The 72,089-nt window shown below is 43.7% G+C and overlaps 1 protein-coding gene across 2 annotated transcripts; it reads right to left on the reverse strand.

Moving 5' to 3' along the window:
- Positions 1–13,210: 13,210 nt before the first annotated feature.
- ANXA13 (annexin A13) lies at positions 13,211–56,176 on the reverse strand. 2 transcript variants are annotated; one of them, XM_033126734.1, is made up of 12 exons: positions 56,050–56,176; positions 54,793–54,918; positions 37,685–37,760; positions 30,999–31,093; positions 28,393–28,563; positions 26,028–26,061; positions 25,843–25,922; positions 24,905–24,973; positions 24,387–24,488; positions 19,857–19,932; positions 16,278–16,390; positions 13,211–13,752 (listed from the first exon to the last, which is right to left on the reverse strand). In XM_033126734.1, the coding sequence occupies exons 1-12, from the start codon at positions 56,062–56,064 to the stop codon at positions 13,633–13,635; spliced, it is 1,077 nt and encodes a 358-aa protein (XP_032982625.1). In that variant the 5' UTR covers positions 56,065–56,176; the 3' UTR covers positions 13,211–13,632. The 2 variants fall into 2 exon arrangements, with proteins under 2 accessions (XP_032982625.1, XP_032982626.1); XM_033126735.1 differs by lacking the exon at positions 54,793–54,918 and having other exon boundaries at positions 56,050–56,119.
- Positions 56,177–72,089: the final 15,913 nt, after the last annotated feature.

The following is a 72,089-nucleotide window of genomic DNA, read 5'->3' on the forward strand; positions in this document are numbered from 1 at the left end:
GTGGTGATCGTTTCGCAATATATACAAATATCAAATCATGTTGTACACCTGAAAGTAATATAAAGTTATATGTCAATTATGTCTCAATTTTTTAAAAAATCATTAAAACTTTTTTTCCTCAAAATTTTCTGAAAGCCACCCATGCTATTCAGTGCTGCAGAGTAGAAGTTTGAGAATTGACTGATTTTTACAGTTTTTTGTTTGTTAAAATTCTCTTTTAATTAAAATCATTACCAGGATACGTCCAGGTGTATGCTCTTTTTATAAATTTTGCCTCTAAAACATGGCTGTTGATTTGTATACTTTGGCCTTTACTCAGCCCAGAAAAATTTTGTTCAATTATATCTTTGATTATTACTTCAATTGCAGCTTTGTTGCTTCATGAATAACACCTATATATATATATATATATATATTTTTTTTAACTTGGCCTCCTTATTTAAATTTTTAACTATTTACTTGCTTGTCCTTTTTTGCATTCTAGAACACCATCTCAAATTTACTCTACATCATTGGTGTACTTTTCCGTAGTGTTAGGTTTCCTCTTTTCTGCTTCCAATGCATATTTGAAATACGTTATTGCGTTTTCAGTCCTCTGAAATAATCCCACAGCTCTCTTTCTGGATCAGTTGGATTTTTATGGATTTTGGCTTAGCTGTACAGAAGCAATGTCATTTTTCTTTCTATTAATGCTGAAGTTTTAAAAAAAAAATTTCTTCTGGACATACTCTCTTAAGTCTTCAGAATGGTGTTCTCTTTCCTTGTCCTGCAGTATTTTTCCATGATCTTCCTCTTTTCTTTATCTGTGTTTGAGTGAGAAAATTTATCTTGACCCAGTGCCGGCTAACCGACAGATATACAGCTTGCCTTTGGAACCACTAACTATCCCTTTGGATGTTACTTGAATATCCTTCTTACATCTAGTTGGAGGATGGCTGATTGTTTTTCCCCACTGCCTAGCTCCATTCCCAGGGGTGCAGTGACAATTATGAAGTTTGGCCCTGCAGGATTGAGGCGTGGTTTTCTTCTATCTATAGTGCTTGAAAAACTATAACCCCCAATTGTCCAACAAATGCCCCCAACAAACTCTTCTTGCCTTCCCCACAGCTTTCAAAACATTGTTTATACTGACTCCACCCTCAGGATCCAAAGTGACCCTGGCAGGGAAACTCTGCACTGTCTTCCATAGTTCATCCTGTTGCATGCTTGAGATTTGCAGTCTCCAAAAAAATATGAAAATATTTTGTGGGGTGCATATCTGTGTATAAAACTGTATTCTGGCTGCCTCAAAAGTTATCACTCATGTAGTAGAGATTAGCTGGCCAATTTTAAGATTGGTCTATTCCCTGGGTCTTTGAATCCAGGGGCAGGCGTGTGGAATAAATTCTCTCCTTACTGACTTTCAAAGAATTGGATCTCTTCTCATCCACGAGGGAAAGCTTGTCTAGGTTACTCATTATTTCTCTGAAACCAGTTGCATCTGCTTCTGATGTTGGGTTGGTTCTGATACTGGATTGTAATTAATCTTAATTTTCTGAGGTGTGGTGAGTGTTCACCATTCCTTGTAAATTATTTTTGGTGGGAAATAACTACTACTAGAGAGACACTATTTTGTATTAGCTTCACACATTGTACTTGAAGCTCAGTCCTCAGATCCTGCCAGGGATTCAAAAGCCTGTTGGATAAAGGCTTCCTTTGCCTTCTCTTTCTTTCTTCTGTACCTGAATAATCCAAAGGTAGAAAAAAGAGTGGGCCAAGACAAACATGGTTGATTTGGTAACCCCCATTCCTAGGAAAGCTTGCCCAAGTCTCCAGGGCTTTGGTTAAGGAAGTAGGAAGTCTCCTCTTGTGTTTTCCATTCCAGTGGGCAGGCCAGCACAGGCCATGGCATTTCAGACATGAGCAGGAGGTTGGAGAGTCTACTATTTAAACTCTTCGTAACACCGAGTGTATTGTCAGTTACCCAAAGGCATTGCACAATACTGGTAGTAATTATAGCAATCAGAAATCTGCTGTACCACCCAGGAGATGTGCACATTGTTTCTATTGTCATTTCCAGAATTTTCTTCAACACAAGTGTCTGGAACGGCACTTTGTCTGTTTGTGACTTCCACAGCAGAACATTATACAATGCAGGTGGGGAAGTAGTAAACGGATAACATGATCGAGATTCTCAGTTGTCAATGGATGTTCCTTCAGAAATGATTGGATAAGCATAGTAGTAAGGATGATCTTTTCTCAAATTATAGGAGAGCCACCAGGGTGTAACCAAGTGACTATTTCCTTCTAACACAAATTAATGAACAACTGCTACACATCTAATATATTGCTTCTCATGAAATGTATTTGGAGAGGCAAAGATCTCATTTGCACCAAACCATACATTAGCCCTCTCTTCTACCTGAAAAGCACCCACTTTTCTAATTAGAGCAGATAATGAATTAGACAACAACGGGGAGGAAAGTGCAGGGGAGAAGGGAAAAAAAAAATGCTCCAGAAGGTGTTATCTAAATGTGAATCATCCCTAGCAATACTGTTCCTGTCCTGTGATTAGTTTGTCACATAAGCTGTTTGGGGGTCTGAAAAGGGGCACTTTTGACAGATTAATGGAGCAATACCAAACCTGGGGTGCTGGTGGTGTGTTGAGGTGGTGCTGTTCTTAGAACAAGGTTGCTGGGGTATTGGGGGATTGCTGGGAAGGCTTGGTGTTGCTGTGGAGAGGGCAGAGGAAAGGCCGTGGAAGACAAACTAGCTTGCTGCACAGCTGTGCCTGAGGACGTCCGAGAACCTCTGAAAACCATTTCCAGGACCCCAGTGCATCACGCAAGGGGCTCAGATGCTCTGATTTCGGCGGAACAGATCTTTCCCACTGACATTTTCCCACAAACTTTCTTCATGTGGTCTCTCCTTAGGCTCTCTTCCCCTCCCACTCACCCCCACACCCCACTGTCTCCCCATCTCATTTTCTCCTCTTGCTCAACCAAGTTATTTCTGTTTATAAAACCACTACCCTGTTATCTCTTCCATCATCATTTCTCAATGAGGAAATTTTCTGGACTTGACTGGTTTGGCCACTAGATTCCAGCCTTGCCCCCCTTCTTTCCTTGGGAGTAACGAGAGAGCAGAGAGCCTCATGTACTGAGGGGGAACCATGTTTTCTCCGGGTGAATTTGCTGATTAAAACGAGTCAATAATCCATAATGGCCATTTTTCTCATCTCTCTGAAGGTCCAGAACTGTCCGTTCCCAACTGTTATTTAAGGAAGAAAAAGCAGTCTTTGAACAGACCTAGCGCGGCCACGTACCAGTCAGGTACCTCGGAACACTTTCCCTTCTGTGTGTTGCTTAATCCTCACGATAATCCTGAGAGACAGGTTTCATTAAGCTACAGTGTTCAGTATAAGTATGCCTACGTATCGCACAAGAAATACTTACGCTAAAATATTTTCTCGTTGTCAAAATTCAAGTGTAGGTGTGTGTCCTGTATTGGTATTTGCTAAATCTGGCCCCCTTCCAGGAAGCTCACACTACAGATGAGGACGCTGGATTCCTGTTAGCTTCTCGCTCCCATCCTTCCCCACTTACACCATTCACGCAGTCGAAAGGGAGAGAGAAAGAAGCCATACCTGAAGGTAAACGCATGTGCTCTGGTGTCCCACCCAAGTGCTATTTCATTGGACATTTTCACCTATTGTCAGGAGCTCCCTGGCGGGACTTCAGTTCAGTAGAGGGCACAGTGATGATCTGATACTTTGTTTGAATACTGACCAGAATTTTGACCTTTCTGAAAGGGACGTGACAAAGCAGACAGCCCGGACGCCTTGGCATCCATAGCCGTGAATACCTGCCTCGTCTTTGGCACCAACTCAATCAATGAACCCAGCCACTTCTGCTAATTTTTTTTTAAATAAGTTTTAGCTTTTTTAATTGACAACTTGAGAACAGGACTACTGACCTTCATTCTCCCCAGGGCCACGTGATTCAGTGTGGTATTAGTATATCATTTGATACCAGACAGGTTTAAATCCTAGTTCTGCCACTTATCAGCTGTGGGACCTGGGGCAAGTTATCTAATCTCTCTGTGCCTTGGTTTCCTCAGCTGTAAAATGGAGACCGTGCTAGTGCAAAATGGAATGAAGGCCATGTGGTTTTGACGCAAGGCTTAAGAATTCATTCTTTCATCCTAACAAACACTTAACTGACAACCTATCAACCCCTCCTTTAAAAGAGTTCTGGTCAGCGGCTGTGAATGAATGCCTTGTTCTGTTCTGGGAGTAACTGGGGTACCAAAGAAGGCAGGAACCCCAATCTATGCCCCGAAGGACCAATGAAGGATCCCATGGGAGGACACCCGTTGTCCTCAGGTGAAACAACAAGACAATAGAACTAAGGGCATGATGAGTCAATGCAAATTCAGGCATGACGCTAAGGAGGTCTGAATATTAACTATCACGTCATGGGCTTTGATACTCCTTGCAATTTACCGAGGGTGTTTGCAGACTTTTGAGATGAAGCAAAGAGTTGTTAGAATGAGGTGGGGCTGGACATGGGAAGCTTCTTGGAGGAGGGAGTCCTTGGAGAAGTAATAGATCTAGATTGGAAGATGACACCTCTGATGGGACAAGTCCAAAGTGCAAAACCAAGAGAGCTGGTGATACCAGCAGAACAACAGAGGAATTGAAGTGGAGCTACCAGGAGGCTGAGGCTGGGGACTTTGCACTTGCTGTTCCCTCTGCTGGAATGCTTTTCCCTCCGATATTCACACGGCTGCCTTCTCAATGCTTAGGACCCAGCTCAGGTATTATTTGATCAAATATACCTTCCCTGACCACCTAAAGTAGCTTGCATCCCCCCACCTGTCTCATCACACTATTTTTTTAATTACACTTTTTGTTTTATGAGATTATTCTATTTGTAATGTTTTATTGTTTATTCTCTATCTACCCTAACAGAATGAAAGTCTCATGAGAGCAAGAACATTGGGCCCATAGTAGGTGCTCAATGAATGTTTGTTGGAGGAATATATGAGCAGGTAGACAGGGTCTCAGATGCTAGCCTAAGGAACTAGGATTTTATACAAAATTGTGAGGGATTCAATAAAACCTACATCGAGGTGTAATGTATGACAAAAGAAGGACCCTTTTGCGACAAGAGTCAGTGAGTGGTCCTTATTTTCTGTGTGCTTAAAATGAGTAGAGAGTGATAGAAGGTTCTGGGAGTGTCCATGGGTAAAGATGGAGCCTGGGTTTCAGAGCCTCCTCAGCCTGTGGAGGGCAATGGTTGTTAGGGCAGTCGTTCTCACCCCGGCTTCACATTCAAGTCCATGGGGGAAGTTTTAAAATTCCCAATTCCAGGGCTGCACTCCAGTTGCAGTCCACTAAAATCCAAATCTTGCGGGGAGATTCTGGAAGCTGTATAGCTAAGGGTGAGAACCACTGTGCTAAACACCATTCATGTCTCTTAGGGACCTCAGGCTCGATTAACTGGCCTATCTTGCTCACTGTAAGAAATAAAACAGAAACCCAAAACGTTCCTCTTGGTCTGCCTCACAGACATCCTGCCCAAATGTGAAGCGCAGCCAGCTAAGTTCTTGGGTGCATTTCTATACTTGATAACCTCTTCGGAATTAGCCATCCATTTTCCTCCACTGGGGTGCACCAGTTCTGGCCAGGCCTCGCATGCCATCCAGACGAAACATTATTTTGGGGGCTGGGTGCTGGCAGCCCGGAGCTGGCTTCCGTGCTGCTGGCCCCATCAGCTGGCTCAGCCTCCTCTTTTGCTGCCCTTGTGGCTGCCACAGCACCCAGCTTCCATTTATCATGTCCTCAGCAACGCTGTGGGCCTAGAGTGATTACTGCGGTCGATATCATTTACATGTCACAGGGAAGATGCCAAGTTCAAGTTGCCAGCAAATCCCATGTCCCTCTCCAGCTGGCCCAGGTTGGGGGGGCTATGGAAGGCCAGTGACCTGAGGTTTCCCTCTTGGAAAGGGGCTGTTCAAAACTCCTTTACTCTTGAAACTTGCATTTGAACTCTCGGAATTTGCATTTGAAACCGGTTTTTGCTGAGTGTCATACCTTCCCCCCACATGATCTGTGTGCCAATATCTATGTGAATCTACTTGGGGTGCGTGTGCAATGGGACCTCCAGGAAACCGAACATCTGGGCAATTATCTATAGACCTGCTCCTAATTGGACTAATTGGAATAGAATTAGTAGTGCTGCAAAGAGACCTGCTGCTCCCGTCAGGGTTCTCAATGCCAAACAAAAGGAGCAACTGATCAGTCATTTAGGTGATGGGTGCCCTGGAGAAGTTCAAGACCTGTTTTGCTTTTTAGCCCACTCTCTCCTTGCCCTCTTCCCCTCCCACCCACCCCCCCAACATTTCCTTGAGAATGTGATTTTCGTGAATCATATCCATGTGTCGTGGTTTGGACACCACGAGTAAAAACTGCTGTAAACTGCTATAAACATAGCATTGAATCTCCCTGCTCTTTGGGTCCTCTGAGATTTGTAGTGCTCGTGGCAGCTCATTAGTCAATTCGTCCTTTATTTAACAGATATGTTGAATGAGTTATTTGTAAATAAATCTTTATTTAGCACCTACTATGTGTCAGCCACTGTTCTGGTCACTAGGGTAGAGGAAGATGGCAGACAGTAGATAAGCAGAACAAATCAATCAGTGGATAGGGATGAGACGATGAGGAGTGCTGCAAAGGCAGCTCTGTGATTGAGAAGGGGGCTGGAGAGGAAGACTCTGTCTTGCTCGTGGTCAGAGATGTAGAAAATTGCTGTGTGGTGGGGGCTGGAAGGCTGAGTAAGATGTGTTCCTTGGCTTCACAGAGCTCCTGATCGAGTTGGGGTGATGGAGAAAGAGAATGATGAAAAATAATATATTAGGGGCCATCATGGAACTGTGCAAAGTGGAGCGCATAGAGGGGTGATTGACTCCATGCAGGTGGGGGCAGGAAGGTAAGAGAGTGTGAGGCTTGAGCTATGGCTGAAAAGACAAGTGGAAGTCAAAACTGGCGGGAGAAGGGGAAGAAGGAAATTCATTGTGTGAAGTGTTCATCTGTCCAACTACATTTTATTGAGCAGCTACTAAGTTCCAGACATTGCTCTAGGTGCTGGAGTTACAGTGGGGAACAATAGGAAAAAAGCCCTGGCCTCCTAGAAGGTGCATTCCAATGATGGAGCAGAGTGGGGTAGATCATGCATAAGTCAACACATAAGATAATTTCAGATGGTGACAACCGCCGTGAAGGCCACACCAGATAATGTTAAAGGGTGAGTTTGGGTGTGTTCTGAGGGTAGTGATGGGATGAGATTTGATGTGGTGGCCAGTGAGAGCTTCTGGAGGAGGTGACATAGGCTCTGAGATGGGATCATGGGGCAGTCTGGGAGAAGGGGACTGTCAAGCAGAGGGAGCTACAAACTCAGAAGTCCTAGGACAAGAATAAGTGTGACAAGTTTGAGGAGCAGAAAAAAAGCTCAGTGTGGTCCTTGCCTGGTAAGTGCGTGGGGAATGGGGGTTCCAGAAGGAGTCAGAGATGAGGGAACTGGGTAAGGAGGAAATCAAGATATGACACCATTGTAGGGGTCCAGGCTAGAGAGCAGGGAGAGGCGTGACTTGGAATGATAGCTATGGAGACGGTGAAACATGGAAAATCGAAGCTATTTGGAGCAGTAGGGACTAATAGGGTTTCGGATACATTGTCCTTGAGGATTAAGAGATATGAGGAATCAAAGATGACTTTGGTTTGAGCACCTGGGTGGATGGGGGTGGTTACTGAGATTAGGGAGGACCGAAAAGGGAACTGGTTTTGTGGGGGAAATCAAGATTTTTCTTTGGAGGCATTTAGTATGAGATGCTAATTGGACCTCCCAGTGGAGAGGAAGCAGCCCTCATAAAGGCTTGAGGTGTAAGAGTGGCAAACCCTGCCAGGCACTGGGACAGTGTAGAAGAGAGCTGCAAGTGGGAAAGGCGTGATGGCTGTGGGACGGGAAATAGCCAGGAGGAGGGACGTGACTGGAGGGGGGCAATCAGTCACTCTGGTCTGCCGTGTTAATCCAGGTGGGAAAGGGTAGGAGACATAAATTCCTTCGATATCTACACCATAGGTTTGCTTCCTCCTGCAATAGACGGCTCCGTGATTCCATTTCAGGGTTGGCTATCCCAGCGCAGATGGGTGACTTGGTTAGATAACAACACAGCCAGTGGGTGTGTGAGGAGCTCTTGGCATGGGTCCACTGCTGTGCTAAGTGTTTCCAACACTTGATCTCATTTAATCAGTACCAAGATCCTCCGATCTAGGTATAAATCCTCCACTTACATGTAAACGTGGTTGTTGTTCCTGTTGTTTTTGGTAAGCTCAAAATGACACTGAATAAGTGACCTCTAAAAACAACTCTTGTAAGCAGGCAGTGTTGCCCTGTTTGTCGTGGAGGTGGTATTATTCTCGTCTATAAAGGCTCTTTTGCTTTGGGTCCTTAAGTAGGGGAGCTTCTGAACTATTATCACCCCCATTTTACGTGATGAGGAAGCTGAGTCTTAGGAGAACCAGGTGGCTTCCCCAGGTGACACAGCCTGTGAGTGGAGTCTCTCCTTGGTCTTTCTCTCTCCTCAGCCCCGGCTCTGCACGGAGGGTTAGGTATCAGGAGATACAGGAGGTGATGGACGTGCCTTGGAGGTCTTTGACCAGAAGGAAAGCCCATGTGATCGTCACAGACAAATTAGGGTTTCAGAAGGAAGAACAGATGTGTATATAGTGGAAACTCTTATCTGACACACTTAAGGGCAATCGGCCATTTATATTTAAGCAGAGAATCATTACAATAAGACATATATAACGTAAGTTTATTTTTCATATAAAGCATTCCAATGTATATTGTTTTTTTTCTTTGCAAATGAGCCACTGTTGGGCATTCAGCGTTGTCCTTTATCCTTTTTATTTTAAATACAATGCACTTTTATCTAGTCATTCCAGTGCAATTCAATTTAGCTTTCATAGAAACAAGAAGTCTTTCTTTTTGCACTTCTAGTTCATTGGCATGTTTAATATTTAATTAATTATGAAATTACAATCATGAGTACAATAGGTATAAACGAATTTGGGAATAAATACAATGTACTCTCGCAAAACGCATGAGCCACCAGAGAGAGAGGACTTCCTATGCAGTCCTCTACTAGCCACCAGGCTTCAGAGCATCCAGGATACCCAGCAGTAGACTCTGTAGAGAGGATAGGGTGTGTTGGTTAATTTGGCAAGTAGGTTAAGTGAGGTTCAGGAAAAGAAGACCTACCGGTAGAAATCCATATACAGTGCATATTTGTATGCGCCAGACACTTGAAGTGAATGAAATACTTGTGTGGAAATGATTTTATTTTTCTGGTCCTTTTTTCCTCCTGTCCCAACCCTTTCCAAAGACTGGTTCTAATTTGAACGGGTTCAGTAGGATTTTAAAAACAACAACTTTTGATTTTGTTTTCGGTGCAGTAAAGAAAAAAAAATTAGTACTTGGGTTGGGTTCAGAGTTCATCCCACTCGTGTGTGCATTTTGGATTGTGAGTCATATTATCCAGGTCCACATTACTCACAGTGAGAAATGATTCAAAACCAGTGCTTCCCCCCCTCTCTAGCTCAGAATCTAAACATGCCTCAGGCCTCTTGTGTCCTAAGACATCCTTGTTCTAAGTAATCCAAAAGTGACAATTACTGGGGACCAAAACTCATTAACAGCAAGACTGACATGAAAACTCATTATCTTGATTCTGACACGGAAGGCGGTCCTTCTTTCTCTTTCCTTTGTATGGCGTCAGTGTTTGTTGAACATATTTTGAGCCCATTGAAAGTTGGTCTTATGTACCTTAGGAACATAAGGTATCAGTATGGCTGGTTTAGTCACTAAGAAGGCATGGAGCACTAGTAGTAGAGATCTGAGGGCCACTCAGCCATAGCCTGCTCTTTCTCTCCAGACCCGGGCACAGACTCTGCCATCAAAATGGAGATATAATCAGTGGCACATGCAGGGTGCTGAGTGGTTTGCTTTGATTCTTCCCATGCCTCCTTTTTCTAGCAGCTTCCTTCCACTATCTTGTCCCCTTGTGCTGTGTTCAAGATGTCAAAATGCCCCTTCTAGCATGAACCATGTGGTACTTAATGAAAGTTGAAGACATCGTATGAACTCATGTCTAACTTGATATGGATTCAGATGGATCTATATCTATCTATGCCTATATCTTTATCTATACCTATATCTATCTGTACCTGTGTCTATGTCATCTATCTGTAATGTATAAATAGTGACAGATATGGGTATTTACATGGCTTAGTATACACACTTCTATTTCCTAGCTCTGTGAACTGAGCGGGCCTAGAAAAAATGACAACCCGGTAGCAGTAAGCACACCAGACCCCAGAACTTGGGTTCTAATACCAGTATCCAATAACAGGAACCAAACCTCCTTGGAGAAATGGCACAGTCTAGGACTTGGGAAGAGAATATGCAAGATGAACCTGGAGCATCCTGTGATGCCAGAAAGTAAAGTACTCAAAAGCAAAGTGAAGGGGTGCATGAAAGGGACGCAGGAGCCCACTGTGAGAGCTCCCAATAGACAGAGCTGGAACAATTCGAGCAACACAATCAATAACAGAGGATTGGATTATAACTCAAAGTACAAAATAAATTTTCACAAGTCTATACTGATATAAATTATTGAATAAATAAATAATGGGAGAACAGGGAAACCTCCTATATAGAACAATAATTTATGTAGAATTCCCCCACTCAAGGACGTGGCCCCATAACTCCCTACCCCTTAAGTATGGGCTTCCTCTTTAATGGATACAGTGGACATACCTGACAAACCTTACCTGAGCCAGAAGATGAATGTCAACATCATCAGTGATGGATCGTGTTGATAGCACGAACGCTTGATATGATGTGATGGGAACAGCACTTGACCTCTGTGGTCTTCCTCCCCAAAACCCATAACCCCGGTCTCACCATGAGAAAAACAGCAGACCCGAACTAAAGGACATGCTACAAAACACCTGCCCAGGACTCCTCAGAACCGTCAAGGTCACCCAAAACGAGGGAAGTCTGAGGAACTGTCGCAGTTTACAGGCGCCGAAAGAGACATAACAACTAACTGTAATGTGATATTCTCATGGAAACCTGGCACAGAAAAATGACATTGAGGTAAAAACTAAGGGACTGTGACTAAAGTGTGGGCTTTATTCAATTATAATCTATCAGCATGCATTCATAAGTTGTGACAAACGTACCATATCAATCGATACGGAAAACTGGGAGTGGGGTATGTGGGAACCCTCTGTAATACGATTATAATTTTTCTGTATCTAAAATTTACAAAAGTACAACAACGACGAAATAAATAAATAAAACGTTCCTTCTGAGAAATCCCTCCTGGCCACTTCTTTTCTTTCTCCTGACTCTATGTCTCCCAATATGCTGATCATGCCAGAAATTGCAATGACAAGAGGCAGCCTTGACGTCTCTCTGAATTCAACATGGCAGCTCTGGCTTGTTGGTGGCATGGGGAGCTAAATACTATTTCCGGTTTTCTGGGCCCCTTATTTCTTGGCTTATCTAGTTCCTGGGGGCTTATCTGAGGCATTTTTATTGGCTGTCATGTGGTCTGAGACACAGTTTGTTTGCAGCCTGGAGGAGTCCCGTGTGTTGGTCTCTTGCTGTGGGAGGTGCCAGACTCCACATTGCTGGGGCAGGGACACATCACTCAGTGTGTTGAGAAGACAAATGTTAACATAACCTCTATCATTTGCCAATCACCATTTTATAGCTAGTAGAAAGACACACCATGACATGTATTCTTATACTGAGTGTTTACACCACCAAAGTGATTTCCCAAGGCCCAAATGTCCCTGGCTCACTTAAACATCTCCAGCGACCGCTATTGCCCAAAGGACCAGGCCCACGCTTGGCAGGCAAACCCATTGCTAATGTGATTCAAGCGTATTCTTCAGCAGCCTCAACAGCTGTCTCCTCAACCCTCTCCTTCCTTTCACCATATCTATCCCCCAGGAGACTGGATTTCACTGTTTCCCAAACACGCTGGGTTCCTTTACGCTTCTGAGTCTCTGCCCATGCCCTTCTTTCTTTGTTTCTCTGGAGACCTTCTACGCATTTTTTAAAACCCAACACAACTGTATCTCTGTGAAGCACCTCGCAGTTCCCCCAGGCAAAGCTACGTGTTCCTTCTTCTTGCTCACGGGTAGAGAGTTTTATATGCCCATATTCACGTAGTTAAACAGCATTCGGTTGCATATTGGAAGCATCTGTCTGCATTAATGGCCTGGGAATGACTTGCCCAAGGCATAGCGAGTGTTCTACTCATCTTTGTATCCCCAGAGCCCAGCACAGTATTTGGCAGATAGTAGGGAATTAAGCAGGTGAATGACTACAGACCCATTACCATGTACTTTGTGTTATTTTTACAAGAAAGGCGGTGAGTCGTGTGATTTCTGGATTCGACCAGCCCTGAATTCAAATCCCAACTCTGTCACTTGCAGATGAATTTAGCCAGGCTACTTAATGTCTCAGTTTCCTCAATTGATACACGGGAGTAACATTAACCTCAAAGGACTGTTGGGAAGATTGAATATGAAACTACGTTCCGTCACAGTGCCAAACACAAATAATCATCCAATGCGTAATAACTATAATTATTGGACCAAAGTGTCCCTATCCTCTTGACTGACCCTTCTTTGTGTAGCAACACGTGACTGTGAGACAAACATCTTGGAATAGATTCTGTTGGTGCGGAACCAATCCATTTACGAGTCAGACGATTGACCTCGATCCTGTTGGCACTGTGCCCAGCCTAATTGTATTTGAAGACCAGATGGGAGACTCAAGTGAGTCCAACGTCTACAGAAGCAAGAAAAACCATTTAAACCAAGTAGTTAGTAGGTTAGTGAATTTTACCTCTAGTTACATTCCTCGTAGGTACATCAATCGTTTCCTTGCTGCTGGCCTTGATGAGTGTCCTTGGTAATTATTAATAAACTTAACTGTTTGCATTTCCCAAATATGTTTGAATTTCATAAGTCATAGGTTTCCAGGACAAGAGCCAAAACTAATCAACCCAGTCTTTGGAAAAGCGGCTGATGGAGGCATAATCCACAACTTTAATTAACTTTGAGGCTTTGAAATGGAACACACAGAAGGAAAATTAACGAACTGTTTAATTTTGTCTTCTCCATACCTTAACCATTCAGTCTTCACCCAAGACACACACACCCTTGTGCAATACAGTCTTCTAAATGTTTTATTACACATAGATCGTTTTTTTATCAACTGCTGATTTCATTTGTGCTTAGAAAGCATTCAGTTACCACACCAAAGGAAAGTTAAGAGGCAGCCAAGGTACTTGCTAAGCCAGCATTCAAGGGTGATTTGCCCAAGCACCTTGAGGCCGCTGTTTTTAACCGAATCATCCTGGCCTGGCTATACTACTCAAGCTGCCAAGAAAATAAAGCAGGCCTCTTGAAGGGTTTTCATGCTGGAGTCCCATGTGCCAATCTGGTTGGAATGGGCTTTTGACAAAGGTGATTGATTCCTCTCTCTGCTCCCACTTCTCTGGCTTGCTTCAGTGCAAGAGGGCCACCAGTAGTTTCTGGAAGTCCCCAGAGGTGTCCGAGCGAACCATGTCACAGAGAGACTTCTGATACTTCTCTTGGAACTTTGCTTTTATCCCCTGAAGGTCCACCTGGAGGAGAGATGACAACAGTAATGGGGACATGACTGAGTGTGTTCACCGTAGACGCAGGCAGGCACTGTTCTAAGCGGGTTAATCTCGTCAGCTCATTTATGCCTACAAACGACCCTTCATGGTAGCGGCGAGTATTCTTCCTGTGTTGTGAGTGAGAAAAGGAAAGCTGAGTTGAGCTCCCCAAAGGTTGCAGAGGTGTCTCTGTGTGTGCATGTACGTTCCAGTAAAACTTTACTTATGGACACTAAAACTGGATCACATGATTTTTATGTATTGCAAAGTATTGTTTTCCTTTTGAGCTTTTTACAGTTATTTAAAAATGAATCATTCTTCGGTAGCAGGACTGGACAAAACACAGAGATTTGAAAAGAAGCCTTTTTTTCTCGTGTACCCGATCAGGGAGGGTGTTAATATCCTAGTCAACAAAATTCAAATCAATATCGATTTCTAGGATTTATTTTGAATCTAATTTATTAAAAGCTTGAAAAACCTAGGTGGTGGAAGAAGGGAGAGGATTCAGCAGAAAAACAATTAAAGGATAATTCTGCTCTAAAAGCTCTTAGAATCTAGTAAAGGAGAGAATGCTCGCACCAGAAAAGATGTATTTCCAGAGAGAACATAGTCTCATGAGAGAAGAACAGCACTCTCCTTAACCTGGAGTTTTGCAGTTTTCAGTTTTTCCTTTGTTTTTTGATTTAAACTCTGTCTTGCTTTCTAGACAGGCCCACAAACCATTGCTCAAGTTTCCTGTTCTTTTTCCTCCTGCCCCGATTCAAGAGCTGAACAGAAGAGAGAAAGATGAGAACAGAAGAAGGCGGGAGAGTGAAGCATTGTTCAAAATGGGTGCTGAGCAGGAGAGAGATTATGTCAGGCAGATGGGGTCTGTCCCTCGGCTCTCCTGGCTTGTGTGCTTCTTGGCCGGAGGAGGGGCAGGAAGGGGAGGGAGGTCAGCGTAGGGGTGGGGTGCATTGAGGTTCTGTTCTAGTACTACACGGCTTTGGGGGATTAAGGGTTCTGGCCAACTATATCTGGCCAAGCCTGAAGCATTCTGAACAAATGGTCCTCATGTGGAGATGACCCTGGACCCGTGGTCAGTACTGAGATGGGCAGAGCATCTTGGAATAAACACTCCCCCACCCCCATTGGAGTGAACCTAGAACTCTGAGGAGCCCTCCAGACCCAGCCAGTCCCCTGGGGTCTTTCAGAATCCTTGCTGTGCTCTGTTGCCAACCTGTCCCTTGGAATGCCTCAAGACTTTGGTTGAGGATTGAGTTGCTAAGAGACAGAGAAGGCAGAGACCTGGAGAAAGGAGGGAAAGAGAGAGACTCAGAGCCACGCAGGAGAGAATGAGGACAGCAGGAGAGTGGCAGAGAGACTGGGAAAGGGAAAGAAGAAGGAGAGCGAGACATGGACTTTAAGAGAGAAAGAAAAATCTGAACAGTGGAGGAGGAGGAGAAAGAGGGGGAGGAGAAATTCCAGGAATAGGAATAAACACAAAAGAACAGTCGTGCTGCTGTTATATTAAAAAACAGTGTTAGATGTGAAGTCTGATTTGACAAAAGCCTGTGGGCCAGCATTTGGGTTGGTATCTTTCCCCCATCATTTAACAATTTTTTGGAGAGAGGATGTCTGTGGTTTTCCAGCGCTCAGTTACACTTTATTCTCCAAGGCTTCTCCTACTGTGAATAAAATGCTATTTCCCCCTTGTTTTGTCATTTCTTCTGTGTGTAGCGCTATACTCCAAAGTATTTTCTATGAATCTTGACAGCGGTGCAAACCCCAGCTTTTGGCTACACATCTCCCTGTCCCTTCCTTACACTCATGCGCTGTCAGAGAGGGACGATATCGCTTCCAACAGGGCAAAAATTGGTTCTTACAGGGTGAAAAAAAGTCTTAGTCTTTTTAAGTAAAAGTACCTAAGGAGCATAAACAGATATACAGTCTGTCCATAGTGTTAACATGTCTGGAGGGTGGGATGGTGATTTCGGAAAAAACTGAGTCCAAAAATGCTTCTTAGTGGGGCGATCCATAATTAAAAAGTGGTTGAGAAACATTGTCTGGTACTGATGTGTTTCTAGTGCAAAATTGTGCCTCTGTGGTGTGTTTCATTACATAAAGATCTCACTCGGGAGTTAGGAAATCGTTTGCTTATTGTCTCTGCTGCTGGGTGACCTAGTCAGTCACTAAACTTTCCGTGTCTCTATTTTATCTTCCTTAACATGGAGCCGAACCTCGCTGCATTACCCAGGAGGGCTCCACAGGTTCCCCTCTGCACCCTGTCATGAGCTCTCCGGAGCCACCGATGACAAAAATAGAAGCAGCTATCCTTACTGTATTTTTACAAAAAGAAAACAGATTGAGGCAGAGCACCGCTGTCTTCCGCAAAGTCTGGGAAGATAGAGGCTGTCTCTGTTTTACTTTTTTCTGTAAATAGGCACTTACTAACAGCTATTTGTTGATAACATCTGTGGTGGTAAAAAGAGAAGTTGCAGTCCACCGCCTTGGAGTCAAGTGTGTCTTACCTCAGCCCTCGTCACAAAGATGTGAATTAGTGTCTCCTCATCGGTCCCTGCACCCTTCATGGACTTGTACAGACGGTCCGCAAAATAGCCCTCCTGGTCCCGGGCACACCTCACTGGGCAGGATGAGAGAAAAGTGATCACATTCTGTCGAGTAACATGGAGACTCTCTGAAGGGACAGAGATGTCCTGGAGTGTCACTTGGCTGCCCTCGGAGCTCACTGGATTGTGAGGCAGATGTTTGAAAGGAGTGGATTTCCCACTGTTGTGTAATGGGATCTGGGAGATTCTCCAGGTCAGAGCACCCGGATGCTTCAAACAGAATGGAGTCAAAACCCATTCTGACAAAGAAGAACCTCTCCCGTTCCCTGACGACCCTTCGAAGGTGGAGGAACGCTTGGCCATCCTTAGGCTCTCCCTGCAAAGTTCATGATTCTCACCAGCAGAAATAACTTTTCATACCTAAATAAAATCTCTGAGGTTAGAGTCAGATCCGCAGAAGAAAAAGATGGGCTGGCAGCCTTGCTGCCATAAAACTTCGCATCAGTCGGTAGGACTATCACCTGCTTTCCTGTGCTAGAAAAACCTCCCTTCCCTTGGTTTTTCCTCACTGGGCTGGTTTTGTGAGCCTCATCTCTGGATCTTTTCCAAGTCCCCCTACACTCTTAGTTTGTGATCTGGGATGCGGGTTTGATGAAATGTTTGATCCTACCTAGAGATCACCGTCCTATGAGGCTGCCAGTTTCTCTTTTCTGGCCCTCCCCCTTGCCTGCCAGCTTTGATCTAATCCACAAATTAATGAAGCACGGTTTCCTCTCACCAACGGGGAGATAGGGTGCATCTCTACTCCTGGGGATAAATCATTCTTCCTCTCCCACTGCCCCCCAGGCTCAGAGGGGTCCATACTGACTCACGCTTTGGGCCGACAGAGCCATTTACTCACTAGGTTGTTGACATTTCCCTAGAACACTTAACATTTTCTATGTTAGTGATTAATAATGAGCAATTAAGTCAGCATAAGCGTGGACGGCACAGCTTTAATATGTCCTGGTAATGGAAACTCTGGTTTTCTAGGTAATTGCCTATATGATTGATGTTTACGAGGAAGGGAGAAGAACAGGATTAGGGAAGAAGAGTCTAGGTTGGGCGTCTATCTCCATTGGTAGGCCAGGTGGCAGCCACCATAGTGTCAGTGGAAAAGTAAAACCCACACCCAGGTGTCCGACCTCTTTAGCCCAAGAGCAATCCAAAAGCTACTGCTAGATGGGTGGCAGTTGTGGGGGAAACCTATCAATTTGGGGAGCAGCACATTTGGGACTCACTGTGATCCCCAGACATTCTGAGCTAGTGACCTCACGGGTTTTCCTGAAGACCCTCTCCTGTGCAGTACCAGCTGATGCTGAAATGACTGTCTCCCTGGCGTCAGTGTGCGCCATCCCTACGTAGGAGTAGGTGTCTTCATTCCTTCTTCCTGATATTTTGGGGAGAAAAATGCTCAGCGTTTCTACAACATACAATCTATGCCTATAGAACAACCTCTGTTCTTAGCAGTGGCAGGCATCACTCCGCGGTTTGGATGGGACTAGCTGAGGAAGGCTTGGGAATTAAGGTGGCGCGTGGAAGACAGAGCAGCCAGCTACTATGCTGTCTCTTGGCCCTCATTGCAAAGCAGGGGTTCTCAAACTCCAGTGAGCATAAGGCCATCGCTTGGGGATCCTGGGAAAGTGTGGGCTTCCAGGCTCCACTCCCGGAGGTTCTAAGTGGGTAACCTGCCTTGGCGCTCAGGAAACTGTATTTTCACACACTTCCCCATAGGTGACTCTGATGCTGATGGTCCATGGACCCCATTTTGAGAAGTACTGCTTCAGAGACTGCAAGTGGTGGGAGTCATTTGGTCTCGTAAGCCCTCCTCCTTGATTTTAACCATAAATGGGCATCTTTCTGAGTTAGGTGAGAGTGTGGGAGGGGGCTGAAGAAAATACAGTCATGAAGTCGTGTTTCCAATGTGTGTTTATTCTCAAGCTCTTCTCTTATCCCTTGTCCGTGTGCTACCACTGGAGTACACCTAAGTCCTGCATTTCCTGGTCCCCAAGCGCAAGCACTGAGCCTTTCCTTCCTCTGTACCCTCCTTGCTCTGGCTGGTTTTGTTTTTAATCATTCCTGGAGACTACTCTGTTGACTTGTGCGTATCTGCCATGGACTTTAAAGTTCTTATTAAGAGCAGGATCTGGACCTGTTTACCTCTGAACCCCACACCGAGCACAATCCCGAGCCTAGACAGATGCTAAGTAAATGTTACAGACTCGAATGGTTCTATTACCATTAAAAAAATTCATAATGAATATTCATAAATATTAATGTTCCTCTCCTGACTGAACTCTGGTGTTTTCCTGATTCTCTGCACTGTAAGCACAGGAGGGGTTCAGAGGCTCGGGAGCTGGGCCATGAGTACATCTCTTCATTTACTTAAGACACTCGTCCTTTTAGCCCCACAGACCGTCCTCCGTGTGTATCCAGGGTGGGTCAGGGATGCTTAGGCCTCTGTATAGCACAATAGAAGCCCTGCTAATTTGAATGCAAAATGAGGATAAATTAAAAAAAAGAAAATCAATTGCTGACATTACTCCAAAAAAAAAAAAAATGAAAAAGTTGGGCAGCTAGAGTGCATTCTTTAACTTCCAGGGCTGCTCTTTCAGTTCTTCCTCCTCTTCTGGGGATGCCTATCTCTATTTGTTGTGCCATTTGGGATGGTGCCCTGGACGCCTTGGTACAGGAGTGTGGACAATGGACAATGCCTTCATTCCAGGGCTTGCAGAAAGGAAAAAGGAGCCTGCCAGACACAGCCTCATGCCCATCTCTCTGCTATTTCCTGCCTGTGGGCAACACCTGGAGAGCAGGTCCTGGTGTTTGCTTGGCACGGTCAAGAGTTGGTCTCCCTCCCATCTCTTTCTAAACAGACCTCATTCATTCCAAATGTTGAAGGGAACCGAATGGAAAAGGATACCCTCGAGCCATCAGGCATGTGTGGAAACTTGTTCATGGGTCCAGAGCCTGGGCACTTTTGAGTGTGTGTCATATGAACCACATACTGCTCTGTGAGACTAGACGATGGTCCCCGGTTGCTGACAGATGCTCTCGGGAACCCGCAATCTTTGTGGGACTACAGGGGATGCCATGGTGTGTACCTCAGAGGACCTCTTCAGGACGAAGATGCTCAGTCCAAGTGTTCCCTGCTGGCTGCTCCCATCTGAGTCCCTTCCCAGGAATCACCCTCCAAGGAGGGAACAGCCTTATCCAGGGTTGCAAACGCTCCCAGGGTACAGCCATCTGGCTGCTTGATGTGGGGTGCAAAGACCTGGCTCCTTGCCTCCACTTTGGACATCCCGGCATCTGGGCTCCTTGGGGGACCAGCAAAGGGCCTGTTGCAACTGCATCACACTCATTCTCTCCCTTGCCCAATGCTGCTTAGAGGTGTTGTTCCCCAAACTATTCTATGAAAGCTTTCTGCATGCAAACCTCCATCTCCGAGTCTGGTTCCAGGGAGCCCAGCCTAGTTCAGGGACTCTCCTAGCTGTACTTTACCGAGTGTTAAGTAGGCCTTCTGCAGATCTCCCGAGGTTTCTGCTTCGATGGCCTCTTCGATGTCTTTGCCGATGAGCTGCAGAGACAAAGTCCAGCCATTAGTCCATCGTTTTGCCTCTGGTGCACTTGGGATTCTTCCTGAACAAAAAGCACTAAACCCTTCCAGCCTTGGTTACGCGGCCTTAAGGAACTCCTATCTGGCCTTGTGCCTTGCAGGGCTGAAGGTGGTTGCCCCCCATTTGAGTGGGGGCTCTCATGGCTGAGGAGTTAATCCACATCTGACCCCTAGTGGATTTGACCCCAGGCAGGACCACACCCTGAGCCTCAGTTTCCTCCTCTGTAAAAGTAGGGCATGGAAGAAGAATTAACATATACGGTCTTAATAATTCTTTATATGATACTTGGGTTTCCTATGTGTTTTTAAAAATTCTTTCCATTTCTAATTTTCTAGGAGGCTGTGGTTATAATCATCTTACTCTCACCTTCCCTGTCAACTTTGTTGTGGGACTGGGCACTCAGTCTTCTATAGTTTGGGTGAAATAAGTAGAGGTTATAAAGTGCATGGCAAGGATTTGCCTAAGGTTTCTGGTAGAGTGGGGCAGCCTAGGACCACATCCAAATGCCACTTTCCTTCACTCTGGGGTGATTCCAAATGATCCTAGATCCACCACCAGCTCACATATCACTCTGCACAGAATTACACATTAGGTTTCTTTCCAAATATTTACAGAAGCTGAAGTTCAGAGTAAATTGTGACTATGCTTAATGCAAGTACCGCCTGGGCCACACTCAGGGCAGGCAAGTAAAGAGAAAGGAGAACTTTTTGTTGGGTTTGGGAAATGCAGTGAAGCATTAGAAATACTGAAACATCTTCCTGAGAAATTCTCTTCAGAGGCTATGACACAAGTATGATTCTATAAATAACGGGGGCTCTTGAGGACCTGCTAATAGAGTTCCTGTAGTGTATTCTGAAAACACGGGTACACAAAATAGTCTTTGTGACGCAGGCACAATAGTTGTGGGGGGAGGAGGGTCCAGATTGAAAGAAGCCCTGTTCTTTCATCTCGTCACGGTTTGCACATCTGGAGGGCTGGTGTGTGTGATGGGTTAGGAGGGAAAGGGGGGTGGGGGCTTTCCGTCCTGTCCCTTCCTTAGCTGTTCACAGCCTTTTTTGGGGGGCTTGGTATCACTTTCTCATGAACAGGGTTCTTGTTCTGTAGTCTGCGATTGCATTTCAGGAGGACATTGTATTCACCCAGGTCTGTGTTTACTAAAAAGAAAAAAAAAACCACCCTCATATTAAACCACTTTCAGTTTCTGTTGTTAATGCCGGGCCAGAACATCACTTTTCAATTTTCTGTAGAATCTCAGCCTACACAACAGACAAAAGCAGAAAAGCAGAGCTGTGCTGGGGAGGCAGGACATGAGGTCCTTACTCTAGCCCTAGGCAGGCTTCTGCCCTCTCAGGGTCTCTTCTCGGTACAACTCCAGGGGGCACTATTCACACGCTACAAAGAGATGGCATTGCCCCTCTTCTCTGTCTACCTCCTGCCCCTAACCCCCTCCTGGTAGCTACCAAGGTACCACCAGGGGCTTCATGGAAAACAATTGACTGACTCTCCTTTGCAAATGGCATGCTTTTCACTTACTGGAACACTGCATTCTTAGGGGCTTTTGGGACAGAACCAGGTTTTGTTCTCAGTACAAAAACACATTGCCAGGATGAATTCCAGACAAGCCTCAAAGCTTCTAGTTAACCAGGTAGGGAGATTATTAGAAGAATAGGGGAGACATTTCTTTCTTTTAAAACCAAGTCCCCCAAATTGACGTCATGCCCATAGCAGAACCCTACATATCAATTGGCTTTGGCTACAGCAATGAAAGGGCTAAAGGCTCTGGAATGGGTTTGGGACACGTAAAGGGGAGGGGAGAAGTGGTGAGGGCATGGTGGGGAAGCTGTGAGCCTGGGCTGTGGGTGTGTATACCTACGATTCATATTGAGCCCTATTTGGGAACTTACTTCGGCTCTGTAACTACGTAACCGTTTTTCATGGCCGAGTAATATTCCAGTGTGTGAAATAAGTCAGACTGAAAAAGACAAATACCATATGATTTCACTTACATGTGGAATCTAAAATACAGGACATAAAAAAAAAAAAACCCAAGCAAAACAGAAACAGACGCAAAGATACAGAGAACAAACTGATGGTTGCCAGATGGGAAGGGGGCTGGGGGGCTGGGTGAAAAAGGGGAAGGGTTTAAGAAGTACAGATTGGCAGTTACAAAACAGGCACGGGGATGTAAAGCACTACATAGGGGAGATAGTCAATAGTATTGTAATAACTGTATGGTGCCAGGTGGCTACTAGACTTATGGTGGGGGATCAACTTCGTAAATTATATAAAGATCTAACCACTATGTTAAATACATGAAACTAATATAATACTTAATATCAGCTGTAATTGAAAAAAATTAAAATAAAATGAAGAGTCAGGCTTAGAGGACAAATCAAGGGCAAAACCCTGTATTTTTGTGCCAAAAATTACAATTCGAGATCAGGACAACCTATGTCACATAATGTGTTCCAGTGATCTGACACTAGCATTTTAGTGCTTTTAGTCAGAGACCATGAGAAAATTTATGGGACCAGGGTCCTAAGATCAGGGAGAAATCTAAAATTCAACGATAAAGATCAAGGTGAATGATGTTCCAGCAAAGTTTGTTGGAATAGATGAATAGGTAGCTTTTTAGAGCTGGTTTCATGCAAAGAATCACCAACTCAGTAGATCATCTTATTGTCCATTTCAGCTTTCGCTCTGATTTTTGACTCCGTTGGCCTGTTAAAACATTTAATCCTTACTAACCCTACGAAGCACGTACCATTGTTATCCCTATTGTAATGATTGGGGAAACTGAGTCACAGGACCCTGACTAACTTGCTCTAGGTCACACAGCTAGTAACCTAGAGCAGACTTCTTACATTTTAACTTGCATCAGAATCTGGAAGATTTGTTCAAAATCTTGGGGATGGTAGGACCCCAACCCCAGGGAATCTGACTCAGTAGCTCCAGGGTGAGGACTGAGAATTCTCACTTTTAACACGTTTTCAGGTGATTCTGATGCTGCTGCTATGAAACTCATTTCAAGGAGGATGTGGGCCTAGAGAGCATCCTGTTAGGGGGTCAGTTGTGCACGTGCACACGCCCACATTTGTATGTGTGTTTCTACAGTCATCACCGATGACAGCCATACCCAGAACCTCCATCCTCAGCCCCAGTCATGTGGGAAGAAGGTCTAGGTCATGGAGACATCTTCCAGCTCAGTCTACACAGCTCCAGGCACACAGGCCAGGGGAGTGCAGGGTCAGCTGCCTTTGATCGTGACTCTGGGCACGATTTGAAAGCAGAGGGCCCTGAAGGCTTATATACAGTCATGATAAAATTCCAAAGCTTTATTGTCTTTTCATCTGCTGGCAACACACAGAAAACACTGTTTTGAGTGAGGAGCAGCCAGCTCCAGCCGAGGTAGGAGCTCAGGCTGGGGAATCTTGGAGTTCTCATCCACTTTCTGCTACTGACTTGCTGTGTGGTCCTGATAAGTTACAGATGGTCCCTCACTCATAACAGACTTTCCTTGTCCAACAGTTGTGGGTAACAATGGCTGTGCAGCCTGCATTATAGTTACAGTATTATTGTGAAATCGAAATGAGATACAGGGCACAGAAGTGCTGTGAATAGTTAAAAGCACTTTACAAATATAAAATCGGAGACCCCCCCTTCCCTCCACTAAAAAAAAAAAAAAAAAAAATCTGATACTCCACAAAAGGTTTCTTGCAATTAAAGACTGATTTTCAGGAAATGACTTATCCACTAAGTGCCTTGAGATAGCGAATTCTCCTTGTTGGCTTAAAATGATCGTTAGATTAAAAAATAACTGTATAAAAGTAATTTATACACATCTTTTCAGGAGTATCTCTCTGAGGTATATCACACCCATCTTGGGAGTGATAAGCACTGTTAGCCCCACTGTAAATGGGAAGACTAACAATAGCGCACATTTGTATGCTTACCACCGGCCAGGTACTGTCCTGAGCCTTTGACGTTTACCTTGTTTAGCTCTTACAATACCCCCGAGAGGCTGTGATGATGGCCATGGTGTCTGGCTTACGGATGAGGATAGAGAGGTCGGGTCGCTTGCCAGTGGTAGAACCAGGATTTGAACCGGGACCCTCTGACTCTAGGGCGTTGCTCCTAAACTTGACACTTCTCTGCTTTCCTAAACTCTGTTGTCAAGCGGGGGTTTCCCCCCCTTGGCACTCCATTTGGGGCCCGATGATTCTTGGTGGTGGGGCTGTCCTGCACATTGTAAGATGTTTAACACCTCCTGCCATTCCCAGACAAGGGGACACCCCCACATTTCCAGCCATCAAATATCCCTTGGGGTGGGCAAAATGACCACTGTTGTAAAAGACCCCCCCCGCCCCCACTCAGTTTCAGTGTGAACCCCTTGCCCTGGCACTTGACTACTCACGATTTGATAGGCTTGAAAGGTGGCTCGTAACTGCTTGAAGCTCCTCTTGGCCAGGACTTCATTGAAGGCGAGTTCGTCAGTGCCCCAGCGGCCTTCCCCTGCCTCGGGGGTCAAGTGCAAACATTTGGAAAAAGGCTTTTGCGAAAAGACTGACTATACAGTGCTCGGACCAGGCCTCACTCACAGGAAATTATAAAATATGCACCGAATAAGAAGCCCCATTGATTGACGAAACGCTTTCAACTTCTAACCTGCGCATATACTTCCCCTATTCGTTTATATTACTTACACCCTCCCTTATGACAAAATGGATCAGAGGTGGTTAACCCCAGAGCATAAGAGCAGGAATAATTCTTTTAGGTTCGTGAAAACTGTATAGATGAAAAATATTTTAAAGATCATGCTTCTTTCCTGAGTAACTCCCATTTGCCTACAATAGAGAAACAGTTGTTGGAAATAATGCTAATACATTTAAAAAGGGATTTTGCTGACTGATGCTGGCACGTCTGCATACTTACATCATACAGATCTTTGGCATCCTGGCCAGCTAGGTCTTTGTCCAGATTATCTCCTTCATCACGATTAGCCTAGAAAAATCAGTACATTGTTATTAGCTCGATTTCCTGCTGGACCACAGAAAACGAAAAAGGAAAAATCCTGGAAAACTGGTGGGTGATCTCATCAGGGTGGCCTGACAAAAGAGTCAGCCTGGCAGAGTGGCAACACTGCTCTTTGCTGCCATCTTTTGGAGACAACTGATAAACAGAATACCTTCCCTGACGACACTTTTTTTCTGTTTGTTGATTTGTGTGTGTGTGTGTGTGTGTGTGTGTGTGTGTGTGTTTTGGTAGAAAACAGTCATTCTCAAACCCCGCTGACCTTTAAGCAGGCTGAAAGCAACCTCATGATGTCTCCAAGAGTCAGTTAATTAGAAAGGTACTAGTCTCCTTTCCAAAATATCAAATTCCACCTCTCAGGATCCCCATCCTGAAGAACACTGAATGTTGGTGATGGAAGGTCTTGAAGTCTAAGTCCACGGAGGCAGGCAGAACTCTAAGATGACCCCAGTGGCCCACACCATTGTGTAATCCCCTTCCCTTGAGTGTGGGCAAGACTGACCATTATGAGATGTCACTCCTGTGGTTGTTTCGTGTTAATACGGCAAAGGGGATGTTTGCAGATGTGATTAGGATCCCTCATCTGTAGAGTTCATCAAAAGGGATGGGTCTGACCCAAACAAGTGAGCTCTTAAAAGGTTAGAGAGGGAAGAAGTGAGAGAGATGAGCTCCTGCTGGCCTGAAAGAACCCAAAAAGCCATGCTTTGAACGGTCTGTGAGGGTGCACGGCGGGGAACTACAGATCGCCTTTCAATGCTGATAATGGTCTCTGGTTGACAGCTAGCAAGAAAATAGCAACATCCGTCATCATAAAGCAGGTGAGACCTCTTCACACTTACCTGTAGCAGAGACACCAGAATTCTTTTTAGGTTTCCACTTGTATCATCTTTGACATCTGATTCAAGGCTCCTGTCAAATACTTTTGAAGAGGGAAAAAGGAGGGGAGAAAGCAAACGATTTAGTTTCCTAGATGTATTTTGAAAGGAACATTCTTTATCCAAAGTCAGAACAAAAGGTCACTTACACCTTTGGTAGGCCTCTTTAATGGCGATGATTTCCTAGAAAAGGTAATAAAGTGAATCAATACTCCAAGGTGGGTTAATCAATAAGATACGAGAGACACACAGAGGGAAGAGTCAGAGGCCTGTCTCTGGACAAAGGATGCCTTCATTACTTCTCCAAAGAGGGCCGTCTGGTGGATCAGGGCCAAGGCCTGGAGCAGGTCCCTGGACGTGTGAAGGGGCCCCTTCCGTGCAAACATTTCAAACCACAAGTAAGGTACGCATATGTTCTCCTTAGTTAAAGGTGAAAATACTACAGCTAAACTAACATCTTCTTCTACCTCCTCACCTCACTTCCCTCTCCCATCCCCACCATGTAGTCAGTGTTAGAAGTTCGGTGCTTATCTTCACAAGTATTTTTCTTTGCCTTTGTATACATATATATGCTATTGGAAATCTATAGAATTGTCTTGTGTATGTATTCAAAAAGTAGAACATTGTGCATACTGTGCTCTGCCTTATTTTGTCACTCAGTCATATGTCTTGGAGATTCAGCTATGCTTATACATAGTCAATCACCGAGTATTTTTTAAATGGATACAAAATGTTCCACCTTAACAACAAGCCACAGTTTAGCCAGCCTCGAATGATGGACATTTCGGTTGTTTCAATTCTTCTTTACTTCCAACAAGGTTTCATACAGTAAGCAATTTGCTGTGTGCAGGAGTGCGAGTTTCTCTCTAAGGTATGTCCTGGAAAGAATTGCTTTATAGTTCAATGACTGGCGCCAGGTGGCCCACTCAGGAGTTGCCTCAGTTTACACTTGAACCAGCAGTGTGTAAAAGCAGGTGTTTTCCCACAGCATCGTCTGCAAACTGTTTATAAGGAAAGTCAGTGTGCAGTGATAGGGACAAGGGGTGTGTGTGTGTGTGTGTGTGTCTCAGGGCAGTAGCCATGAGGAGCCTGGGTATGCGTTTTCATGGGTGTGGGGAGGTGGAAGGTGGGTGGGGGCTGACCACTTGTGTCTATGCAGCTCCTTGCCCTTTCTCCTCTTTCCAACTCACTACCAGGGTCTGCCTGAACCTGGGGCCTGCTTTCTCTCTGCTTTTCTTCTTTTTACTGTCAGATCTATTTGATGGAAAATAAAGGGCTTTGCTTGTTGTTTGAGAACAGGAGCAGAAAGAAACTAGGGTGGGTGGGGGGGACAGCAGGTGGTCAGATAAGATTAGAAAAATAATGATCAAATTAATCTCTTGTCAGGGCAGGCTGCTGGTTGCCCCCACATCAGATGTCTCTTCTCTGGGACAGGGGTGCTTCTGGAAAAGGTGGGAATGCTGAGTAGGGCATGTTATGTGTCACACTGAACTGATGCTACATCCTGTAAGCACAGACCTAAATGGAAACTCCTGGAAATGGAGGGTGTCTAGTATCTTGAGGGAAGAAAAGAAGTCCAAGGAAGCTCAGGAAAGGGGTTTACAGCTGTAGCTTGGAGCTTGAGGTGCTCCGGGAAATATGACTGAGCAGAGGGAGCCGGCTTGGGGTTGATGGCATTCCAGGCTTAAATAGCATGGAGCCTTCAGAGTGCTGTTACAGTTTTTCTTTGCTGTCTACTCCAACCACTGCTTCTGTTTCCTACTTGGAGACCTCAAGAATGTTGGGATTTTCTGGCCTTTTTCTTGCTGGGCCTTTCCATTCTACTGTGATGGGTGGTTGTGGAAGAGGGAGGAAGGGTCTCCGAATAATGATTTGTGGACCCTCTTTACTCTTGGTTAATTCCTCGGCCTTTGTAGCTGGAACCAAAGAAATAGGGGTTTCCACTGGGGCTGTAGCAAATGTTCTTTTCAGCTCCTGAAATGGTGCCATGTGCCCAAGGGACAGGGGATAGGTCTGTAAATAGAAGGACGCAGAAACCTCCAGAGATGTGCTGGCAGCCAGGGGATCCCCTCTGTACCACCTACCTCCCTGCCTTCTTAGAGTCTTCCTTTTGTGCTCTATGCTAGATGACAGCCACCAACCAGGCAGCTCCACAAACATGCTTCGACTGCGTATTGCATTGTTTATTCCAGAAGACCCGCAAAGTCAGGTTGGGAGGGGGAAAGTAGAATCTTGCCTCCTGCCTATAAAACTGTGCATCCATTTTGAAACACAAAAGTGGCATTGGCATAGCTCTTCTGGAAGCAGGGGACAGAAACACCAAGACGGATGGCTGGAAGACTGGAAGAGGCATCGCTCCTGCACGGGCCAAGCAGACACATTTCTGCCCCGACACTTGCTCACACCATGGGTGGAATGCGGGGTGTAGTTTCCCTTATGGCTGCTGCAACCATGTCTGAGGGACATACAGACGCTCCCTCACGGGCCGGGTCAGAGGACTCGCCTGGGACTAACCTGATTGGTCCTGGTGCAGAGGACCTCGATGAGAACTGCCTCATCCGTGCCCAGACCCTTCATTGCCTTGTGCAGCTGCCGGGCGTCATATTCACTGGGGCGGTCCAGAAGGGCCAAGGCTGTCTTCTCGAAGTTTCCACTCAGCTCACTCTTGAGCACTTCCTCCAGGTCCTGTAGGGAGACAGCAGGAGCCCTGACTGGGAATGGCCCAACAGGGGCGAGACAGGTGTCTGCTCTCCCCACTGCATGGCCTCAGGGTTGACGGGAAACTTGCTGGGGAAACATAGGGGGCGGGGGTTATCTCGACAGAAGCTCTCTAAACACAAGTGACCAGCCCTGGAGGACACTGGTCACCCTGATGACCCATCCATCCTCCCCCAGGACTGGCAGAGAGGCAAAGAGAAATTCCCCTGCTTGGGGCTGGAGACCCCAAAGGTGAATCACAATAACAACCAGCATTTGCAATAGGTTTGGGGGTTCAGAGAGTTTTCTCACTGGTCCTCAAAACGGCCCTGGCAGAACTATTGGTAGTATCCTTATTTACTGACCTCAAAAAAATGAAGGACTCGCCTCCAAACACTTAGCCAGAAACGACTAAAGTACAGATTTGTTATCTGTAGGGGGACCACATCATGTGTCACCCAAATGGGAATGGTTTTGAGAGTGAAGGGGGCACTATTAATAATTGCAGGGAATAACAGGAATCAACAGGGACAGTCTTGGGCAAACCAGATGTGTAGTCACTTTGGTTATCTTGCTAAATCCTGAGAGGGACACTTAGTAGCCGTCTGGATTGTCAGATCGGCTGTCGGGGTATCACAGGGCTTGTGTTCTAGTCATCCTTATTTTATTTAATAATGCCACATCCACACAACTTTTATTATAGCATATTATTATAATTGTTCTACTTTATTATTAGTTATTGTTGTTCATCTCTTCCTGGGCCTCATTTATAAATTAAACTTTATCATAGTTATGTATGTATAGGAAGAAGCATGGTATATATAGGGTTTGGTGCTACCCCTGGTTTCAGGCATCCACTGGGGGTCTTGGAATGTGTCCTCTGCGGCTAAAGAAGGATGACTGCATGTAAAACTGCTGCGTCCTCTTACAAGCTACAAGCATGAAAACAAATCCTGTGTGTTTACATTCTGTTTGGACACAGAAGCTGGCTCAGGATGGCTCCGCTCCAGTACTGGTTTTCCTGCTAACTTAGCTGGGTCACCTTGGGATGGGTATTCTCTTTGGAGCTCAGTTGACTGGGGACTTAGATTTGTTTGTTTCTAACATCTTCTAGCTTTGTGATGTTGTGATTCTAGGTCGCCTCTCTGACAGTCTTGGCCCCCTGGAAAACAGCTGAGAACTGGAAAGTGTGCCAGTGGTCAGCAGACGTTGGCATTGCAGTTTAGTGCTGGAGCATGCCCACTTTATCTTTAGCAGAGCCCCGAAGCCCTTACTTCCAACCCAGTTACTCTTATTTCACACTGAAGTTGGAGCAGCCTGTATCTGACTTTCCATATTGCTAGGGTAGAAGTAGACATGGCACTGGAGAGGCTGCTACAGGAAGGCATACTGATGTGGGTGAAAGTTCATCATTCAATTCAGTTCAGTTCAATTCAATTCAAGTCAATTCAAGTCAATGCAGCTGAACTGAAGATCCACTTATTTTCATCAATGTCATCAATGAATGACTGACAAACCTGACTGTGAAGAGAGAAACAGAACTATTAAAGCACGGCCATCCGGGCCACATGCCGTGTAAATCAATAGCTCTTCTCATGGCAACTGGTTCTCGAGGAGTGAACACTGGCCCTGCAGTCAGATGACGTGGATTTGAGTGCTGGTTCATTTTCTTACTACGTGTGCGATTTTGCATAAGTCATATAAATGGGATGACCTCTACATTTCCTCTTTGTAAAATGGAAACTTTTATACCTTGCACAGCTTCCCTTTACTGGTGTGTGCTGGCATTATCCTACTTGATCCTACCTGAGAATGGAGGTAAATTATCATTTTCATTCTATATGTGAGGAAACAGAGGCCTGAAGAGAGGGATGCCTGCTCGATGTCCAATAAATACGAAAATCCATCTCTATGTCTATTTACATATAGAGTGATTGAAACTGTAAAGGTTTTATAAATACGGATTAGAATACAGCACAATAACTAACACTCATTTTGCATACTGCTCATGTTAATGACATTAAGGACGGAGTAAATTGTGTTCACTATAAAGAATATATTATTCTTGAAGACAGTTGAAGAAATGAAGAATTCGTATATACGGACCCGCCTGTGAAAACTGATTTTCAAATCACAGGCCTATCTGTAAGTTAATATGCGGAATTAGTCCAAATGAGTGGAAAAAAGGGACTAATAGAAAAATGAAGTCAATTTGAAAAAAAAATGAGTATTGATTCTACAGGCTATTAAGTTCGCAGGCAATTTCAGGTTTTCTGAAGTTTTAAATAGCTGTCCCATTTTTTCCTCTTGGGCTAACTCAGTAAAGCTGTAACGATTGTCTCCACTGCCTGGGGAAACATAGAGGAAGCAGAGACCATCGAGACAAAGGCTGCATGCCTGCTTGCCAGGACCCTTGGAATCACCTTGCCGTATGTTGCCTTGTACTTTTGCTTTATTTGTTGCCTCTCATTCGATGTCCTGCTTGATAAGATTTCAATGATGGTCGCTTCATCGGTTCCTAAAGTGCAGGAGAAAGAAACAAAGTAAGATGAGTGACCAAGAAAAAAGAGGGAGGTTTTATTTTCGTCAAGTCTGAGGAAGCCAAGATGGCAGTCAGCGGCTAAATGGACCCTTTAATGTCTTGGGGTGAACTGTATGCTTTTCAGTCACTTGACAAATATCCACGGAGGCCTCACATTGCATGAAGCACAGTGTTGGGCATTGGGATGGCAAGACAAAGGAGGATGGCCGGTTCCTTAATTTCACACCTGGGCATATACTCAAGAGAAATGAGAACAAATGTCCACACAAAACTTGTACAGAAATGTTCATTGCAGCATCATTCATAACCGTGAAAAGGTGGAAACAACCTGAATGTCCATCAATGGATAAAGGATAAACAAAATGTGATATATCCATCCAATGGAACATTACTTGGCCGGAAAAAAAGGAATGCCACGACATGAATGAACCTTGAAAACATTATGTTAAGTGAAAGAAGCCAATCACAGACAACCACATATTAAATGCGTGCATTCATATCAAAGTCCAGGATAGGGCAATATACAGAGACAGACAGTAGGTCTGTGGCTGGGGACGGGGTGGGTAGGGGAATGACAGCCAAGGAGTAGGAAGTTTCTTTTTGAGGTGACACAAATGTTTTAAATTGACTATGGTGATAGACTCTTCACTTAGTCTCAAGGATGAGTTCCACCTTTACAATTTTGGGAATACCTAGTCGTTTGATTCCAGTTGGAGAAACAGAACATTCTAGGATGAGCTCACTTGTAAAAGTAGCAGGGGTTAATTGTCTGCCTCATTCTGGTTCAGTTCCAACACCATTATTTATGTCATTCCTCTTGATTTCCTCCTGCAGCTTCACCTACGTAACGTGTATCCAATTACTTCCTCTGTGATATTGTTATTATTTTTTTTTAATTTATGAGTGCCAGAAATCTCACCTCAAAAGGGATTTCTTTTTCTCATACAAATCTCTTGAATTCGCCCCTTCCTTGCCAAGTGAGTTGCTCCTTCCTGGGGTCTCAGGGAGCCTCCCCTACATCTCAGGCCTGGACACTTACCATTGTCATCCCGGCAAGGAGACTTCCTGCCTCCCAGGTGGCCCATTCTGTGTTGTGCCCAGCCAGGAATTTGGGGCTCCTTCCTGGCTCCCTCTTTTCCCTCACGCCACATCCAATTAGTCACCATGAAAACCCCACGAATTCACCTCCTTAGTATCTCTCAGATCACCCAGTTCTCTCCATCCTCACCTCTGTCACATCACTCAGCAGAACTACTGATCCCCACGCAGGGTTCCTGCCTTCTCTCACCTTTTCCAATCAGCATTCACTGTCCCCAGAATGACCCTGATGAACAGACCGGCCTGCTCACTCCTCTGCTTCAAACCTACAATATAGGCGCCTTCAAATCCAGAATAAAGTCTCCATTCTTTACGGGGGAACATATAAAGCCTTTTGGATTACTTCCTACCTGCCTCTCAAAGTCTTGTCCCTCCCCACTCACCCTCTCCCAGACCCTCTTCCCATCAACTCTATGAATGACTTGCAGCATCTAGAACAAGAAATACTTTCTTCCTTACCTATGGGTCTTGGCATGGGCTGTTCCCTCTACCTGGAATACCCTTATCTTTGATCCTCACTTTCACTCCCACTCTTCCTTTAGTACTTAACTCACTGGACTATTCTGGGATGGATGTGGCACTTCTGCCTCTGTGACCCTCACATGACCTGTTCTCCTTCTCCTTCCTGTCGTGCCACGTTGCAAGTTCCATGGGACAAGGGGTTTTGCTCACTACTTTATTCACATAGAAGTCTCTCAATATTTATCCAATGACTTGCTGAATGAATGAATGTTTAAATGCATGAATACATATATGAATGAATGATTGAATGAAGAAGTTTGCACTGCATTATGACCGAATCTTGTCTTTGCATTGATGCAAGCTGCATGTGCTACTCAGGTGGGCTGTATGTAGCAGAGACAAATAGGAAACCCTCTGCCATAGGACACCCTCTGATGCCGTAGTCAAGTCACATCTGGATAATTCAGGAAAACCAACTTAAAGTTAAAACAAAAAAAAAACAATGTTTTTTAGACTTTTCTTCCTGGAATGCTTTAAAAAGAGAGACGAAAGAGCAAAGCAGTCCCTGGGATAGCTCAGCAGCAGCCGGGAGGTGGGGGAGGGGGCAGCGTGGAACTAACTAGATTTCCCTCAAGCCCTTTGAGCTCAGGTCTCAGGTTTTTCCTGAGAGCCGTTCACAGCACCCAACCAAGCAGCGATTTACTGAACAGTGACCTCATGTTACATTTCACAATATGCGTGTCATATAAGCAGTCTGTGCTGCTGAACAATTTCCTGTAAACATTTATGATGGTTTGAGGCACCGGGGCCAGTCCCCAGTGGTTCTGGGAAAGGCTTTTTAAAACATGAGAACAGAAGGAAGCTCAGCCCTGACTGTGCATGGGACGCTGTCGAGTAATCACACAGCAGAGGTCAACATGGGGTGACCATGAGCCTTGGGAGGGCTGCAGGCCTCCTGGCTTTTGCTTTCCCAGCAATTTTCTGGGCAGATACCGAGCTGAGTTTCAGCAGGATGGAGGGTGCCCTCCACTTCACACCAGGGGCCACGTGCTGCAGGAGGGATCCACGCTGTGAACTAGGGGAAGGGGCTCAGCTTTCTTCAGAGGCTCCCAACGCCAGCCACAGCCTGCCTCACTGAGCCCGGGGGCTGCAGCCCCATTTCTGGTGTCCAAGGGCTCGTCTCTTCTGCTAGCACCATTGAACTTCCCAGTCCCCTAGTTTCTCCTTTGGAAATGGAGGTGCATAGATGAAGTAACGAATGAGGGAGACTTTTGCCTGCGTGGGAGGGTCATTATTTTCCACTTGCCCACTGTATTAGTTTCCTGAGGCGGCTGTAATTACCACGAACTGGGTGGCTTAAAACAACAGCCATTTATTCCCTCATAATTCCGGAGGCTAGAAGTCTGAAATCATGGTGTCAGCAGGGCCACACTCCCCCCAGAGGCTGGGGGTGGAATCTGTTCATTGCTTCTTCCGTCTTTTGGAGGCTACCTGCAATCCTTAGCATTCTTTGGTTTGTCTGCATCACTCCCGTCTCTGCCTGTCTTCTCATGGCCGCTTCCTGTGTGTCTTCTCTTCTAAGGAAACTTGTCAATGGATTTAGGGACCACCCAGGTAATCTAGGATGATCTCATCTCAAGATCCTTAATTACATCTGCAAGGACCCTTTTCCCAAATAAGGTGACATCACAGGTTCCAGGGGTACATATTTGGGGGGGCACCATTCAACCTGGTATCCCCTAAGCTATGGAGAACAAAGACTGTTCAGGGTGGGCCCACTCACTGCTCATACGGATCTAATGAGCCTTGTGGGGAGTTTGAATCCGAGCACATTGTTCAAGAGGAGGTTAGCATATAGTTCTTAAGGCCAGGGGAATGCTGGGCCCTGTGCTGCCTGCTTTATCCTCAGCACCTCCCTGTGAGGAGACATTATTAGCCCCATTTTGCAGATGAGAATACTGAGGTCATGGCAGCAGTAAGAGGCAGAGCAGCAGGTCAAACCCAGGCCGGAGGTTCATTTTCGTACATGGGGAGCGGAAAGAGCCCTGGGCTCAGGGTCATGAGGTCTGAGTTCCAGGCCTGGCTCTGTTCCTGTGTGGCTTGAGCAGCATGGCTTAGTCTCTGTGGATCTCAGAGGCATCAGACCTTGCTCCCCAAGGACCTGCAGCATCAGCATCCCCTGGGAACTTATCTCAGAAACCACTCAGAACCACACACACAGAGCCTGCCTACTGACCATACCTGCTGATGACTCAAATGCACAGTAATGTTTGAGATGCTGTGGACTAGATAACCTCCAAGGCAGCTTTTCTCTCTAAGAGTCTGTTTCTGTGTTTCTGTGAGGGAGGATGACAAACATCCTTTTACGTATCAGAGAGGATAATTGATGTTGGAGTCCTTGCATTCTCTTCAGAGGGGCCCTGAGAAGGAAGGCCTGACAAAGAGAGTCAGCTTTGGGGGGAGGGTAGAGGGCTGCTATGGGTTAACCAAGACCCAGACCAGGAAGGTACTTACACAGAACCCAGGAAAGCAGGGTCACCAAAGAAACAGCAAAGGAATCTGTAAGTTTCATGTTACTATTTGGAAAAATCACATACTGTTTTATGGGATAGCAGTCATATTATTTTGAATTCTGTAGGTAGGTGAGTGGGTGGAAAGTATACATAATCTTTTGGAGTATGGGACTTCTAGACCCACTCTGCCCAATGCAGTGGATACATGCAGCTGCGGAGGACTTGATGTGTGGCTCGTCCAAGTTGAAATGTTCTATAAGTGCAGAGTACATATATTTTGAAGACTTAATGTGTGGCGGGGAAGGGATGTCAAATACCTCGTTAATTGTTGTATGGATTGTCTGTTGAAATGATATTTTTGACACAGTATTAAATTAACTAAAGCATACTATTAAAATTAATTTCACCTGCTTTTTTTTTTTTTTTTAAGTTCGGTTTCTCAAAAATTTAGTGACCCAGATGGCTCACCTTTGTGGCTATTGGACAGCATGGCCCTAGACAACCTTTCCAGCCCTGGAAGAGATGGTGTATCACTGAGGTGGGTGCATAGTCTCGCTGACTACTTTTGCCAATGTTAAAGTTTTGCTTTGGCTTGCATTTATTAGGAGTGGTTGGAATTCTAGCCCTTCAACCAAATAAAGCTTTCGAAGATGGCGCTCGTTGCTGATCGCCCGCCTTCATTTCGTAACTCTTCGGCCTTGAGCAAATATTTAACCTCTGAGCCTCAGCATTCTCCTCTGTGAAGTCGTTATAATATCACTTCTCAGGGTTGTGGGGAGGATTCCACGAGATGATGTGCCTCCAGGACCCAGGGTAGCCCTTGGCACGCAGAAGGTGCTGTGCAAGAGTGTAACCAGCACGAGAATGGTCCCACCTTGGGGCCACATCCAAAAGCAGGGAGAGGACACTGCACGACTTTGCCATTCAGTAGGTGCTCCACCTGTGCTTACTGACCTGAACTTGCATGGTGGCTGAGAACGCGGGCGTTTATCCTTAACTGCACCTGAATCATTCCTACACCCACTGCAGCTCTAGCGCCAACCCACATCCAGGTGTCAGGACTTCACTCGAGAGGCAGTGAGGAAGCACACCTGTGAGGCTGGCTCCGCCACTCTGCAAAAGTCAGAACTATAAACATCCCACCACTTCCTGTTAAAAATGTCTCCAGACAGCTGTTGTCCACATACAAGATTAACCAGGCCAGGATATGAACAAGGAACAGCTTCTCTCTGCTGAGCTTTCCACTGATGCCCCCAAACCAAGCAATCTAGTTATCATTCTTCATTTTCAGTGTTCTCTCTCTCTCTCTCTCTCTCTCTCTCTCTCTCTCTCTCTCTCTCTCTCTGGTTTTTTCAAGAATACTTATTGTGTAGAAATCCCTTCTACCACTTCCCTTCCTGGTCTTCTCCAACCCGACTCCCTTGGGATTTCTCCAACATTTCTTGGGCAATGGCAGACTATTCTATACTAGACAGTTCCTTATATTGAAGCAAAATAGTCTTATTAGATTTCCACCATGAATCCCACTCCTTTCCTCTGGAGTCACACAAAGAATTTATGACTGTATTTATTCTACCACAACACCCATTCCTAGGAAAGTAAACCTCCACGAATTTACTTCCAAGTGAAAATCTAGAACTTGTTTTTACAAAACGTTATGCCAAGTGAAAGAAGCCAGACACAAAAGGTCATATATTGTATGATTCTCTTTATAGGAAATGTCCAGAATAGGCAGATCTATAGAGATAGACAGTAGATCAGTGATTGCCCTTGACTGGTGGGAGGTGGGATTTCTTTTGGGGGTGATGAACATGTTCTGGAATTAGTGATGATGGTTACATGAATATATTATAAGTCTCACACTCCGGGATGCAAACCTTCGTTCATCAGTGACCTCCTTGGGTCCCAGAGCCTCTCTCTTCATGGTCTTATTCCTAGATGCTGTCTCCCTTGTCCCATCTTGTTCCTGGAGTTACCTTACTCCTGATCTGTTGCTTAGTCTCTGATTCTTGCCATGCGCTTACTTAACCTTAGGCCTGGATATAAACAGCTTCTCCCGTTTTGACCTTTGATTCTTGACCTTGACCACAGTTTTATGTTCACTTGGTCACCTTCTAGATGCAGCTCCAAGATCCCTAATCCAGTTCTCATCAGACCTGATTCCCACCACCTCCCATGAAAGGGATCAGAAAGGTTTAGATGATATTAGGATTGCAGGAACTATACTTCTCGTGAAGTCTCTTTTAGCTCCAGGTCAAATTAAATGTCATAATATCCAATTTCTGACTCTTATAATGAATTCTGAAAAGCAATAGAATTCAATTATAACTGTGGGATCTTCTAGACAGAGAACCTTAGACATAATCAACTTGGATTAGTTTGGAAGACGCAAGCTAACTGGGAGGTCATCTTCCTAAGATCATGGGAAAATTAGATATGAGATCAAATTTAATCAATGTCAAAAGTAAGTTTACAAACCAAATATCTTTCATACCCATTCCTTTGCAGGCTTTGTTCAGACTTTTGACATCTCCATCCACGTCAAAACCCTGATGTCTTCTCTGTTTGGCCTAGAGAAAATAATTGAAAATGTGAATGGACGATAATAGGAATCCTTAGATTATCTCAGCCTGAAATTGGTGGCTGGTTGTGAAACCAAGCAGTCATCCGACTGAGGGCCCAGCTGCCACTTTACACGTGGCTTCATGTGCAGATCAGCTGGGGAAGCTCCGGCCCCAGAGAAATGGCTGGTACTCCTTGGAGCCAGCTGGCTTTGGGCGACCACGGAGAATGGATCCCTCTGTTTTCAAGGACAATCAGCCCGGCCAACTCTGAGATGAGCAATTTTCACATCAACCCTCGCTTTGCGGGAGTGTCTCTGAAACCTAGAGTAATACAGAGTAATACAGTGGGCCGATGTCCTGGAATGCTGGTTCTCCCCTTTTGCCGTGAGATGCAAGTATGTCTAGGAAATAGGTGTTGACCGCCAGATGCTGAGGGTTCTAGGATCTTATTACAGATCCATTTGGTGACCTGGGGCTGAAGCTTTGGGATTCACGCAATGAAAGGCATAATATTTAGTTTGCCAGACATACCATGTAGACCAGCAACAGCACAGTTACTGGTTTTTACTACTCCGTGGGGAGAGAAAGTTCTGTTTATATAATAAGCCAATGTTTCACGTACCTCAGTGATTGGCATAACACATGCGTTAATTTGTCCACAGCTACCTAAGTCAATATTACTATTATTATTTGCTTATTATTTTTCTTTCAACTAGCCTGCTTTTCTTTTACTTAAAGTTATTTTTAAAAAGAAATTTTCTATTAGCACGAAAACGGAAAACCAGCATCAGTTGCCTAAACAAAATAGAAACATGAACATAAATGCATCGCTATAAAAAAAAGTAAAGATGTGAGGTTAATTGCAGTTTTGTAACTAGTAGCTTCGATCACGCCCTGCATTTTCTCAGTTCTGTGTCTTTCCTCATAGAGATTCTCTCTGATGATGTGTGTCACTTATTTCCTTCATTGAAGGATGGTTTAAGTGCTACAGTCTACACCACCCAATTCCCTTCTTCCTCCTTTCATTTCCTTTAGCAACTGTTGGGAATGAATAGTAAACCACGTAAGGCAGAGTGGACATCTTGCATTTATCTGCCTAGCATCCCTATTACTTTGGGGGACGTCCCCTTCCCCCATTTCACGTGGTCTTATTGGGACTGTTAGTCAAGAGGCTTGAGCCCCTTTATCCTGCCTCTGGGTGGGCACATATCCCATCACTCTGGCAATAGTGGCTGGTTCAGGAATGGGGATGTAATCCAAGCAGAATCATTAGTCTTTTCCTTGGTTGACATACAGCTGTTGAGAGAAATACGTCTCTCCCCACTGGGCTTGCTAAGCTGAGAGAGTATGGATTTAGGGCTGTTGTTGGCCATGCTGTGTGTCTACTACACGAAGGGAGCATGAGTTCAGAATGAAGCAAAGCAGAGACAAAAAGAGTGGAGGGAGAGAGAGAGAGAGGGAGAGAGAGAGAGAGAGAGAGAGAGAGACAGCAGTGCCTGTATCCTTGCACTTGCCAATTTCATTAACAAACCGCCACTTTCTCTTAAGTTAATTGCAAGTTGGTTGTCTGCCCTTGCAATCAAACGTGTCCCGACTAATATCCAGGGACTGGAGGAGGGCTGGCATCTAGAGCTTGGTTAATGGAGAATCATGTAATCCTAGAGCCAAAGGGATCTGCAGGGCCACCTATCACTCCCACTGCCTTTTGTAATGTGGGTGCACGGCCCATCTTGAAGTATCAGTTGTAGAAATAAGTCAGGAGGGGACTTAACATCTGTTGAGCACCTGCCACGTGCCAGGCAGTTTCTTCATTGACAGACTTTTTATTATTAACAGGGGAGAGTAGGCATTAGTAGCCGACTTTGCAGATAAGGCAAGCTGGGTTCAGACAGGTTCGGGAATTTGTCTGAGGCCTTGTGGGATGCAGGGATGCTCCCAGCTCAGTGTACCTTTTAGGGCCAGTGCACCATCCTGCTTCCTACTCTAACACTGGCTGGGGTCTTTGTGTTCAACAGAGGATCGCCGGGTCCCATTTTGCTTTCCAAACATTTTGTGGGGTACAAGAAACCTATCTGATGCTTCCGAAGGCTTATTGGCAGGACGAGCAACATAATTTGTGGGGCTCAGAGCAAAATGAAAATGTAGGGCTTCTTGTTCAAAACTGAATAAGAATTTCACATGGTGACATCAGGGCATGAAACCAAGAGCAAGGCCTGTCTGAGCGTGGGGTACCATGCAACAGCACAGGCTGCAGGCTTACGAAGCCCGCCTCGTGTTTTTATCAGATTCTGGAAGGTGTGGTTCTCTGAGTGTGGGAGTGTGGAAAATAATCTCAAAGGGGTAACTGATGTCTTTGTTTTTCATTAGAAGTATTACGGAAGGTAGGGGAAGGGAGGTGGATGGACCCAGAGCAGAAATCTCCTATTAACAGGCTGATTCATAAACCGTTCTGTATGTCATTTCATCCTTATCGGTGCAGAGACTTTGGTGGGACACTTATTACCTGTCCCACTTCACAAGTGATACATTAAAGCAGGGACACAGGGTTCTGTGAATGGCTGAACTTATGGGCTATGCCCTGTCTGAGATCCCTGGCTGAGGGGCAAAGGGGCTGGAGTCCAGCTGGGGTTACTCTTGCCAAGCCCTGTGCTGGCAGCCCTGCTTCTCCCCCAGAGGGACACTTTTTTTTTTTTTTTGCATTTGCATTTGCACAAAGATACTGCCAGGGCTTGCAGACATGTTTAAGATCACCTGGAGAGGCAATGGCTGAATGGGAGCCAGGGCTAGAACCAGGACACCCTGACTTAGATATGAAATGACATTCCTGTCCCTCATCCCTCACTGTTTTCCTAAGTGGTTCTATGACAAAATGTCACAATGTTTACAGAAGTGGAGGGATGGGAAAGAACGCTCTGAGCATGCCAGTGTGTTTATCCTGGACTGAAGAAGGAGTGGCATTTGGTCCAAAGTAACAGTGGTATCTGGGGGGTTGGGGAGTGGCTGCTGCAGTGGAAGAGTAGTGAGCCTCCTGTTAAGAATGAAGGTGATATTGAGACTTAGGTTTTTTTTTTTTGCTTAACAAATGATGTGGCATAAATGTCCATATCAGATACACCACTATCAGCAGGATAAACTCACCATCCCCTGAATCCTTCCAGGAACCACTGTTAGCCATATTGGTTATCTTTCCTGAGCTGAAGAGAATTTGGTCTTGTTCCTCATAACCGCAAGGTATTTGCTATTGGAGTGAAGGAATCATGTGATGTGATTTTAAAAAAGCGAAAAAGAAAAGAGTCTGTTTGGAATTTTCCCCTCTGTGTAGCTGGGACTGCCCCCACAATGGACACATTCATCAGTGACTCCCAGTGTTGATGCACCAGTTGTCCTTGGATTGTTCAGATGAGCTGGGTAACGAACCTTTCTGGAATGTACACGGAGCGGACATTCCACATCCATTGTTCATTGTTATCAGTTGGGCAGCTGACTTTAGGGTCTTGAGCCTGTTTGCCAATCAGGAGATTTCGTTGTTTTTTTTTGAAACCTGAGACCTCGGAGTAGAACTTCCACCTAAAGCAAGTCTGAAGGAATGCGAGTCAGACACCAAATGTGCAGGGGTGCAGGGGACTCCAGGATGGGGACAGAAATGTTTGTGAGAGTTTTCGCGAATTACACGGATATTCCACTTGCTTTTAACTACAAGGCGTGATGAATTTGTTTGTCTGTTTGCTTTTTAACAGGATTCGCGCTGACACTCAGGAGACACATAAAAAAGACAAAATGTTAGAGGCTAATAAAAATGATTGCAGCAGTCTGGGCTTTCAGCCCACATGAATCCCAGTTTCAATGTGGTTCTGCCCTTTAGCAGCCGTGTGAACACGGACCATTAACCTCTAGCCACTGTTTTTTCATCTGTAAAATGGGGGCAATGTCTGCCTTGGAAGATTGGAGGCTTCCATGAGACAGTATTTCAAGTGTCAGAGATGTAGAGGAGCCACAGAAATGGTAGTCCTCCCTCTGCTTCTTGGGCCACCTCTTGGATTTTTGTCTTATAGTGATATTTAGATTTTCAATTCTGTATATTTTGGTTTACCATGTTGAGAGAGAGAAAGGGAGAGAGAGAGAGAGAATGAGAGAGAGAGAGAGAGAGAGAGAGAGAGAGAGAGAGAGAGAGAGAGAGAGAGATCTTCCAATATCTGGAATGGTGCTATATATCTCCAATATAGACAGCATCGTGTTTATAATGTTTATAATAGGTGGCCATTGAGGATATAATAGTCAAGTTTAAGAACAGGGCTTTCTAGTCAGACTGTATTTAAATACCAGCGTGACTGCTTATTCCTCGTGTGACCTTGGGCAAGTTTGGGAACCTCTCTGTGCTGTGGTTTCCTTATGGCAAAATGTGGCAGACAATAGTGCCTACCTCGTAGGTCTCTTATGAGAATTTAAATGAAGTCATTCATGCAAAGCATCTAACATGAAGCCTGGCAGAGAGCATGTGCATCGTAAATGTAAACCATATTTGTTGAAGGCAAAACAGCAATGAACTTTCCAGAATATTTTAAACATTTTTCTACTTGAGAGGTTTTCATCTTGTCAGTCTAAAGATTGGTCTAAAGACCAATCTTTCATTGATCACCTGTAATCCGAAGCTAGAGTTCCAGGCATGGATTGCACACAGGGCAGTTAAGTGATTAATAATTCAGGATGTGGAGTCTGGGTGACTCAGGATGACACCCCAACGCCACACTTTGTTAACTTGTCTATTTGACAAGGGTGATAATTCACACCTCAGGGAGTGTGACATGCAGCCCTACTTGCCATCATGCCAGAGTGTCAAGCTCAAAATGGACCCAAATACTATTAACTCCACAAAAGGCCCTACCAGTTGTAGGAATAACCTAGGAACATTCAGTCTTGGTTTTCTTCTTTCTAGCATGTTGACATATCACTTCTCTGTGTCTCTATGTTCCTGCCTCTAAAACAAGGAAATGAATGATCCGTTTTTCTGGAGGGAGGAAGCATAGAAACAAACTGAGATGGGATGAGGCGGAGAATCAGTGTCAGTCCCCTGGACAGAAAGAATGCTGAAAACACCCCCTCTGTGAAATGACTAGGGGACGTGCCAGCATCTGTACATGGACGGCCCAGAAGAAAGGTCAGCTCTTGTATGAAGTTCTGATATCCTCAGCCGGAAGGGCCAGAATAGAGAAACTGACACCTAACCAAAAGCTTCTGTCCCAGTGTAATTGAAGGAAGCCTTAACTCTTATGATCTAAAGGGAACATTTAGAGACAATCTTCCTCCAGCTGGCAGCAAACTCTGGGGATGGAGTTCGTGAAAAGGTTAGCTGAAGGGTATGGTTTGCAAATTGGTTGCTTTGTATATTGTATAGGAACCAGGATTTCCCAGGACCCAGCCTTAAGTATACACATATTTAAGTACACTCCTACTTGTCAATCTTGGTGACCTGATCTTCTATTTGGATAGCATGAAGACTGGAAAATAAAAATATACTATCTCGTGAGAGACACGTGAAGAGGTTAAAAAGCAATAGATGGCCGGCACATTAGACTCTCCTCAGAATGGTTCTTCCTTCTTTCCCTGCTTCCTCTCCTCCCTTCTCTTTTCCCCCTTCCTTCTTCCCTTTTCTCCTTCTTCCTCCCCCATTTTCTCCCTCCCCTGCCCTCAACAGACCAGTATTGCAGATCTTTTGTGTGACACCACTACCCCAGGTAACGGGGACGCAATGATGAAACTCAGTCCTCGTCCCCAGGGAAATAAACATGAAAAAAAAAAACCAGATAAAATGAAAATTGTGTTAGGGTATGGTAAGCACATCGGGTATAAATAGCTCAGAGGAGGAAGAGGGATTTTTATGGAGAAGTTGACATTTTTGCTGACTCTTGAAAGATATGTAGGAGTTAGGCAAGCAAAAAAGAAAAAAAAAAGAGGAAGAGGAGAGGTAGCAATGGGGGAAGGACCACCAGGGAGAGACTACAGCTGGGTGTTTTCTGGGTCTGTGTGTTTATTATGACCTGTCACTGTGCCACTGCAGAGCAAACATGATTGATCTAAACGAGACATACTGACACGGTGGGGACTTGGGAGTGAGACCTCCGGTGTTTAATTCTGCTTTGCCCCTCGCTGGTTATATGATACTGAGCAAGCTGACCCATCTCTCTGAGCCTTTGCTGTCTGTCTTGAAAGTGGAGACAGACATACTCGTGGGTAGTGTGAGGTTTGGATGCAGTCGTGTTCGGGACACAGTAGCACGTGCCAGATGAGAACAAGCACTCTGCTAGTGGCACGTAGGAGGTGGGACGCTCCATGACATAGGATGTAAGGGTCAGTTGTAAACGCCGAAGTATTATCAAAATGTAATGGGAGTGGCATTTTGATTGTTTGCTCTTTCCAATGCAGTTGCCCAGAAGCCCTGGCGTGCTGCAGTCTGCTCAGTAAATATTTGAAAGTGGTTGCTTGGTATCCGGGCTCTGAGGAAGTGCTGGGGAGCAGAGGACACAGGTCTCGTTGTGCCCAGACCCACAGAGGGCTGCTGTTTGAGCTGACCTGAAATCAAGAGGAGGCTGAGGAGATCAAAAATGAGGGCCCGAAGTAAAACCAGATGCTGGCCTGCGTTGATTAAGCAGGAGAAAAATGGAGGCAGGTGAGGGTGGGGTTGGGGAGAGGCTTGGACACCCCTGAATTCTCCTCAGTGTAAGCAATGACCATCACCACTGCTAGTGAGCGGTACCTGGAGCCACAGTGTTGGCAATTTGGGCTAACCTTGATTTGTATAGATTTTAAGATCATTATAGAGTTGGGGAAACTGAGGTCCAGATTGGGAAAGAGACTTCTTTGTGGTTACATGGGTATCCCCTTCCCAAGATATCTACGCGTGATGCCCTTTCTCTCCTTATCCTTTCTAAGTCTCTATTGTCCCATCTGAAAGATGGTTATAAGAGTACCTTCGTCTTGTGGGTTGTTATAAGGCTTTGTATCAGAAGTAGTTGGCAGGGTGCTTGGCACGTGGCGACTACTCAATGTCATTTTTATTATTTCCTTCCACCTTGACCTGATTCTTAAGGAGTGCTGAATGAGCCCCTGACATAGTACTTTGTGCAGCACCTTTAAAGTAACTGATTACATACTTCAGTTTTAAATCAGACGCCATTTTATACTTATCAATAAATAGTAGCAGGAGCTAAGAGTTTAAGAGAAATTTATGGGAGGAACACTTAAAATTGCAAATGACAGCAAAATATACGGCACTTACTATGTGTCAGACACTGGTGCAAACAATTTACATATAATAACTCATTTAATCCTCACAACAACCATATGAGGTAGGTATTATTACCTCTTATTTTGCAGATGAGACAAACCAAGACTCAGAGAAGTTAATAATTTGCCCAAGGTCACACAGCTAGAAAGTGATGGAATTCAAACCTACATAATCTGGATCCAGAAACTCTGCTATTGATCAATATTTTTTTTGTCCCTGTCAAAAAATAATTGTATTACTATTATTTTTTAATTTAAGGGTAGAAAAACTCAGTTCAACTCTAAAATGCTGGTCTTTTACAGAAACACCAGTTGAGACCTGCTACTTGTCTTCTGACCAGGGAAGCCAGGGACCCTTGGCATAGCCACGGGATCAATAAATGTCCTTGATGATGAGACAATAGGAAGTGAAGCTAAAAAAATGAAGGCCAGGTACCAGTATTTGCAAGGCAAAGCAAACAGCCTCTCCCGTGGGTGAAGTGGGGATATAGGACAGGCATTACTGTCAAAGTCTGCTCCCAATATTCCTTCTGAGTCAAATGGAATCACCTTTTCTGCTTCTCGTCTGTAAACTTGGACTAGTTCCTGCCCTACCCTGCAGAATCTCAGGAAGATGAAACAAGTCAGTGTGATTCATTGAGGCATTTATCACTATTGTCAGCATATGGAAACCACCTAAGTGTCCATCAACAGATGAATAGATTAAAAAAAGATACAGTATATAATATAGATCATTCTGAATCCAGATTGTGTAGGTTTCAATTCCATACTAGGTGTGTGAAGGTCATACTGAAGTCTGAAGTTTGAGAAACATTTAAGGTACCCAATCCCCTCATTTTACAGATCAGCTGAGGCCTGGTTGTTAAGTCATGTTCCCAGGGTCATCTACTTGCTTATGGAAAAACCTAAACTCTCTCGCAGGATAATATGTTTTTTTTTTAACTTCTAACTGATCGCTTAGTATTTGTATTTTGAAACCAGTTAGTACGAATGCAAAGTACTGTACTATTAAAGTTCATGAATTCAGAGCCAGAAAATATCCTGGTGACATTTACACAGACATGTTTAGTAGACATTGATGGGCAATTTGAAACAGAACAGATGGGCTAGTCACATCTTTAAACATGAATCTCGGGGTGATTGGTGGTATATTGTTTCATTAAGTTGATTGTTTCTTGGGCATAGTTTCCTTGGGAAAATAAATTTCAGAAAAAGTCTTGCTTTTTTTGGTTTTAAATCAAAAGCCAAAAGCCACTTAAATGCTTGTCAGAGAAAAAGTAAAACTACTAAATAGACTATATATATATCAGTGTACTTATTTGGGTATGTTTAAGCACAGTGTCATTCTTACAAGAATATTTGGTATTTTACCATGTAGTTGTTGCTCCATTGACTGATGGCAAAGTCGATCCCCTCCCTTCTTAGATACTATTTGTTCCCTTGGGCCCCCTTTAGAAGTCTGTTCATCAAGGAGGTAGACCAGATAGCTGGGAAAGTGTATTAGGAGGGCTGAGCTCTGTTCCGCCTTAGAAGGGTGCTGAGAAGGCACAAACCTGTTTGCTGCTATTGATCCATCCTTGCAGAGATGCAATTTTAAAATTAATTCATGTATGAATTAAGTATTGGCGGTCAGTCTAAATGGGTAGGAATACTTGCATCATTTGGCAAATAAGGCTGAAAATAGACAAAACATCCACTTGGATCAGATCTCAATATATTTCCTTACATATGCTGACTGTGTATTATGAAAATGGAGTGAAACTTTTTAGATTCAAAAAATGACCTTACTTCTAAATCTGGGATTATTTATGTGGTTGGCATTTTCAGAACAACGTTTAATGAAGATTGGTGGATAGTTCGGTCATTTTCCAGCAAGAGAAACGTTCTCAGGCTATGCTCTTCGGGTTACATCTGCCGACGTGCTGTTTACCAATCAAAGGTAAAAACAGGATTGGGCAGGAGCAAGGAGACCTGACCTTAAGACTCCTCAACATCTAGTGCCCTCAGGTGGTGGGCGTGTTGTTCCTGAAGTTACTAATATACTCAGAAGTGCAAACAATGTGGCTGGCCTGTCATGCTCTGAGCTCTGATATAGGGACACTGACTGGCGCAGCCCTTTGGGGGCTGCAGCCAAACAGAGGAGAGGTGAACAAAGTGACTTGTGACTGTTTCAGTCCATGACTTCCCAGGTGAGCGCTGCTTATGCAGGCAGGCCAATCGGCAGCTCAGCCGCCTCATTACTGGGTGTTTTCATAGGAAAGGCCTTTTTACTCTGGCCATCAGAAGTTAGTACGGGGCTAACAGCTTTTGGGGGGCAAACTGCTGCCTGTCAGCTGCTGATGTCACCAACAGGAGGACAAGGGTCAATCTTTAAGATGAGTTGGCTTTTACCCTGTGATAAGAGAGCCAATCAGTGTGAGGGAATGCCGGGACCAGAGGGGCAGGAATGCATGGTTGCTGATAGAAATTCAACCAGGTAAAGACATTTTGGGGACAACTCCTATGGGGACATAACCTCATTTTCCCATCTAAGGTCTGTGTCTAATGAAGTGTTTCTCAACCAACGAGGAGCAATTTAGCTTCCCTGGGGACATTTGGCAATGTCTAGAGACATTTTTGGTTGTCATAAATAGGGGAGTGCTACTGGTATCTAGTTATAGAGGCCAGGGATTCTGCTAAACATCCTACAAGGCACAGAATAGTCCCTCACAACAAAGAATGATCTGGCCCCAAATGTCAGTAGTGCCAAGATCTAATGTGCTAAGGGTCTACAGCCCTGGCCTAATGGTGGTAATAATTCTGTCAACACATTATTTTAAAAGGTGTTGAGAAGACCGAGCTTCTCCTGGTAAATGGCACATAGATGTGGATTAAAGAAAGGTCCCCAGTCACACAGAGCAAATTGCAGTGATTACCGAAAAAGGAAGATTAGAAGTCGACCATGATGTCTTTCCTTCTTTGGTTTTTAAATTTTGTTTCGGAGTAACTCAGATGACAAATCTCAAAGATGAGTGCAGAGATAAGGTAACTAGAAAGAAGAATTTGAGTTCCAGTCGGTCCAAAGGGGAGAAGCCTGTCATCACCCCTGCTTCTTTGTCTGCATTGCATTTGGTGCAGACATCACAGCCTCAAGTGGCAGCTTCAGCTGGCTCATCCTCAGGGGCCCTGTAGTACAGTGTTGGGCTGGAGAACTCAGAGTTTCTTTTAGAGGCAGAATAGCGTGCATTATTGTCTGGAAACAAGATTTTGTGTCCTGGGGAAAATGACTGCTTTGAGGTTGTCCACAGATTGTTTGGGGAGTTAGAGACCCCTGAAGAGTGTTAAACCTCCAGATATCCAATTACTGCTGTGTTGCATTAACAAAAGTGAACGTGGAAGACAGCGTGGTTGTGGGGAGATGATGGCTATTTCTCAACCATGAAAAAAACCATGCCTTCAAGACTTATGAAAAATGAAGCACTTTTCTCATTAGAAAAGAATTATCCATTTCCTTCTTCTATTGCCAAAGGCTGGGTTTTTTTTTTTTTTTGCCAATTCAATGAGAGTATGAACTTGGGATTCATTGCTTGCGGGAAAAAAAGAAACTAGTATACTCTGAGATCCTCAAGAGTCAATGATAAGTGAGCAGATGGAATTGAATAAAGAAAATATTGGGGGCTGAACTGGGTGGCCATTGCAGCATCAAATGGTGCTGCGTAGTGGGGACATAACCAATAGTGTGAACAAGTTCTGATTCACTGAAATGGAAACAAGGTGAAATAGCTCAATTTGCTTTGAGCAAATTTCTGTCTCAGTCAGAATCAAAGCAATGAATGTTATTCTTTCCCCTGGTAAGAGAGTTTAACTATGCATTGGATCGAAACCTATTCATTATTAAATTTTTATCTTCCTTTTCATTCCCACCACAGCTATCCAAACCCCCATCACCGGAAGGGGATTTGGATCATTTCACTGCCTTTTCATCTGATCTTCAAGTCTTTATGCTCTTCCTATTTCAGTCCATCCAACAGTAGCAGCAGCAGTAACAGTCGTAATATTCATAAGAAGAATTGTGATAAGAAAGCAATAATGATAAAGCAATATCCCCCACCCCGAAGGAAAAGTAAGGCCAAACTTGGCCACAGTGATAGTCCAAGGAGTAGGAACATGACCCAAGCCAATCAGAATTTTCCCTGACATTTTATATGTAGATGCCTAGAGAAGGAAACTCTTGTCTTCGAGGTTGTTAATCTATGTGGGGCCATAGAATTTTCTGTGGAGCGGAACCATCTGTGGCCATGCCTCCCTCTTCTCATCAGCTCCTTTTACCACCCACAGGAAAGGCTCATTTTCAGTGGGAGAGAATGAGGGCAACACATAGAAAGAAGGGGAGAGAGAGAGAGAGAGAGCAGCCCTGGGGATGAGTCATGGCACTTGGTCTAGGGATGGGCTTTTGACGAATTCTGGCCAATGAGATAGAAAGGGATGTCTGCTGGGACTTTCCAAAAAGATTTTCCTCACTGACAGGGGTGTGTGTGGTACATGAGGAGAAAGGCACTTTTTCCTCTCTCCTCTTCTTTTGTGCTTGTGACCCTATCATGTGAGATCATTCATTTGAATGCATGACTGTTATCTCACACCTGTGAAGGGAGACATTGCCAGCACATCCAGTGTGGCAGAATGGAAAGGCAGACAGAGCCTGGGTCCTTCATGAACTGCTGAACCAACACTGGAATCCCCTCCCTTTAGACTTCCTGTTAGAGTTGACGATTAAATGTCTTTGTTATTTAAGCTGCTGTTAGTGCAGTAGTTTGCTATTTGTAATCCAACACATGCTCTCTTAAAAACAAAGCAAACAAAAGCGACTGAGTTCATACCTCCCAAATTACCTCAAGCCCAGATCCAGCTTCTTGCTAGGCATTACACCCAGGTGTACCACCGAGATCTTGGACTGAACTCATGCTCTCACTTTGCAAACCTCCACTTTGCAAACCTCCACTCTGCTTTATTCCACCGTCCTCACCACCATCCACCTGGGCGCACAACCTGGGAGTCACTCGAGTCTGTGTTGTCCCTCATCTGCCACATCCAATTAGTCAGCAAGTCATGTTGATTTGACCATTCAGCCTGCCTTCTCCAATTCCATTATCATTGTTTTGCTTGGGGACAGAGGTTCCTCCTCGTCTTTCTCCAGGGCCACTGCCTCCCAAGGGCTTTCCTTGCCTTTTGTCGTGTATCTCTTGAAATCTTTCTCCACCGGCTTCCAGCACGGTCCATCCCAAAGGGCAGCTCTGACTTTTTCATTCCCTTGTCTGAGATCCATGAAGCCTTCCCAATTGCCTGAGGTGGTGGTTCTAAAGTGTGGCCTCTCATTTCATCTGCACAGAATTATTCCCTCCACCGTCTAATTTCTGAGCTTTGTTACGATGGATACATTTCTATTAGTGCATCTGTCACACATTATTTTAATTATGTATTTGTTTGCCTCCGTTGCTGACTGTGGTCTTGGAATCTTATTCCTCCTTTTATCTACAGAGCCTCAAATAGTACCTGCCTCATGGTAGTTTGCAAAATGGACTGCAAAGATGGAATGGGGTTTCCTTCCTCTAGGCTGGCGGAGGGACCCCTCTCCCTGCCTTTTCCCTTGTGCAGCTCTAGGATGAGAGGTGGGAGAGGGCAGCCTGGGGCAGGGTGGAGGGGGGAGCAGAATGGGGCAGTTCTCTGGGTTGCATTTGGTGTAAGAAGCCTGGGGAGGAGGGCACAGCACTGAGTAGCCTTTAAATGCCATCATCATTTAAGGCTGACAGGTAGGCTGACTCATCGTCAAAGCTGGGGCACAGCTCTAGCCTAGACCTGTGAGAGGCTTTTGCTTCCACATTGCTTCTCAAATTTGAGGGAACATCAGAGTCACCTGGAGGGCTTGTTCGGTTGTAGATTGCTGGGCCCTACTCCTAGAATTTCTGATTCCACAGATCTGGGGTGGGGCCCAATAATTTGCATTTTCCTAATGAGAGCCTAGATTATACCAGTGATGCTGATCTGGCGGCCACATTTGGGAATCATTGCACTGGAAGAATACGTGATATTAGACCCATGGTTCTCAACTTTGCATACGTTAGAATCACTTGGGGAGTTTTGTACAATCCAGCTGTCAGGACCTTACCTACACATATGGTGTTGGGGTGTGACTGGACGTAGGGATTTGGACTCCAAGGGAGCAGAACATTGGTTTAAGGCTCATTTAGAAAATGTAATGAATCGATGAATTCATCAAACTTTTATTGAGCATTATCTATGTGCCAGGCATTACGTCAGTAATGGGTACGCAAAGATGAACAAGACACAGTCCTACCCTCAGAGAGCCATGACGGCAGCTGTATAAACAGTTCTAAAACCACGTGAGAGAGGAATGATGGTGTTATACACGGAGTATGATGGAAGCACTAAGGAAGAGCATCTAGTCCAGCTTAGGGGAGATGGAGGAAGCGCAGGATGGGGACAGAGAGGAGATGAAGAATGACCCACTTCAGTAGTTTCAGAAATCCCAAGAGTTTAGCTTTTAGGTGTAATATGAGCCTTTCTTGAACCCAACGCATAGTGTGAAGAACTTCTACCTAAATCCAAATCCATGCTTCACCTCTTACTAGATGTACAACCTTGGACCAATTACCTAACCTCTCTTTGCCTCACTCCCCCCTTTTTTAAAACGGGAATAATAACAGTAATCTCCCTCATGGAATTGTTGGGAGGACTAACTGCCACCACATACGTGGAGTGTTTGGTAGCGTGAAGGGTTCAGACATCATGGACCACGGCCCACGCCCTCAGAACAGCTCAGAACAGCTCATGCCCTCAGGACAGTCTAGTAAGCACCTGATAACCATCAGTCATTATTACCATCCTTTCAGAAGGCCCCCTTTGAACCTGCAGTCTGGCCCATCATCCCTGGGAGTTTTGGTTCTTGTCGCTGTGTGGTGGAGCAGACAAGCCAGCGTGCCTTGGGATGCGTTAGGTCCCATCCCCTCCCCTACACTGAGTGACCCCAGGCTCCTACGGCTTTAGAGTTCTTGGGTCGGCTTTTCAGTTTGCATATTCTTCCTTCTGTCAGTGTATTTGTCCTTGGCAGTCTTTTTTTCCACCTCTTTAAAATCACTGTTTTTCATTTACCATAGACAAGAAACCCCTAAAGCCAAGATGGTATAACTGTGTCTAACCCACAGCCAGACTTCGAATGGGAAGCCAGTATTTAAATAAAGAAGGTATGCTTTAGTGCCTGTCATGTTTCAACATCATCCTTTTCATTTCCTCGTACACTCAGGGTGGTGTTCTAAAGGACTCACTTTCTGGGATAAAAGATTTCCTGACAGGAGAAGTATGATTGCCTGGTATAGGCCGGTTTCTGCTTGGGGTTCACTATATTTCTTTGGGTTTGGGGGTCACAGTTGAATGCACACTCTCAATTAACACCATACCTACTTTTATACCAAATTCCCAGTCACATTTTGACCTGCCTCCAGAGCCTCCTTCTTTTCTCAGGAATCCGGACCTATTTCCCTCTCGTCATGTGGCTTCCAGGTGTTCCTGTCCACCTTCATCCGAGCTCCCCTGGTGTTCACCTGCCATAAGTCCCAAACTGCTCTCCCTTTTAGACAATATTTATGTTGGCTGAAGGTTGGCACAAGGAAGTCATAAATGTGGCATATGCACAAACACCATGGCGGCTCGCTGAGCAGATGTTCTCACATTTACGCATTGGTTTTCATTTGTGGGCACTCACAATGATAGCTGCTTTCGTGGGCACTGTGCTGATCTGTTCTTGTGAGGATGGTGGCACGCTCCAGTTCAGTGTTACTGGCCCAGGCCAACCACCGCAACAATTAATTCAGACTCTCTGGGGATGGGACTCAGGCATCAGTGGTTTTTAGAATACCCCAGGTGATTCCAATGTGTTGCTAGTTGAGGACTCGTCCCCTAATCCCGTGTTCCCAGACTTTAACGTGCGTAAGAACCATTGAGGGTCTTATTAAAATGGAGGTCAGTTCAGGGGTTCTGGGGGGGGCCTGAGATTCTGCATTTCTGACAAGCACCCAGGCAACGCCGACGCTGGCACTAGTCTAAGGTCCACACTTTGAGTAACAAGGCTGTAGTCCTGTCTAATTCCTGTTCATCAGCCTTGAAAATAATTTTCCAGAACTCACAAGTCTTCTTAAGTTTGTGATTATTTTCCCCACATTTATCACTAGGTCCCGTATATTTTGCTCCCTCTCTATTACTCTGCCAATACCCAACAGCCATACTCCTAAGGCAAAGTCATCTCATTATTGACCTCAATACTCTCTTTTCCACAGGACTCATACAGTAGAATAGACAGTCATCTAGCTAAGCCTGAGCAGAGTTTTCAGTGGATCTTATTTTTCTGTCTATGCACAAAGCTCACTGAGCACAAAGACATGTTTTCCAGGCTAAGCAGACTCTTTGAACATTATGTAATTTAGCAGATGATAATAACCCAGTGTCTTCGGTTATTACTGCTCCAAATAGGCTAGTCACAAACACTAGGTCTTCAGTTCAAAAAAATCATTCATGATGACAAAAGGATTGGGGGAAAGCACAAAGCAAAAAAAGTAATTTTCAGTTTTCAGAATTGGCTAGGATTCCATATTACAGTACCTTGGAAAATGTGATTTCCTGGCCAAGACTCAATTGGCTTTAGAGCACTGTTTGCCAAATAGTTATCTGTGGACCCTGGTCTGTGGACATATTCTTGGGGATTCAAAACTTTCCTAGAAGGCTTTTAAAATAGTGTAGGTAATGCTGATAATAAAAACTAACATAAAGACATTGGATAATCGGGATGACCAAGAGCTAGCATATGATGTCAGCGCCTGCATTTGTGTATCTATTTATGATACTGTATGCCAAATAGTCATATTTTAATTGTTGCAGGCTAATGATAAAAGAACAAAGAACTGAGGGAGGTTTAATATAAAAATCATGCATTTTAGCCAAGAGAAGGCCCAGTTGTATTACAGGGAGTCTTACAAACAAACGTTTCATAGCAGTGTGGATGGAGAAACATGATAGGAGAACTAAGAGGTCATGTCATGTTTTAGACATACAGCAACTCAGAAGAAATCATACCAATCAGGATGATTTTTACATTGTGCGTTACCATTTAACCTCAGCAAAGTAACATTGTCTATTACACAAAATCAATAACATACATTTACACATCCTCGACTTGTATCTTAACTAGTATTTAATTTCATAAATGTGTTTTGTTGTGTAGTTGCTTCAAAACTCCAAGCGTTGTAGTTTTAAGTTTGTACCTATTCAAGTCACTTTCTAATGGAAATAATTTAAGTCATTACTGGGACAATTTTTTTTTTTTTGTCCTTTAAAAAGGTTTTGCATTTACTTATTTAGAAACACAGTCTTAGCACGTGTTCATTCCTTGGGCACATGTTAAATTCCATTAGTATTTTCAAAAATGTCATAATGGCCATAGTGTAACATCATGCTGTCCATTTTAAGACACTGGTAAGGGGACACTGTTAGGGAACGTAAGCTCAGTCCCTAGGTACATTTTCATATTAGCTGCAAATATTGGAGCAAATATTTTCCGGGGAATATTTTCCCTGCATGGAAGTAATGCGTGATGACATTTTCAGGCTAGAGGATTGTGAAAGGTTCAATATAACGTCATTGGAGAATAACACGGGGTCCATGAAAGAGCCTGATCGTATGTATGACTTAGAGGGGGAAAAGAAGTGCTTACAGGCTGATGGGTCTCGGGCTGTCCACTCCCTGACAGGCGGCTGAGAGGCTGCACGGCTGTCGCGGAGTGTTGGCTGTCCCCTTTGGGCAACTGTTGACTGCCTCCTGACAGGGAGTAAGACTGGCTCTGAGGATTCAGAAGAGAAACATATAAAAACACTCGACCACTCACAAAATTCAGCTGCCCCACCCGGTTGACTTTCAAGGGATGAAATGCAGGGGTAAATGCTTGTTCCTGAGCTCCTCTGCATCTATCAGAAGTATTTTAAAGTAGGTTTCAGTTTCTCTGAAAGATACTCTGAATGGAAGGCTCATGATCTTGGTTAGTATAAAAATGTTACTTACAGATGGCTTAAAAAAATAAAACCTCTCCAAGGAAGAGATATGTAGGTTTGCAACCCTCTGAGTGCAAGTTCAATTTATACCAAAGGAAAAAAAAAACATATAAACAAAGATACACCTTTCAGAAAATTTTGGAGTTTTATTCTCTTTGCTCCTAGTGTACACACAATAAATCATTCTTGCACTGGGAATCTATAGTAGGTGCAAAAAAACCTTAATAAAATTCTTATTGCAACAGCTTCAGCCATGCATTTTCCAATGTAAAACATCAAGATTTAACTCTGACCTGCCTTGTGCATAGTTGATTCCAAATGGTAGCATTTTAGTCCATTTTTAGTCATTAATAGTTTATAGACATGCACTTCACATGAGCCTAGACATTGCAGAAGAAAAATAAAATATTTGATCCAGTCCATGAGTATGGAAAATATCTGGATGTTTGATGCTTAAATAATACTGGAATACTGAAAGATGAAAATCTTTCAATCCAAGTTACATGGTGTTGTAGGAATATTTTTATCTTGGTTTACTGATATTTGCGACAAGAACCTGTTGCCTCCATAAAACTCTGATGGGCAGAGTCTATGAAGTTTTGTGCAACTTTGCTACAAACGAACAGCTTTAGTCATACATTCACACATACATATTCACCATTTGTATCCCTGCAAGGCACTATCTACTCCCTTATTTTAAACACTTCTCTTTAGCCCCTCCTAAGAGATTTTTCACTAACGGAGAAAATAGATATTCCCAGTGCATTTTAAAAGCACGGTATGCTGTTGTGAAAACCAAAATAAGAGGTGATCACAATGATAAAGTATAAAAGTATCAATCATGATTTCACAGTTTAAATTTCTCCACATGTAACCAAATTAAAACTTTGTTCATTTGATTCCCCAAAGCAATAAATACTTACATTACGATTGCCCATTTTCGGTTTTTAGAGATAGTTGTTCTGTATTTCATTAAGCGATCAGCTCTCAAAGGCCAAGTTTATAATGGTTTTCCCAGGACATAGTATCTCTAGAGTTTAATCAGTAACTTTGGCATTGAATTTGAATACATTGTTGGGGATGGGTAGGGAGTGGTCATAGCTACAAATGAGCTTAACCTGTCTAGCTGCCTTGGCAGGCCATCTTTTAAAATAAGATATTTATTAATAAATCAAGTATAGGCTTTTTAAGTTGACTAACTTATTTTTTAAAAGAATAACTTATTCACAACTGAAGGGCTGAACCTGTCTCACTTCTGGGTTATTGAAAGAGCTATTCGTTTTTTTTTTTTTTCAAAGATTTTATTGGGGAAGGGGGACAGGATTTTATTGGGGAACAGTGTGTACTTCCAGGACTTTTTTTTCCAAGTCAAGTTGTTGTCCTTTCAATCTTAGTTGTGGAGGGTGCTGTTCAGCTTCAAGTTGTTGTCCTTTCGAGTTGTGCCCTGTGGAGGGCGCAGCTCAGCTCCAGGTCCAGTTGCCATTGTTAGTTGCAGGAGGCACAGCCCACCATCCCTTGCGGGAGTCAGCAACCTTGTGGTTGAGAGCCCGCGTTCCAACCAACTGAACCATCCAGCAGGCAGCTCAGCTCAAGGTGCCATGTTCAATCTTACTTGCAGGGCGTAGAGCCCACCATCCATTGCGGGACTCAAGGAATTGAACTGGCAACCTTGTGGTTGAGAGCCCACTGGCCCATGTGGGGATCGAAGGGGTAGCCTTCGGAGTTAGGAGCACGGAGCGGTTGCCTGAGCCACCGGGCCAGCCTCGAAAGAGCTATTCTTGAGTATACCTTGTAATAATAATAAAAGCATTAACCAAACAAGACTGAAAAAATCTTTCTGTTTTATTAACATCACTATTATTCGTGCAAAGAATCTTTTTGAGGGCTACACTGAGTTATATTAATGTTCTTTTTATATTTTAGTTAGTTTTTAAATTTAAAAAGTAATATGGACAGATGGTAAATTTCTTTTCTAGTAATATGAATAGGTATCATTAAAAGTAAGCCAACTGACCTCCCAGTTCCTCCTCCCTGTGATTTCTTGTGAATCCTTCCAGAAATGGTACATATACACAGCCATGTATGTCTCTTTCTCTCTGTCTCTCTCTGTCTCTGTCTCTCTCTTGACTTTTTTTTCCCTCAACAAATGAGTTTGTACAATGCATTCTATTCCATGCCTTGTATGCTTCATATACTAAAGAGGTACATGTCATTGGCACATTTTTTCCCCCAGTGGCCACATGGTAATTTATTGTCGGTATGAACAGAAACTTATTTCATCCGTCCACTATTCAAGGTCATTTAGGTTCTTTGGTCTTCTGCATGAATCTTTGTATATGTGTCCTTGTTTATCTGGAGAATAAAATCTGAGAATGCAATTGCTGGCCAAAGAGTATGTGCATTTAAAACCCCAATAGATGTTGCCAAGTTGTCCCTCGCACAGATATAAAAATGCTGAACCACTCTCAAAGATCAGCTGACCCATGAGGCTGGCTTCCAAAAGACGAAATGTGTACCCCTACTGTGGTAACATGCCAGTGCTCATCTCCCCACATACTGGCCAACACTAAACATTATCAAAGTTTTTTATTTCTGCCAATCTCAAAGATGAAAAATGGTTATCTCACTATTTAACGTACATTCCTTTCCTTTGATATTCTTAAAATATGTCTCATTCCTTAAAAGCCATTTGTATGAATTTTTCTGTGGTCTGCTTATGTCTTTTATTTTTATTTTGAGTTATTAGTCCTTTCATGATTTATTTGAAACAGCACTTGGTTTCTAAGATATAGGCTTTTGTTAACTGTAACAATTATTTTTCCCCAATTTGTTGTTAGTCTTTTTTCTCTGAGTATGGTTTGAGTGTGTATATATGTGTGAAGAAAGTGTTAGTTTATGTTCTTAAATATATCAATCTGTTTCTTCTTTGGCTTATTTAGAAAACCATCTCTGCATTAAGATGATTAAAACTTCTTGTACATTTTCTTCATGTTATTTTAATGACTTCATTTTTTAAGACTTACATCTTTGATCCATTTGGAATTGATTTTAATATAGAGTAAGGAAGGAAGGAAGTCAGCTTTTGTTTTGGTTATTCAATCGATCCTAGATAGTTAATAAATGATTCCTCTTTCCTCCTCTGTTCTAAGATGCCATCTTTATTTTATGCCAAAATTCCCATGTAACATAGTAGGAAAATTCTGATAGGTTTATTAAATGCTGATTGTATGTATTTATTCTTTTGTCCTTTAACCTAGATTTATTGAAAGCCATGGGTGTGCTGATTGCTAGGACTGAAATAGTGGGCAAGGTGGATACGAATTTTCTCTTCCTAGAACAGACAGTCAAGTAGAGGAGCCATACAAGAAGCAAACCATTGCAAATTGTCGTATGGGCTGTGAAGATAATAAGCAGGATGCTGTGACAGAAGCTAACGTGTGTGTGTGTGTGTGTGTGTGTGTATGATTTACTTTAAATAGAGGTAGTGCTCTTCAAGGAGTTAACATTTAAGCTGTTAGGATGAGAAGGAGCCCATTATTTGAAAAAGAGAAGTATTCTAGATCAAACGCTCTTCGTTTGTACTAAGGCTCAGTAACAGGAAAGAGCTTTGCAAATTAGAAGAAATGAAAGATGGTCAAAGAGGCTGGCGTCTGTGTGCCAGGCAGGATGATGGGTGCTAGAAATACGGTGGTAAACAAGACAAAACTCATCTCCAGGAATTGACAGTGGAGTGGGGAGAAGATAAGAAGATGGAAGTTAACAACTAATGCTTTGACCCTTAACCAGTCTTTTGTCTTTAGTGTTTAATTTGTGCTCTGTAGTTCACTGTTACTTTTTCATAGCGCTGAACTTCTCAGGGCGAAGTCCTTCCTGCCCCACCTTGGTGCTGGCTTTGGAGCCGACCTCTGCGTCATTAACCCCTCCTAGAACCCTCAATCAGTGATGTCTCCCTCCCTCCCTTCCTCTCCTACCCTAGGCTGTTGAAGCTCAAAGTTCAGGAGGAACTGAGCAATTTGATGTACTGTGTTCAATGTGGAGACAAGTCCTGTTCCAGGGTGCTGAGTTACTGAGCACAGGAACTGTGTAAAGAAGAGACATGGAGAGTTTAGGCCTCCAGGGAGGTGAAAGATACAAAGCATAGAGGCCAAGTAAGAACCTGACATACGGTTTTATTTTTCTAGATCACCACCACGATAGCCAGCTCTTGATTATTTAAATCTGCCATAGTCAAGTTTGGATTTGACTGAAACACAACTCTGTCTAGTGTCATCTCCTCCTTTTCTCCTTCCCCAGTTGGATGGGAATGTAGGAAGGTGGCTGGGATAATTCTAAGCAACAGCATGGATAGGAAGGAGAATTCCTATGAGCCTAGGCCATTTCTGGTAGGATGGCATGGCTGGAAGCCCAGAGGGGAGAAGAAGTGCTGCTTGGGAAAGAAGAGTGAGAAGCTATGATGGGGGAAGAGAAGAGTGATGGGAGTGGTTTAGGGGTTTTTTTTCCTCTGTATCATTATAAATATTTATTGATTCTCAATTACGCAGGTGCTGTGTAATACCTTCCTTTACTAGACTGGGCCTATTTATTTACACCTCTTGGGTTTTGGTGGTCCTCAACGTGGGGATGCTAGCCAAAGTTCTCCTTTCCTTCTAACCTTACGAGTCTTGATAGAAAGTCATCAAAGCAATCATGCCAAAGACAGTCTTTCCGTCTGTACTGCCCAACCAAGGTTAAGTTTCTAACACTTCTTAAAAATATTACGTATATATCTGTTAGGGTTTAAATTATATTCCCCCCCAACAAAAGACACATTGAGGTCCTAGCCCTCAGAACCCGTGAATGTAACTTGATTTGGAAATAGGGTCTTGACAGATGTAACCAAGTTAAGAGGAGGTCGTTAGGGTGGTCCTGAACCCATTAAAACTGGTTTCTTTGTAAGAAGAAGAAAATGCCACATGAAGACACAGATGCACAGGAGAAGGCCATGTGGTGACAAAGGCAGAGACCGGAATGATTCAGCTGCACGTCAAGGAACGCCACCACACACCAGGAAGAGGCAGAGAAGGATCTTCCTCTACAGGTTTCAGAGGAAGATTGTCCTGCCGACACCTTCATCTTGGACTTCTGGCCTCCAGGAATGTGAGACGATACGTTTTTGTTGTTTTCATCCACCCAATTTGTGGCACTTTGTTATAGCAGCCCGAGGAAACATCAAAACCAAATACACAAAGACCTAAAAAACCTTCACCAGCTGATATGATTCTCACAGCAAATACATTATGCTGTATAACTTGTATTTAATAAAACTTCTATTTAGAAATACGTTGGGAAAGTCTCATATTATATAAGACCACAAGTATTTCAGATTATTTTGTCGCCATACAGTATTCAAAATAACAAAAGTGCATAGATGCTAATTTTCTAAATAGAACAGTCAAGTTGAACACTTGCCTAATCTTTCTTCAAGGAGAATTGATAGTATTTTATTTATTTAGTGTAACTTAGAATCAAAAAAATTATAGTTGATTTTTGGACTGATATTTTCCTCTTGTATAAACAAAAGCAAAAATGTTAATATTTTGTCATGTTTATCATTTTCCCCCTCCGCATTATTCAATAAATTCCCAAGAGCAAAGACAGGTCTATTGCTTGACAAATCCCCACAATGTTTATGCAATGGCTGCTTAATAAAAGTCATTGCTTGACTAAGACAAAATGACTGAAATCTGCAGGAAATTATCTTCGCTGAAAACAACTCTATTTCTATACTCCTATACTTTCCAGTGGTAAAAAGCTTGAAAGTAACACATTTCATCATGTAAGCCTAAAAACAAAAATCTCAGTTGGTTAGAGCACGAGCTCTCAACAACAAGATTGCCGGTTCAATTCCCACATGGGATGGTGGGCCATGCCCCCTGCAACTAAGATTGAAAACTGCAACTGGACTTGGAGCTGACCTGCGCCCTCCACAACTGAGCCATCTGGCCGCCCCTCCGGCAGCTCAGCGACAACTCAGTGGCAGCTTGTTGTCTTCAATCTAGTTGTGGAGGGCACAGCTCACTGGCCCCTGTGGGAATCGAACCGGCAACCCTGTTGTTCAGAGCTTGTGCTCTAACCAACTGAGCCATCCAGCCACTCTTAAAATGTATTTGTGGGGGATAAGATACTAAAAAGTACGTTTGGAAGCCAGGGTATCACTGAGATGCTAAATGGCATTGAAGAGAAGGCATGTTACGGAAGCTGGGAAAGAAGCAACACTGGCATGAGGGAGGAATGAGGAAGACTGTGTGGGGATGTGAGCCTTCCTCTGGGAGTTGTGGGGTGGCAAGAATTTGCAAGGGCTGTGGGAAAGGCATCAAGTTAGAGGAGATGGCATTGGAAGTGGTGAACACCATTCAGGGGATGATCAGGAGGCAACCAGGAGTGGGGTGTGTTGAGGGCTGAGGGAGAGTTGGGGAGACTTGGGAAGTTCATCTAGATGCGAATGCCTGCCCTTGAATGTGGTGAAGGGGAAATCAACCAGGAAGCCGAGGTTTCAGACAGGCGTGACTTTAGCAATGGGGCAATCAAGACAGGAGCTGCTCTAGGAGGGGAAGGTGGACGCTGAGGTGCCAGAAGGTCTGCAAAGGGAAGAGCTCAGAGGGCAGGAGGAGGAAGAGAACTGGGATTGATTGGCTGGGAAGTCAGGAGTAGAGCCAGGGAGCCGTCCACGCAGCGGGTGTTCGAGGCTTGAGGTGTACAGAGTGCACAGAAGGAGAATGGAAGGCGGAGGACGGAGCTGCGAAAGCCTCTTTGGAGGGTGGTAAGAAGAAAGAGTCTGTCCAAAAAGTCGGAGGGTTCATTAGAGAAAATAATGAATCAAAAGCAAGAGAAAACCAATGACTATGTAGCATTGTGGATGCAGGCTTCCTCCCCCAGATCAGCCCTTACCACTGTATTCTTTTTATTCGTTTCCCTGTTTACATGTTCTGACCATGGAATAGGACATCCCAGGGCAGTGAATCTCTCTCCGCTTCACCTTTCTATAGCCAGAGGCTTGGACGGCACTTGTCACAGGGAAATAGCGTCACCTGACTTAACACAGGTATTTGTTGAGTAACTGAGCAATGAATTCTTCAGAAAACCCTCTCTCATTGGCCAGATTTTGTTATGACGACCTCCAAGTGATATAAACATTTCTTGAGCAGGAATTTAACTCATGCATATATTCCTTAAATAACTGGGTAATTTGGCTGGAAAAAGTGTGTGTGTATGTGTGTGTACACAGGCTTTCCTCACTTTAAACAAATGCAGGTTAGGAAGACTAGAATTCTCACCTATACACCCAAGAATGAATGAGTATGTGTATGTGAGCGATCCTGTAATTCTTAAATTGTTTTCCATTAAAGGAGATTCATGAGTGCATTCTAGTCCACTGCTTACTTAATGAATTAAATGAGTTAAACAGTTAATTTAGTGAGTGTCTACTGTAGGCCAGGTGCTCTGCTAGACACTGGGGATTAGCAGTGCCAGGACCAAGTCGGGCCCTGGTGGAACTTCCGTTCTGTTGGGGGAAACATAAAGAAGCAAACAAAGACACAAAAACCTCGGTACAGATTGGGATAGGTGTGAGGCCGTGATGGAAATAAACAGGGTGATACGAAGGTGAGCGATTGGGGGGACCAACCATAAGAGGGGCAGGAAGAAGAGGCCTGTCTGAGGGGTGGACTGGGGTCCAAGACCTGAAGCACAGACTCAGCATCGGAAGAGCTAGGTAGGGTGATTTCTGGCTGGAAACAGGAGACCTTGAGGTCACAAGGCTTTGGTACATTTGAATAACAGAAAAGTTGTCACAGTGGCAGCCTGAGGGGTGGGGAGAGGGGGATGAAAGAGGAGAGAAGAGGGCAGATCAGCAAGGCATTGCAGGCAATGGTGAGGAATTTGGGTTTTACCTGAAGAGAATTGCGAAATCCCCTAAGAATTTCAGATAAGAGAGCTGCACATTCTGTTTTAGTTTTTAAGAGATTGCCCTAGGTGTGTGTGTACGTGATGGGTCAGACGGTGTCAGGGCAGGAGAAAAGAGGCTTCTGCATTGGAGCAGGTGAGAGATGCAGGTGACCTGGTGCAGAGGTGGGGTTTAGTGATGGGCACAGATTTGGAAGTGGAGCCAAGAGGACTTGCAGATGGGACTGGATGTGGGGACAGAGGACAGAGGAAAATTAAGGGTATCTCTCCCAGATGTGAGGTTCAAGACCCCTGGGCAGGAGGTCGTACCACTAATGAGGTGAGGAAGACGGGGGTGTAGGGAAGAGGTCTCAGAGCCAAGGGATCAAGATTTTTGACTTTGAGCATATTACCTATGAGATGTTTATTGGACATCCAAGTGGTGATATCACAGCGGCAGTTGGTTTTGGAAGATGCCTGGGTGGTGGATACCTTTGGGAGTCATCAGCGTATATGTAAGTCGTAAACTGGGTGGAGATCACCGATGGAGAGAGTTAGGATAGAGAAGAGCAGAGAAGAGAAGAGGGCCGAGGATTGAGGCTTAGGTGTGCCAACGCTTACCTGCTGGACACAGGCAGAGGAGGAGACAGCAAAGGAGGCCGAGGAGGAGCAGCGAATAACAACAGAGGCAACTTGGAAGAACGCGGTGTCTAGAACGGCAAGAGAGGATTTCAAGATGGAAGGTAGTTAAGTATTATATGCTGAATGTACGATATAGAGCAAGTGTCTGAAATATATTTTATTTTTAAAAATTAAGCTTACGGGTTTTTAGGAATACACGTATCCCATGGATGAAGCAATTGTTTCTCAAAGAGCTTTAATTTTTAATTACTAATTAGTAACAAATGTTTACTTAATGAAATTTTTAAAAAATTAGTAAATTTCATTGAATTTGTGTGAAGAGATTTGATGAGAGTCAGAATCCGCTGGATTGGGGTGAGGTAGAGCAGGTGGCTGCTCACAACGTTACTCCAAAGCCAGGTCTCCCCGGCACCTCACTCACGAGGCAGTCTGCGCCATCCTGCTGCTCCGTAATTAACTGAGGACCATGAGCAGGTTCCGTTCTCTCTGTGGGCTTCCATTTTTATGACTCTAAAGTGAGGGGGTCTGACCAGCGCCCAGTAAAGTGTCTTCCATCTTAACACTACTTAAGATTCCAACTAGCACCATTTGTCTAGCCCTTTCTCATTAAAATGTATTCACACCAATTAAACAAACAAACAAACAAACAAACAAACATTTCCTTGTTGTCTGTCCCACAATTTGCCTAAGGTTAACATTGCCTGTGCTAATTGTGCAAAAGAGTATTTTTATGTCTGACTTTTCATTTCATGATTCTGGGCTAAGCGGTAGCAAAATGCAAGAGGCCATTTTCAGACTCCTATTACTTTTACGGGATCTGAAAGCCTGTTTGTGTTACAAATTCAATTTTACTTTACAAGGGTACATGATGACTAAGATGGCTAAGATAAGAGTTCCTTGCCTTTTGATCTTCTCCATAGTTTGGCTCTGTATTCCTGGCTGACTGCAAGACCTGAAATTTCTATAAAGAAGATCCATGTTGAAAGTGATTTGTTCTGAGGTCCTTGGCTCTTCCAAGGACCACAGCATGTGTGGGCTCCACTCAGGAGGCCGATAAGTTTTATTTGATGATCTACACATGGCAAGAGGTAGACTAAGGCATGCCGTTCCATGAAAATCTTTTTTCAGCCTGCATTTCAGATGTCACGACTATTCCCGAGCTACCTTTAAATAAAAGCTGTGGAAAATTGTAATATAACTCATGCATAATGATAACAGATAAATCATTAATAGAACAAGAAGCTAATAAACCACCTGCTGACGAATATGCCATAAAAAATGCCAAAAGGTAAAGTGATGAAGGTTACACATCACTTTTTAAGAGATAACTAAGGCTTTCTAACCTTTCCTGATAGTCAAGACTTCTTTTAGAGATAGAATTCTTAAAGTAACAAATGGAATTAAGCATTACTAGGAATTTAATTAGTAGTTGAGATCCACTTTTATGTTCCAAAATTTATTTTTTTAAATGCTCACTTTTAATCCCACTCTTATATTTATCAGCCCCCTGAGAAGAACAAGTTGAAAGTTTTGGGGTACATGTTAAGGGGCTAGAACAGCCTGAAGCCTCTTTTCTTATCTGGGTGTGAAGCTATCTAGCTGGGTGCTTTGTCCCCGGAAGATGTTTAGTAGATGGCTGAGAAAACAAACAAACACAAAGACAAAAAGTAATTATTGCCAAGTGGATGCATAAAATGCACAGCAATAAGAATTACAAAAGGCACGTTTTTCCCTGTAGCAAATATAAAAATCCCATAGGGATGGGGAACTCCTTTTCTATATAAAAATATTCCTTTGTTGTTGATTCAGTGTCATCAGAGGAATTCTGGGGGTGAGGGGGGCCCTCGGGGGGCAAGTGTTTAAAATTAATTAGTATACTAAAAGACCATGAATTAGTATACTAAAAGACCATTTATTTGGTTGGAAGATACACAAAAACTTTCTTGTAGAAAAATCAATTGCATGGCATAGGCATGTGAACATCACTGAACAATAATAGTAAAATTCAAGATATTATAGACACTGCAGGATTTTTAATTTTGTAGAATTTTCTCTGGAGCAATCACCCAAAGGAGGATTGTCCTGTGGTCCCTGAAGAGAATCTAAGTGCCGGAGAGGCCAGAGGCGGGGTTGGAATGAAGAGGAAGGCCAGAAGTCAGTGTACCTCGAGTTGGTAAGTGTGCCGGTTTATTTTATGTGCCAGCGTCACTGGTCTTCGGGATGCCCATAAGCTGGTAAAACATCATTTCTGGGTGTGTCTTTGAGGGTGTTTCCAGAAGAGATTGGCATCTGATTCAAGTAGACAGACTTGAGTAAAGAAGGTTCACTCTCATTGATGTGGGCGGGCATCATTCAAACTGTTGAACCAGAAAGAAGAAAGGGCCAATTCCTGTTCTGTTTTCCTGAGTCGGGACATCCATCTTCTCTTGCCCTTGGGCATTGGAGTTCCTGGTTCTCAGGCCTTCAGACTCAGATTGAATTATAACTACCGGCTTTCCTGGTTCTCCAGCTTGCAGCGGGCCCCTGTATGACATCTGGGCCTCCATAACTGTGTGACCAAATTCATATAGTATGTATGTATTCATCATATATGTGTCTCTGTGTGTGTGTAAAAATATATCCTATTGGTTTTTTCTTTGGAGAACCCAGACTGTACAGAAAGGGTTGTTAAATCTGTGGTATTAAGTTGAAAGATTGTTTGGTATTTCAAGGTTATTATCACCCACCTCTGTGTTTCATTTCACTTGACAACTGCAGATGTTTCATAAATGTGTGCTGAGCTAAACCAAACTCACCTATCTCTCTACTAGGTGCTGAGAACTATGTAAATGCTAAAGAGATCAGTGATAAAGATGTTATTAGTGCCATTGATTGCATAAGTGTTGAAAAGACATGTGCGCCTCATTGCATATGCTGTGGAAGGTTCTGTGATGGAGGCAGGCCTGCTGTTAGACCCATGTGCATCAGGACACTCATTCTGGTATGGGGGCGTCATTACCCCGTTGCTCAGATATAGACCAATAGCAGGCTGGTCAAACACAGAAAAGAGCCAACAGATTCCTTGCTCCTCTTCCCTCTAAATAACTATTTTGAGGTGTAGTGGTTTCCTACTGCCTCTGGAGAGGTGTCACACAGGACCAACTGCGTTTTCTTGAGAAGTTGGGGCCTGCTCGGGAACAATATCTTTTATTTGCTTTCTGTCCTTTCTTGATTCATATTGTTTCGCCTTCACTCTTGCTGTCCTGGGATTACACCCCCTGGTAAGAATTGTTAGCATGTACGCTTTATCCATCTGCTTTCTAGAGAACTGGAGTTAAAACATTGTTTTTTTAAATGTTTGGACTATAATTCCTGAGTACTACGGAGTACTTAACCTAAGGTGGATGAGTAGGGAAGGACCTAGAGGAAATCATGGAAGTCTTTCAGAAGCAGGTGACCTTTGAATAGGGCTTAGAAGGAAAAGTAATTGGGCCAAGTGGGGTTAACAAAGATGAAACAACATGAGCAGAAGTACAGAGACATGGAACAACTGCGTTATATTCAGGGAATAACACTAGCCTTCTACTTGGAAGGCTAGCAGAAAATGTGGAAGATTTCATTTACTTATTACTTTACTACTTAATAATATTAAGTAATGTTGCTGAATAATATTAATATTATTACTAATGCTATGAGTCACATGAAGACTTGTGAATACTACAAGGGTAGAGAGAGGCTACTTTAACTTTTCTCTCAACTAAACCTTCCACCGAGGAGCAGGTAAGAGGTGAGAGGACTAACGATACCCAACAATACCTTGCACGCAGGTGGCCCGAGGACTGAAGGCATGTGCCCTCCATATTGCCCCTCACGATGGGTTTTTGTTTGGTTGGTTGATTTGGCGGCTCATCAGTTTCACATAAAACTAAGAATTCCTGTTTCTCTTGAAAAATCAGACCTGGTAGTACAGGGCTTATGGCCCCACATGAAAACGGATGCTGTGAACTGAGCCATAGACGCCCACTTTAGATGACGTGCGAGTGTTCACACTGCCCGAGGCCCCGCTATCCCCTCAGCTGGATCATGTTAGTCGTTTACATAACTTGCCTAGTCCCTCTAGCATTTGAGTTTGCAGTGCTGGGAAGTCCCTCAGTATTGGGTAACCTTGGACCAGTGAGGGAATCTCTGCCAGCTCAGCTGCTCAAGGGAGCTTACCTTGTTGAGATTGATACGATTGATGCAGCACCTGATTTGACTCAGGCACAAACATAACTGATTGGTGAAGCTGAGGTTCCGTGCTCGTGTGTTCGCTGCAATGGCAGCTGGGAAAGCGAATATTTGGCATCTGTAGTTTCTTTGATGGGGGATGGACTCTGCCTCCAGCAGGATTAATACATTCTTTAGATGTTGAGCAGCCAAATGAATGACAAAAGTCTACCACAAAGCGGTTGGCTATCTAATTGTGACATGTCTACCAATGGGGCACATGAGATGGATTTATGTGGAACACACAAAAGTTTTACTTTGATAGCATTGCATTATTTTATGTGTATTAGGAAAACACAAATAAGATACCAAATCTGTGAAGGACACAAAAAGTTTATAAAGAGTGTGAAGTGTGACAATTCAAAGAAAAATCTTGAGTAAATAGTAATTTAGGTGATACTTAGAAATAAAATTATTCAAATAACTGAACTTTTAGAAATTGGTCTAGATAAATGAAAATCTTTAAATTTCTCTTTGTGTCCAGTAATAATAATAATAATAATAATAATAATACCAAGGTTGACATTTATTTAGTGCTGTGGGCCAGACAGACCCTTTTCTAAGGACTTTGCATTTGTTTGTTTGCTTAAACATTACATCAACTTTATGAAATGCTCACTGTTATGTTCCCAATTGTACAGATGGGGAATCTAAGATACAAAGTGGTTAAACAACCAGAAGTCCCTCAGGAAATAGGCAAATGAGGATAGCATCCAGGCCACTACTCTCTTACCTGACAACTGCATAATTAGGGTGGATGTGGAATGTTGGACAATGATTGCACCTAAAATCTTCAGAACTGATTTGGGACTTGGAGTCAGAAATTTGGAGGTGAATGCATGCTTTTAGCGTACTCATTGTCATGCCACTTGGTTTGTAGTCTAGAGGAGAGTTCTCAACCTTGGCACTACGGATATGTTGGGCCAGATAATTCTTTCTGTGTGTGTGGTGGGGTTGGGGGGCTGCCCTATGTGTTTTAGGAGAGTTTCCTGGCCTCTACCAACTAGATGCTGGTTATACTTTCTCCCATTGTGATAATCAAAGCTGTCCCCACACATTGCCAAATGTCCCCTGGGGACAAAATTGCTCCCCGTTGAGGACTCCTCATCTAGAGAATTCTGAAGTATCTCAGTGAGGAGCCCAGAAATAATTACCAGCATGATGAAATGATATGACGAGGCATTTCTGGTATGTTTTCCCGGGTGGTATGACTAAGCATCTCTGGTATGTTTTCCAGGGTGTTCTTTCACAGTATCATGTCATTATTTGCTAATAGCAGGTGTGTCTAGTTTCTCATATCAGAAATAAATACTCGGTGCTGGTTTGTACCAGCTATTGGTTTTTAATGCACTATGTGGTGAATCTTTAACTTTGTGGTTTACTTATAAAACGAACAACCAGCTTCTCATCTTTCTAGAATCCAGTGGCCGTACACTTGGCAGGAAACTACAAGTGACCTCAATCTCTTTGAATATTTAAGCCAGGCCACATGTTTTTCCTTGACTTGGTGTTTGGTCATATCCGGAATTTTTTTGAGGGGGGGGAAGGGTCTGTGTAAAATAAACTAGGTCCATTCTTTCTATTTAAATATGTTTGTTAGGATTTTAATAACAAAGATAAATATTATGATCATGATATATTAATGTATCACAGAACATTGAAGAGCTGCAAAAGGACAAGTCACCTCTCAGGTGGGGCTTTTTGGTCATGAAATCGCTGACACCTGACTCTAGCAAGAGGGTTTAGCGAACACCTTTTATTTTAGTGTGCCCTGGCCTCTGTGGCATCTCCCATACACCATTCTCTGCCTGTCAAAACATCTTCCCCTCCAATCCCTTCGGATATATCCAAGTGTTAAAGCCCCGCAAAAAGCCACCTCCTCCATGATCGCTTCCAGAATCCTTAATCAGAAGAGCCACTTCCTTCCACTGGACCCATGTATCATCTTGTACCTATCATTGTATTCTACTTTAGGTTCCATTGAATTTAGTATCTGGATTCTCAACCCTACTAGACTGCAAATTAGTTAAGGGTAAGGATCATGCTTTCTTCGACTCTGTATCCCCAAATTCTTAGCATAGTACCTTGCACTTAGAAACCACTTAGCACATTCTTGTTGAAAAGATGTATCCCTTTGTTAAAATAATCCTTCTCTAGAATCAGAAGTCAATATTTGGCAGCAAGACAAAATCAGCTGCTATCTCTGTTTTTATTGTTGGACTGCAACAATCAGGACAGTGGTGGGATCCAGGTGTTGAGTCTTTCCATCCTCTTCCCCTATTTACAGAGAGATTTTCCTCTGGGACCGTCTTCAATCCCAAATGTTACCTGCTTTGTGTGTCTTTTTGGAAGTTAATTGCAATCTTTTGTGTTAATTCCATTGATGGAGTCCATGAACCAATCTTGCCCACTATACTCTTTGTAGCCCAGGTCATGGTTATCGGACTAAAAGAATCCCACAGGAATGTTAGTCCTTTGAAGGATTCACAGTTTTCTTTCCATACAGGCCCTTGGTAAATCGCAGTTTGGATCTTCTTAGTTATTCCTCTTTCTCAGTGGCCCATGGAACCTGCTTTGCTTCCCATCTTAATAGGCCCTGTTATCGTTTGCTACGCAAGGATCCTACCGTGTGTGTACTAATGCTGTCTCAGAAGGCACCACCCTCCATGTCATTCTTGCTCCTGAGCTCCTATGTGCAGAATATAAGTCTTAGCTCAGATTAAAGCTGGCTGTTGTTTGGGGGTTGAAGATGTTCACACATGTCTATTCTATTCACATAGACAAAGAAAATTGCAGCTGCTTTATATTTAAAGGTGGACCTTTTTTTCTTTTTTTAAAAAAAGGTGGACTAATTATTTTGAAGGTAGACACTCTTCCCCCTGCTGGGTAGTCTGTGTGTGTGTGTGAGGGAGAGAGTGGGGGCGGGGGCAGTGGGGCCTTAAATCTAACAATTAGGATACTCTTAATTTAGTCCCTTCCTATTTAAATACAGTCATCTCATGGGGTCAATGGTTTCTATCTAGCAAATGCTCCGCCTTGAAGACTCTTCTTCTTCCCCCTTTTCTCCCCAAGATATGCCAATGGGAGCTAAAATAACTCAGAAAACCCTTTGTCAATAAAGCCTGGCTTTCAAGACTACTGCTTTGCTCAGACAGACTATGAAAATCCTACTTTTTATTCCAAAACATAAACCTTGACTTTCTCTTTGCCTTTCTTTTTAATGATTCTTATCTTCTCAAAGGCATAATGGATGATGGTGGCTTTTAATTAAATTTTTTCATGACTTTGGCTTTCCTGGGCCTACCCTTTACCAGATACACAGTTCAGTTGGCTACACAATTCAGTTGTCTTTCTATATTCTTTAAAAAAGAAAAAAGAAAGAAAGAAAAAAATTACTATGCATTAAGGCTATACAAATTCTAAAAAGATATGGTTGCTGATGACATTTAACTAAATCTTTACAAATTCTAAAAGAAAGAGGATTTCACATTTCTATAAAGCAAGGGAATAAATGCTTATACAGACTTGAGCAAAGAAATAGCTGATTTGTACTTTCCTGGGATCAGTGGTAGTTAAAGCCAAGAAAGTATCCACTCTCTTACTTATCTCATTTATAGAGATCATGAAACAGTCCTACTATACATGACTTTAATCTTGGATCACATTTACACTAGTAGACAAACTCGTATTTCTTGTTAGACACTTAAGAGATTACGTGTTGTGAAAGGTATAAAGTTTGAATGACGTGATGTAGAAAGAAACAAAAATATTTCCTTTCAGCCAAGTTCTAGGCCACTGTGATAATGCACCCAAATAAGTAAAAAAAGATCTGCGATGGAGCAATGCCATATTTGTAACACAAACTCAGATAATTTCCATATTAGTCCAATAATGTGTAATTATTTATCTCATGGATCTCCCAATGGTTATCAAGGGGTAGAAAAATTATTTCCGTGGTCTACAGGAATGTTGAACAGATGCCTGCTTTATTCTCCAATGGAAGAGCCTAGAGTGGGGGAATTATTTTGCATATGCAAAGAAGTGTTACAATAGGTCATGGAATTATTGAGTTGTAGAGTTAGTATGGACATTAGAAATCATCTTTGTTCAATCTCCTCATTTTACAAATTCATCTCAACAAATGTGTATTGAGTAC

This window comes from Rhinolophus ferrumequinum, chromosome 14, assembly GCF_004115265.2.
Source record: "Rhinolophus ferrumequinum isolate MPI-CBG mRhiFer1 chromosome 14, mRhiFer1_v1.p, whole genome shotgun sequence".
NCBI lineage: Eukaryota > Metazoa > Chordata > Mammalia > Chiroptera > Rhinolophidae > Rhinolophus > Rhinolophus ferrumequinum.

Bases quoted from the DNA above. Each gene is read 5' to 3' on its own strand.
- ANXA13 (XM_033126734.1), bottom strand. The intron at 31,094-37,684 runs GTATGAAAGATA...CCTGCACTTTAG, and splicing joins CAAAGCCTGCAAAGGAATGG to GAACCGATGAAGCGACCATC. The intron at 19,933-24,386 runs GTGAGTAGTCAA...TTGTCTCTGCAG, and splicing joins CCTTTCAAGCCTATCAAATC to CTCATCGGCAAAGACATCGA.